Source organism: Ascaphus truei, chromosome 7, assembly GCF_040206685.1.
Source record: "Ascaphus truei isolate aAscTru1 chromosome 7, aAscTru1.hap1, whole genome shotgun sequence".
Taxonomy (NCBI): domain Eukaryota; kingdom Metazoa; phylum Chordata; class Amphibia; order Anura; family Ascaphidae; genus Ascaphus; species Ascaphus truei.
The window spans coordinates 82,553,575-82,625,663 of NC_134489.1; the positions used below are offsets into that span (position 1 = coordinate 82,553,575).

Sequence of the window (72,089 nt, forward strand, 5' to 3'; positions counted from 1 at the left end):
GCCTCAATCCGGCTCCTCGGCCCTCCTTCTGGTTCCCGGCACTCCTTCCCCAGGCACCCCGGCACTCATTCCCCCCGGCTCTCCCTCGGCACCCCGGTTCTGCCTCCCTCCGGTTCCCCGGCTCCTCCTCCCTCGGCACCCCGGTTCTGCCGCTCCCCGGCCCTCCCTCCGGTCCCGGCCCTCCCTCCGGTCCCGGCACTCCCTCCCCCCAGCTCGCTCTCCCCACCCAGAGCCCGCTCACAGCCGCTCGCTAGCAGTGCGGCACCTGCTGCTAGTGAGCGCGTGCCTCCACCGAACCAGCCGCCTCCGCTGAACCCTCAATTACCTGAGGTAGGATGCAGAGGGGGGGAGATGGGAGATGCAGAGGGGGGGAGATGGGAGATGCAGAGGGGGGGGGCAGATGGGAGATGCAGAGGGGGGGAGATGGGAGATGCAGAGGGGGGCGGATGGGAGATGCAGAGGGGGGCGGATGGGAGATGCAGAGGGGGCGGATGGGAGATGCAGAGGGGGGGGCGGATGGGAGATGCAGAGGGGGGGCGGATGGGAGATGCAGAGGGGGGGCAGATGGGAGATGCAGAGGGGGGGCGGATGGGAGATGCAGAGGGGGGGCGGATGGGAGATGCAGAGGGAGGGCGGATGGGATATGCAGAGGGGGGCGGATGGGAGATGCAGAGGGGGGGGCGGATGGGAGATGCAGAGGGGGGGTGGATGGGAGATGCAGGGTGGGGAGTGAGATGGGAGATGCAGGGGGGGAGAGAGATGGGAGATGCAGGGGGGGAGGGAGATGGGAGATGCAGGGGGGAGAGAGATGGGAGATGCAGAGGGGGGGAGAGAGATGGGAGATGCAGGGGGGGGAGAGAGATGAGAGATGCAGGGGGGAGAGAGATGAGAGATGCAGGGGGGAGAGAGATGAGAGATGCAGGGGGGGAGAGAGATGAGAGATGCAGGGGGGAGAGAGATGAGAGATGCAGGGGGGGAGAGAGATGGGATATGCAGGGGGGGGAGATAGATGGGAGATGCAGGGGGGGAGAGATGGGAGATGCAGGGGGGAGAGAGATGGGAGATGCAGGGGTGGGAGAGAGATGGGAGATGCAGGGGTGGGAGAGAGATGGGAGATGCAGGGGGGGGAGAGAGATGGGAGATGCAGGGGGGAGAGAGATTGGAGATGCAGGGGGGGAGAGAGATGGGAGATGCAGGGGGGGAGAGAGATGGGAGATGCAGGGGGGGAGAGAGATGAGAGCTGCAGGGGGGGAGAGAGATGAGAGATGCAGGGGGGGGGGAGAGAGATGGGATATGCAGGGGGGAGAGAGATGGGAGATGCAGGGGGGAGAGAGATGAGAGATACAGGGGGGGAGAGAGATGAGAGATGCAGGGGGGAGAGAGATGAGAGATGCAGGGGGGGGAGAGAGATGAGAGATGCAGGGGGGAGAGAGATGAGAGATGCAGGGGGGAGAGAGATGAGAGATGCAGGGGGGGAGAGAGATGAGAGATGCAGGGGGGAGAGAGATGAGAGATGCAGGGGGGGAGAGAGATGCGATATGCAGGGGGGGGGGCGGATGGGAGATGCAGAGGGTGGGCGGATGGGAGATGCAGAGGGGGGGCGGATGGGAGATGCAGAGGGGGGGCGGATGGGAGATGCAGGGTGGGGAGTGAGATGGGAGATGCAGGGGGGGAGAGAGATGGGAGATGCAGGGGGGGAGAGAGATGGGAGATGCAGGGGGGGAGAGAGATGGGAGATGCAGAGTGGGGGAGAGAGATGGGAGATGCAGGGGGGGGAGAGAGATTGGAGATGCAGGGGGGGAGGGAGATGGGAGATGCAGGGGGGAGAGAGATGGGAGATGCAGGAGGGATAGAGATGGGAGATGCAGGGGGGGGAGAGATATGAGAGATGCAGGGGGGAGAGAGATGAGAGATGCAGGGGGGAGAGAGATGAGAGATGCAGGGGGGGAGAGAGATGAGAGATGCAGGGGGGAGAGAGATGAGAGATGCAGGGGGGGAGAGAGATGGGATATGCAGGGGGGGAGATAGATGGGAGATGCAGGGGGGGGAGAGATGGGAGATGCAGGGGGGAGAGAGATGGGAGATGCAGGGGTGGGAGAGAGATGGGAGATGCAGGGGTGGGAGAGAGATGGGAGATGCATGGGGGGGGAGAGAGATGGGAGATGCAGGGGGGAGAGAGATTGGAGATGCAGGGGGGGAGAGAGATGGGAGATGCAGGGGGGAGAGAGATGGGAGATGCAGGGGGGGAGAGAGATGAGAGCTGCAGGGGGGGGAGAGAGATGAGAGATGCAGGGGGGGGAGAGAGATGGGATATGCAGGGGGGGAGAGAGATGGGAGATGCAGGGGGGAGAGAGATGAGAGATGCAGGGGGGAGAGAGATGAGAGATGCAGGGGGGGAGAGAGATGAGAGATGCAGGGGGGAGAGAGATGAGAGATGCAGGGGGGGAGAGAGATGGGATATGCAGGGGGAGATAGATGGGAGATGCAGGGGGGGAGATAGATGGGAGATGCAGGGGGGGGAGAGAGATGGAAGATGCAGGGGGGGGAGATAGATGGGAGATGCAGGGGGGGAGAGAGATGGGAGATGCAGGGGTGGGAGAGAGATGGGAGATGCAGGGGGGGAGAGAGATGGGAGATGCAGGGGGGAGAGAGATTGGAGATGCAGGGGGAGAGAGAGATGGGAGATGCAGGGGGGAGAGAGATGGGAGATGCAGGGGGGGAGAGAGATGGGAGATTCAGGGGGGAGAGAGATGAGAGATGCAGGGGGGGAGAGAGATGAGAGATGTAGGGGGGGGAGAGAGATGGGATATGCAGGGGGGGAGAGAGATGGGAGATGCAGGGGGGGAGAGAGATGAGAGATGCAGGGGGGAGAGAGATGAGAGATGCAGAGGGGAGAGAGATGGGAGATGCAGGGGGGGAGAGAGATGGGAGATGTGGGGGGGGAGAAGATGGGAGATGCAGGGGGGTGAGAGAGATGGGAGATGCAAGTGGGGGGAGAGAGATGGGAGATTCATGGGGGGGAGAGAAAGAGATGGGAGATGCATTGGGGGGAGAGAAAGAGATGGGAGATGCATGGGGGGGAGAGAGAAAGAGATGGGAGATGCAGGGGGGGAGAGAAAGATGGGAGATGCAGTGGGGTGAGAAAGATGGGAGATGTACTCAATCACCCCGCCACCCAACCCAATCAACCCCTCTGTCTCACACCCCCTCTCTCTCTCACCCCCTCTCTCTCTCTCACCCCCTCTCTCTCTCTCACACCCTCTCTCTCTCACCCCCCTGTCTCTCTCTCACCCCCTGTCTCTCTCTCACCCCCCTGTCTCTCTCACCCCCGCTCTCTCTCACCCTCTCTCTCTCATCCCCTCTCTCTCTCACCCCCTCTCTCTCTCTCTCTCACCCCCTCTCTCTCACCCCCCTCTCTCTCTCTCTCTCACCCCATCTCTCTCTCTCTCACCCCCCTCTCTCTCTCTCACCCCCTCTCTCTCTCTCACCCCCTCTTTCTCTCTCTCTCTCTCACCCTCTCTCTCTCTCTCTCTCTCTCTCTCTCTCTCTCTCTCTCTCACCTCCTCTCTCTCTCTCTCTCACCCCCTCTCTCTCTCTCTCTCCCCCTCTCTCTCTCTCTCACCCCCCTCTCTCTCACCCCCCTCTCTCTCTCTCTCATCCCCTCTCTCTCACCCCCCCTCTCTCTCTCTCTCTCTCTCTTTCTCTCCTCTCTCACCCCTTTCTGTGTCTGTGTCACACTCTGTTCTGGATCTCTTATTTACCCTATATATCTTAACTGCCCTATACTACACTGAAATAACCTATACTGCTTTCTTCCAGATCTGACTCAAGCTTCACACGGAAGACATCGGAACCCCCCCTAACCCAGAAGACAGGTAATAAACACCTCCCCTCCAATGTATAACATTGCGGGAATGAGGGTACCTGGACATTGAGGGACTGCGGATCAGGTAAGATCCCAGGCGGGATTACTGCTTTAGATATTGTGAAGCGGGGACGTCCAGACACTGGTTAAGGACACACACACATAACAAGGACTAAATGTAGTATAATGTAATACAATAAATACATTTATGTCAAAAACGAATGTTGTTCTGACTAGAAATTTATTAACTGTTATTTTATTTTTCTATTTTATTTTAAAGCGGGGTTGTGGGTGGGACTGGGGGCGGGACTGGGGGTGGGACTGGGGAGGGACTGGGGGTGGGACTGGGGGCGGGGACTAGGGGTGGGGTTGGGGGCGGGACTAGGTGGCGAGTAGATTTTTTGGTTGGGCGAGTAGATTTTTGGGTGATTTGTCGAACACTGTATATATATATATATATATATATATATATATATATATATATATATATATATATAAAAAGAGAGAGAGAGAGAGCACGCCCCATAGCATAACACTGTGTATTTATTATGAAAAGGAAAGGGAAGGAGGGGGGGAGGAATCACACTCACAAGAATAAAATGGTTAAAAGGCAATTTGTGATTATATCACCACGTCAGGTTCTGTGCTGCGGAATTTCGTCTATGTAGGCTCCTTCAGGACTGCCTGTGGAAGTCACAGCTCACCGGATTCCTGGGGTGCCGTTTGCCGTCAGATTGCCGTCCAAGAACTTAGCTCTCCACTCCGAATGGCCGCCGTATGGATCCCACGCTGGATGTGGCCTCGTGCGCGTGCGCAGCGTCGTAGTGACGTAATGACGCTATCAGAGTCCCTGACGTGTTTCGTCACCACTGGGCGACTTTCTCAAAGGGCTGATAGTAAACGGAATGAAGTCCTGCACATATATAGCCAGTCCATCGCTTAGCAACCCACAATAGGATAATTGTTTAACCCATTGTGAGCTGGTGAAGTTGGGCGTAACTAGGTGTGCTGCACCCTCATTAAACACATGAATAAATGACTGGCTTGCTGAATGGCAGATCGTGGAAAAAATATATAGACACATACTGTGGGAAAGATCTACAAAAACATTATATACATATATATAACACAATAGATACTCAAATTCATTGCTGATATTATATAAAATCATTAAAAATGATACAAATAGATGATCTGAACCAATGGATGAAACGGAAAAGCAAAATTAAAAGTAAAATTAAGATAATTATCCCCTGTTGTATACTAATTGTTGTATAATGAAATATATAGAAAATTATTTAAAATAAAATCGCACACATAAAAAACACAGGGGTGGCAGTACATTGAGATCTAATAATCATATTTTAAATAAAAGATAGTAAGAACTATTAATTCCTCATCAGAACACCATGCACATATAAACAAAATAATGTATACATACATAATGAGCAACTGAAAATTCAATAGATCTACACTACTAAGCAAGTAAAAGTATATAGATATTGCACATACTTTTTACTAGAAAAATTATATATATGTATATAGAACATAAGCAAAGAACAACCTTATGACTCAAATGGGCTTATATACTACCCAAATACTTGTGTATATATATATATATATATATATATATATATATATATATATATATATATATATATATATATACAAATGTATATTTGCTAATATGTATCAAATTATTTAACTATTATAAAATAGGGTATATATTTCTCTCATGCAGATATAGAGATAAAATAAAACATGATGAGTCATGTAAATATATATATTCACAGAGACAATAATAAAAGGATATTAAAGAACAGTGTTTAGTTTATCAATCAATACATAAGTATATTGAATGATTTGACCAACCTTTGTGTTATAAATAACCTCAAGGTGGGAATCTAATGAACAGGGAGAGGAGAGAGAAAAAGTAACAAGGGCTTGAACTGAGTGAATACTTGTTTATAAAAATAGTTAAAGAGTGGTTTTGAGAATAACTAATCAAATAAAACTATTATTCTAATTTAAGATTAAAAATATATAAATAAAAAATATATAATAATGAAAAAATAAAATTAAAATTTAAAAAATAATGGTAATGATGATGATAATAATGGAAAATGACATTTGAAAATATATAAAATAGAAAAAATGAAATTAAAAATAAAAATAACAATGAAAAATAGTAGAAAAATAGATAAATAAAAACTATTATGTCAATCGTTTGTATTGGGATGAGGGGATGGACCAAGGATGGGAGGGGAAAGGATAGGGCTGGGGAAAGAGGGAAGAGGGGGTTGGGGAAAAAGGTGAATAGGATGGGGAGGAAGGAAGTAGGGGGAGGGATAGAGGGATGGGGATAAACTGCTTGCTGATGTGGGAGTGAAGGAAAAAGAGGATTACGGGGAATTGGCAGACATAATGTTCTCCCTAGATTAGAGCGACGAGAGTCCAAGAGGGCAGGAGATCAGACTAGTGTACTAGCATCCAGACACTCATTGAGTCCACCAGGGGTGAGGGTCCCCAACTGGAGGATCCAATAGGTCTCCTGTCTGCACAAGATCTTGAAACGATCGCCTCCCAGAGTACAGGGTGTAATATGTTCCAGGCCCATTACCGTCATACATTTAGGGTCCTGATTATAAATGGCTTTATAGTGTCGGGAAATACTATTAACAATCGTTCCCTTTATGACACTCCTCCTATGCTCCAGGAAACGAGTGCAGAGAGGTTGTGTGGTGCGTCCAATATAACGTAGCCCGCAACCACACTGGATGCAGTACACCACAAATGAACTTTGACAATTTATAAAATTCCTAACCTGATAGATAATATCTCTATTGGGAGAACTGAACTCGGATCGGGTCCTCAAATGTCTACAGGTAATACATCTACCTCGTCCACATCTGTGGTTCCCATTTAGACCATTTAACGCTGATTTTTTGGACACATTCCCTGATCTCAATTTGGTTGGAGCTATAATGCTCTTCATACTTCTGGCCTTTCTGTAGACAATCGAGGCCCGGTCCGGAAGAATGCCCTTCAAATAAGGATCACATCTGAGAACTCCCCAGTGATTGCTAACTATCTTCTGGATGGCTCTAAAAGACTGGTTGTAGGTGGTTATAAATCTTAGACTAGAATTTCCAGTACTACCAGCAATCACTGGTGAGTTATATCCCAGACGAGATCCTTCCTGTCTGTTCCTGGATGCCTGAATCATTTTTGACCTATCTAAGGAACTCAATTTCTTGAAGGATTCAGAGACTAATTTATTGTCATAGCCCTTCTGGATAAATTTTAAGCTGAGCTGTTCCGACTGCTGGACAAAGTCAATGTCTCTGGAGCAGTTTCTCCTAATCCAGTGAAACTGCCCGAGAGGAATATTATGTAACCACTGCTTGTGGTGGTTGCTGGACGCATGTACGTAATTGTTTACAGAGACTTCTTTAAAATGAGTGGATGTAATGATGTTGAGATCTTCATCAAACGTGAGTAATAAATCCAGAAAGACTATGGAGGCTGCATCTATATTGAATGTAAATTTCAATCCCATGGGATTGTCATCCAATGATTTAAGGATCTCAAATAATTCAGCCTCCTCTCCGTCCCAGATCAAAATAATATCATCTATGAAACGGCCATAGTACACGAGGCCCGCTCCAAGATGTTAATTTTGCCACACAAATCTCTCCTCCCAAAAGCCCATGAAGAGATTTGCATAGCTGGGAGCAAACCTCGTGACCATGGCCGTTCCACAGATCTGCAGATAAAAAATCTCCTCAAACAAAAAATAATTGTGGTTTAAAATGAATTTAACACAATCCAAAATAAATTCTTTGTGTTTCTTAGGGATGCACAAGTCCCTGTCAAGCCAATATTTCAGTGCTTCAATGCCCCTGGCATGGTCAATGCAAGTGTACAATGAGGCCACATCACATGTGGCCCATAAATAGGTGGATTTCCACTTGATATTCGAGGTGGAATCAATGACGTGGAGCGTATCCCTAATATGTGACCTGAGCTTTGCTACAAAGGGTTGAAGATGGTAATCTACATACTGGGATAGGCTCGACGTCATCGACTCCACCCCGGACACAATGGGCCTGCCAGGGGGATTGACCAAGGACTTGTGCACCTTCGGCAAATGATAAAAAGTAGGTGTGCGTGGATGAGGGTTAAACAAAAATTTAAACTCCATTTTGGAAATAATACCTTGTGTAAGTGCTATAAGAAGAAGCTCTTTTAGGTCATTCTGATAGCCCATTACCGGGTCAGACTCAAGGGTTATATAGGAGGCCGGGTCACCCAGGAGTCTGCGTGCTTCATGAAGATACGCAGAGGTGTCCTGGATGACCACACACCCTCCCTTGTCAGCCTGCCTTATCACTATTAAGGGATTGTCTTTGAAATTATTTAATGCGTCCAGTTCGCCCTGTCCAAGATTCTTATTAATTTTAGGTTTTTTACAGCATAATGCCTCAAATTCCTGAAGTACCAAACTATAAAAGGCTTCAATAAATCCACCCTTAGACTGATAGGGGAAAAAAACTGATTTAGGTCTGAAGGGTAATGTATAATTTTTAAATCTTCCTCCAAATCAAACTCATTATGAGTGGAATGTGTGGACACATTAAGGATGTCAGTGTAATCCTGAGATGTATTCAGGACTCCTCCTGATTCCCCTAAAAGTGAAGAGAGGGCTTCTAAATATCTTGTGTGTTGATTATATCAGCCGCCTTATTGACTCTAATGTTGGTTTCTTGTATATTATAATGTCTTTTCAAAGTGATTTTCCTGATAAAACTATTAAGGTCTACAAACAGTTGAAAGGCATTGGGGCCTGTATTGGGAGCAAATGACAGACCCCTCTCCAATAGAGATATATCATAAATGAATAATTGTTTGGAAGATAAATTAAATATAGAACTGTTACCCTCATTGGGGGATATTAATCATCTTCTGTTCTCCTTCTTCCCCTGTTGGACTCTCCCACTCTAACTCCTCTGCTCCTCTTTTTCCTTGACTCTGTGATTAGTTGGGAGCCTCGCGGTCCCATAAGATATACTGTTTCTCCTTGTCTCTTTCTCTCTCCTTCTCCCTGGGTTTCTTCTCTTGTCTCTGTGACTTGTCTAAAAAATGAGGAGATGTATTAGTCACCCTAGATTCTTTCGGTCTGGTTGCCTTAGCTGAATCAGTATTGGATGGGATTCTAGACTGTCCTTCAGGGGCTCCAACAATGACCTCTCCCACCGGCAGTGGCTCAACCTCAAGGGCCGAGAAACGACTGCCAGGGGCTGTGGTCAATCTGGATCCCTCTAGGGTGTAGGGGGAGTTCTTCCTGTTGTCCCGGAGGGCATAGGATTGCCCCTCCCTCCCCCTAGGAGTGTAGGGGTGGTGTCCCCCCCCCTCCCCCCACCCCGTCTGGACCCAAAGTGGAAGCGCCCGCCTCTCCTATTGTAACTATAGGCCCGTTTCCAAACTCTGACTTTGTCAGTAACATAATCTTCTTTATCTCTGCTAAGTTTAAGATCCTTCCTTTCTGTAACCTCCCTCTCAAAAGTGAGAACTCTCTTTTCAGTGATCTCATTAAATTCTTTAAAATCCCTTGTATCTGAAAATGGTTTCAAAACCTCTTGGATCGAATCGATTTCTATTTCCAGTTCTTTAACTTTAGTATCTCTAAATTGTATTAAGAGTCTCATTAAAGAGAAGGAGCATTTGTCCATTGTATCATTCCATTCCTTAGTGAATTTCACATTGGTCTCAAAAGTGGGAGCTTTTGTAATTCTAAGTCCTCTCGGAATGATTTTTCTATCTATATAGTCCTGAAGGGAGTATGTGTCCCACCAGTGGTGCATTTCATCCTTCATGAGTTTTTCCAATTCATAAAATTTTTCCTTAATATCAATATTATTATCCACAATCATATAATTTATTACCTCTGGTGATGAGACAAGACCACTACGTCTCATATTCCTCTCTTTAGCAGTTTGCATCATGATTCTAACTAGAGTCGTTAAATGTTAGACCTTAATATATTTAATAAAAAGCTTTTTAAATAAGGCGTACTACTTAGGCTGCCACTATGGGGTTTTATGTCAAAAGACACACACAAAAGAACAAAAATTGTAGCGCCAGAGTAGGACTGCAAGTGTTATAACCTATTGGGTGACTATAGTTAATAAAATTAATGATGTGTTTATAGTGCAAAAAATATACAATGAATATGATATGATTAAAATAGAAAATATAGATAAAAATACATTTACATATCAATTAGCTAAATAGTGAAACACAAATAACTTGAGTGAAAAAAAGGGTGCAAAGGTGCAAAAAAGGAAAATAAAGTCCAACCAGTCCTTTAAATGTTAGTCCATGAATAGAGTTGAATGATGCTGACAAAGGGGTTCTCCGGCTGCTCTCACATGGGATAAACCACATCCAGGAATATCTACAAACAGAAAAAGAGAGAGAGCTCACGCCCCATAGCATAACACTGTGTATTTATTATGAAAAAGGAAAGGGAAGGGGGGGGGGGGAGGAATCACACTCACAAGAATAAAATGGTTAAAAGGCAATTTGTGATTATATCACCACATCAGGTTCTGTGCTGCGGAATTTCGTCTATGTAGGCTCCTTCAGGACTGCCTGTGGAAGTCACAGCTCACCGGTTTCCTGGGGTGCCGTTTGCCATCAGATTGCCGTCCAATAACTTAGCTCTCCACTCCGAATGGCCGCCGTATGGATCCCACGCTGGATGTGGCCTCATGCGCGTGCGCAGCGTCGTAGTGACGTAATGACGCTATCAGAGTCCCTGACGTGTTTCGTCACCACTGGGCGACTTTCTCAAAGGGCTGATAGTAAACGGAATGAAGTCCTGCACATATATAGCCAGTCCATCGCTTAGCAACCCACAATAGGATAATTGTTTAACCCATTGTGAGCTGGTGAAGTTGGGCGTAACTAGGTGTGCTGCACCCTCATTAAACACATGAATAAACGACTGGCTGGCTGAATGGCAGATCGTGGAAAAAATATATAGACACATACTGTGGGAAAGATCTACAAAAACATTATATACATATATATAACACAATAGATACTCAAATTCATTGCTGATATTATATAAAATCATTAAAAATGATTCAAATAGATGATCTGAACCAATGGATGAAACGGAAAAGCAAAATTAAAAGTAAAATTAAGATAATTATCCCCTGTTGTATACTAATTGTTGTATAATGAAATATATAGAAAATTATTTAAAATAAAATCGCACACATAAAAAACACAGGGGTGGCAGTACATTGAGATCTAATAATCATATTTTAAATAAAAGATAGTAAGAACTATTAATTCCTCATCAGAACACCATGCACATATAAACAAAATAATGTATACATACATAATGAGCAACTGAAAATTCAATAGATCTACACTACTAAGCAAGTAAAAGTATATAGATATTGCACGTACTTTTTACTAGAAAAATTATATATATGTATATAGAACATAAGCAAAGAACAACCTTATGACTCAAATGGGCTTATATACTACCCAAATACTTTTATATATATATATATATATATATATATATATATATATATATATATATATATATATATATATATATATATATACAAATGTATATTTGCTAATATGTATCAAATTATTTAACTATTATAAAATAGGGTATATATTTCTCTCATGCAGATATAGAGATAAAAATAAAACATGATGAGTCATGTAAATATATATATTCACAGAGACAATAATAAAAGGATATTAAAGAACAGTGTTTAGTTTATCAATCAATACATAAGTATATTGAATGATTTGACCAACCTTTCTGTTATAAATAACCTCAAGGTGGGAATCTAATGAACAGGGAGAGGAGAGAGAAAAAGTAACAAGGGCTTGAACTGAGTGAATACTTGTTTACAAAAATAATTAAAGAGTGGTATTGAGAATAACTAATCAAATAAAACTATTATTCTAATTTAAGATTAAAAATATATAAATAAAAAATATATAATGAATGAAAAATTAAAAATTAAAATGTAAAAAATAATGATAATGATGATAATAATGGAAAATGAAATTTGAAAATATATAAAATAGAAAAAATGAAATTAAAAATAAAAATAAAAATAACAATGAAAAATAGTAGAAAAATAGATAAATAAAAACAATTATGTCAATCGTTTGTATTGGGATGAGGGGATGGACCAAGGATGGGAGGGGAAAAAAGGATAGGGCTGGGGAAAGAGGGAAGAGGGGGATGAGGAAAAATATAATATTTGAACAAAATTAAAATAAATTGACAATACAAAATATACTAATAATAAAAAATATATATATAAATAAATAAAGACAAGGATGAGAAAAAAAATATATAAAAATATATATATAGATATGTAAATCTGGCAATTCCCCCCCCCCCCCCGATCCACATCCTTCCCTTTTCCCCTCCCCCTTCCCCCCCCCCTCCCCTCCCCTTCCATCCCTCTCTTCCCCCCCTCTCCCTTGCCTTGCCTTCCCTTCCCCCCTTTTTTGTAGGTTATGTCTACCTTTATTATGCTTATATGTTGTTCCATTTTTTGTTCAATTGCCAGATTTACATATCTATATATATATATAGATATGTAAATCTGGCAATTGAACAAAAAATGGAACAACATATAAGCATAATAAAGGTAGACATAACCTACAAAAAAGGGGGGGAAGGGAAGGCAAGGCAAGGGAGAGGGGGGGGGAAGAGAGGGATGGAAGGGGAGGGGAGGGGGGGGAAGGGGGAGGGGAAAAGGGAAGGATGTGGATTTTCTCATCCTTGTCTTTATTTATTTATATATATATATTTTATTATTAGTATATTTTGCATTGTCAATTTATTTTATTTTGTTCACATTGTAACTGTTTATCTCTATCTATTGTCTAGAATATGTTTAAAATGTTTGCAATAGGCTCTAGTGTTCTATGAGTGCAATTGATAACATTGTCCAGCAATAAAATAGGGTTAATTTTGTGGAAGTGAAAACACCCGCCAACATTTACACTGGCCAATCACAACAACTGAATGGATATAAAGGACATCCCTTTGACCAATGAATTTAACTATTGACGAAGTCCTTAGTGACGAAACGCGTAGGGCGTTTCCCAAAGTGGCGAGTTTGTGGCTGACTTTATTGTAACACGAATGGAGAGAGTATTCTGAGGCTGTTGCTAATTAAGTTGGGACTGCCGTCGTTCCGGTATCGCGGTTGCCTGCTGGTGAGCAGTGAAAACTGAAGGTGGTTATCCGTTGGGAGTCTCTGACCGAGACGCTGATTCTAACATCACCTGTTTCCTGAAGCTCCAATATATCCTGCTGTATCAATGGACACACCAGAGCTGGCACCAACGGGACGTTCTGGCGTGGATCCCCTGGAACTTCAAGGCGATTGAGTATATCTCATACATGTTTTAAATTTTACTCTGTTTGTGAGTGCGTGTTTTATATTTTACAACTCTATAAAAACCTTTTTATACTTTATTACACTAGGAGTGTGCCTGTTTTTCTTTTGTTTTTTTTTGCAGACATCTTTGGGATTTGGTGATCCTTACAATCAGGCTGCAAATCTCTAATAGACTAAGTACATTTGTGGACTTTAAGTTGTCATCTGGTTTCTATATAATTTTTATATTTTATTTTTTATTTTGTATTTTTCTATATGTTTTATTTTTTATATTAATTGTTTTTGATGTGATTTACTTTTATTTTTGTGTTATATATTCCAGTCTATAATCATTTATAGAACAGTTGTTTTATTCACAAATTCGCCCTTTGGGGATTCTTTGGTCAAATAGCCTTGATATTTCAATCTGTTGGACACAGCTAAATCTATCTAAATCAGGTTTACTAAGGCACTTCTCCAATTTGTTTGTTTATATATATATATATATATATATATATATATATATATATATATATATATGTGTGTGTATCAGTGTATCTCGAAAGCTCGCACAAATAAAAGCATTTCGTTTTATATTTATATATATATATATATATATATATATATATATATATATATATATATATATATATATATATATATACACTGGCGACACACTTTATTCGAGCTCGGCTAGTCCCACGAATTCGGGTATACCCGGGTGTATTGAGGTTTGTGACTGTTTTCTGCCCGAGTGCATTGGGTTATTTTCCAGGCAGGGATTGAAGCATTTTATTCCCGCTGGCTGCAATACTGCACAGAATATATATATATACTGCATTACAATTCATGAATTTATGCCATCTGGTAGACACGCGAAGCATTGCAGCCTATTAAATCCTAATCATTATCATTTAACAGATCAGCCGCCCGTCAGCCAGGCATGAACCCAGGCTGGGAAGGCAAACACAACGGGGCTTGTCAGAGGTGAGGAGCGGCGCATTCCAGGTATCTGCCAGGTACATACTGGGTATTTGCTCGAATAAAGTGTGTCGGTGCAGTAAACAAACATATAAATATATATATGTAGAGGTATCAGTACTGTGTTAGCCGAGCTTCAATAATCAAAAAATAAATAGATGATACCGTTCTGTGGCTAACGAAATGCTTTTATTTGTGCGAGCTTTCGAGATACACTGATCTCTTCTTCCGGCGATGTTACAATGAATGAAGCAAGCAAAAGGTGAATCTTACTCTGATTTCAGAGGAAGGTTCACCTGTTCTTCCAGCAATGTCGTGTACCTCATCATGTGCATGAAATGCCCAGGGGGCTGCTACTACATAGGTGAGACAGGGCAGGGGCTAAACAAGAGAATGAACCTGCACCGCCACAGCATCACACGCGGAACAAGAGACATTCCTGTTGGCGAACATTTCTCTGACTCTGGCCATAAGATGAACGATCTGAGGGTTGCCATACTCAAAGGTAATCTTAAAACACCAAAAGAGAGACGGTTGCATGAATACAAATTTATGCAACTGTTCGGGACACTTAGCAGTGGCCTAAACAGAGATCGAATTTTATGAGTCATTACTGACACAAGTGAACTCTCTTCCCATGAGCGCTATACAGTAGGCCATGTCTGTACATACTGTGCTATATGTATGCACACACAGCTGTCTCTCACACATACTTATACTCCTTGTTTTTCCATCCCTATACACCAATAGGGACCACATAGTATCCACACACACTTTTAGTTATGCTACTAACTCTCACATTTCCACACCCACCCACACCATTTATATCCGCTCCCACTCCACACACACCTTTTGTAAAGCACTGAATATACTGTGGGCTCTCCATTCATGTTAATTCACACTGATACACATACACACTCTTTCATCACTTGCTTTCAGGAACCTTTTGACACCTCCAGCCATAAAACACATCCACACCGGGGGAAGGACCAGCACAGATAACATTCCAATAGACACTGTTTATAGTATAGCTTTTGCTTGCTTCATTCATTGTAACATCGCCGGAAGAAGAGATCAGTGTATCTCGAAAGCTCTCACAAATAAAAGCATTTCGTTAGCCACAGAACGGTATCATCTATTTATTTTTTGATTTTATATATATATATATACACAGTGGTTGACAAATCACCCAAAAATCTACTCGCCGAAACATAAAATCTACTCACCACCTAGTCCTGCTCCCAATCCCACCCTGCTTGGTGTTGGCCATGAGGAAGTCGCCACGGGGTCAAATCCAGTCACCACGGGCCTGTATTTTAATGAATTTGTCGAACACTGTATATATTGTGACAGAAACCAGGGTATGGTAATTAATTCCATATATAGGGCTCCCAGGATACCGAACAGTTTCTATCCCGTTTAGACTGAAAAGAGTGCAGTTCCCCTACGTAGCACCTCTGCTAAAAACATAGCAAAAGAGTTAATAGTTCTGTTTACACGGGTCGGAATTCCTAAAGAGATCTTAACTGACCAGGGAACACCATTTATGTCCCAAGTAACAAAAGAATTATGTAAACTCCTAAAAATCAAGCATCTCAGAACCTCAGTCTATCATCCACAAACAGATGGTTTAGTGGAACGGTTCAATATAACCTTAAAGGGCATGTTACGCCGGGCGGTCGATAAGGATGGGAAAAACTGGGACTGTTTGTTACCATACCTGTTATTTGCCATTAGGGAGGTTCCCCAATCATCCACAGGCTTCTTCCCGTTTGAACTATTGTATGGCCGACACCCATGGGGCTTACTGGATATCGCCAAAGAGACTTGGGAACACGAGGTTGCCCAGATGCAGGACCGCATAGCTGCAGTCCTACCTAAACTGAGGGAACACATGGAAAAAGCTCAAGAGGCGCAGAGGAATACGTATAATAAGGGTGCTAGGGTCAGAATTTTTTTTCCAGGCGATAGGGTACTAGTTCTGGTTCCCACCGTAGAGTGTAAATTCCTTGCTAAGTGGCATGGGCCATATGAGGTCTTGGAAAGAGTGGGAGAAGTAAATTACAAAGTGAGACAGCCAAGTAGGAGGAAACCTGAGCAAATTTACCATATAAACCTACTTAAGCCCTGGAAAGATAGAGAGGTCTTGTTAACCCTAGTACCCCCAGGTCCGTCAAAGAATCAAGAAACTGACCCAGAGGTTAGCATAGCTGAAACCCTGTCTGTTCATCAGAAACGAGAGGTCCAGAATTTAGTGAGAAGAAACAAAGAAGTCTTCTCTACACAGCCAGGTAGAACTAGCGTAATTGAACATGACCTAGTCCCTGAATCGGGGGTCAGAGTTAACCTTAAACCGTACCAAATCCCAGAGGCCAAAAGAGAGGCTATAAGTTTAGAGGTTAAAAAAATGCTAAAACTAGGCGTAATTGAGGAATCCCAAAGTGGGTGGAACAGCCCTATAGTTTTAGTCCCAAAGCCAGACGGTACAACAAGGTTTTGCAATGACTACCATAAACTAAATGCTGTGTCAAAATTTGATACTTATCCTATGCCCAGGGTTGATGAACTAGTAGAGAGACTGGGCAAAGCCGGATATCTCATGACCCTAGACCTAACAAAAGGGTACTGGCAGGTTCCCCTCACAGAAAGGGCAAAAGAAAAGACAGCCTTCTCAACCCCAGACGGCCTCTTTCAGTATAGGGTGTTGCCTTTTGGCTTACGTGGAGCTCCCGCCACATTCCAAAGAATGATGGATAAAATTTTAAAACCACATGCTCGGTATGCTGCCGCCTACCTGGATGATGTGGTAATCCATAGTGAAGATTGGCAATCCCACCTTCCAAAGGTCCAAGCTGTGCTTGACGCAGTTCGGTCTGCTGGACTAACTGCTAACCCCGCTAAATGCACTATTGGTCTGGAGGAGGCCAAGTATCTGGGGTATTCTATTGGCAGAGGTTTACTCAAACCCCAAACACTCAAAGTAGAGGCGATACAAAATTGGCCAAGGCCAGTTACAAAAAAACAAGTAAGGACCTTTTTGGAATTAATTGGTTACTATAGAAGGTTTATTCCGAATTTTGCAACTAAGGCAACCCCACTAACCGACCTCACAAAAGCAAGAGGGCCGCTAATGGTAAAGTGGTCCCCCGAAACCGAACAGGCCTTTAGAAGCCTGAAAGAAGCTCTCTGTGCCCAACCAGTGTTGGTCACACCTGACTTCTCTAAAGAATTTTTAGTCCAAACCGACGCATCTGAGGTAGGGCTGGGGGCTGTACTCTCCCAGGAGTCTCAAGGTGAGGAGCACCCCATCCTTTATTTAAGTAGGAAACTAAATCCCCAGGAGAAAAATTACTCCATAGTCGAGAAAGAGTGTCACGCAATAAAGTGGGCTGTAGAGACGCTCAAATACTATCTGTTGGGGAGAAAATTCCGGTTGGTCACAGATCATGCACCCCTCACCTGGATGTGTCAAAACAGAGAGAAGAATGCTAGAGTGACCAGGTGGTTCCTACTGCACCGACACACTTTATTCGAGCAAATACCCGGTATGTACCTGGCAGATACCTGGAATGCGCCACTCCTCACCTCTGACAAGCCCCGTTGCATTTGCCTTCCCAGCCTGGGTTCATGCCTGGCTGATGGGCGGCTGATCTGTTAAATGATAATGATTAGGATTTAATAGGCTGCAATGCTTCGCGTGTCTACCAGATGGCATAAATTCATGAATTGTAATGCAGTATATATATATATACTGTGCAGTATTGCAGCCAGCGGGAATAAAATGCTTCAATCCCTGCTTGGAAAATAACTCAATGCACTCGGGCAGAAAACAGTCACAAACCTCAATACACCCGGGTATACCCGAATTCGTGGGACTAGCCAAGCTCGAATAAAGTGTGTCGCCAGTGTAACCCTACAACCCTTTAAATTTTCTGTGGAACACAGGTCAGGCACAAACATGGCAATGCTGACGGGTTGTCAAGGATGCACTCCCTAATATCCATAGTTGCTCATCCCTCGAGGTCTGAGCTTGGGGGGGAGGATATGTGACAGAAACCAGGGTATGGTAATAAATTCCATATATAGGGCTCCCAGGATACTGAACAGTTTCTATCCTGTTTAGGCTGAAAAGTGCAGCTCAGAATGCATGCACTCAATCTCACAGTTTGGCAAGTGCTGGAACTGAGTAATGAGGGATCCAGACCAGAGTTTGTCTGCTGCCTAATTTCTGTCACCTGTCCTGCTAGTTAGAAATTAGGTATTTAAGGCTGATTTCCTGGTTCCTCTTCCCTCTCCCCCAAGAGCCTGGAGGCAGGAAGGCTGCTGGAAGCAGAGAGGGAAAACGCCTCTCACCAAACAGGTTAAACCATTCAGTACATTTTGTCTAAAACGTCAAAGTTCCTTATTTTTGTTGTTGGAAGTGGATAAGCCATTCCAACCCCAGTCAGGGAAAATCTTAGTTAAGTTATTGCTCAGGCGAGCAGGGTTTGTTTGCTTATGTGTTATTTTTGTATTCCGTGTGGCAGTCTCAGTGCCTGGGACTGAATAAACCACGCAGTAGCCTGTTTAAAGGAACAGCACATTATGTCTCGTCATTTAACCTACCCTAAAAGACCGTGTTCTAACAGTCCCGGACAGACGGCAGAGCCCCGGAGTTAACCGTTTGTCACAATATATATATATATATATATATATATATATATATATATATATATATACACAAACAAATCAGAGTAGCGCCTTTGTGTAACTGATTGAAATTTGGAAAAGCTGTGTCAGACAAGATTGGTTATAGGGCTATACTGACCAATGGATACCTATAGACGATAACTATATGATATAGCAGCTAAACTAAACTATGAACTAAAATACACAAACAATTCTAAAAATAATATCAAATCAATTGAATGTATATCAAATTGTATGAAAATATAATGTATATAAACCAGTCCACAGGTTAGAGTCCACAAATATTAATAATTCATCTCAGTCTTGCAGCTCGAATATAAGGATCACCAAATCCACAAAGATGTCTGCAAAAACAAAAGAAAAACAGGCGCACTTCTAGTGTATTAAAGTATAAAAATAATGTATAGGACTGAAACATATAAAAAATGCAAAACATACAAGACACCTACAAGCTCATATTGAACCCCTAAAAAAGTGGGTACCCCTGAGATGTGGTCTGCCATGTAGTGGCTCAAGGGCTTACAACACTTTGGCCAAAATGTTAAACTAAAAGACCATTTTATTTAATAGATATCTATACATATATATTTAGGCACTGTACCGTGTATAAGTTTCACTGGATGTGCACTGAGCTCTGTCTGTGTTTCATGTGCTGTCTCTGGTTTTAAATATAAAAAACACTCACAAACAGAGTTTAATATAAAACATGTACAGTATGAGATATACTCAATCGCCAGAGAGCTGCATGGGTCCACGCCAAATGTTCCGCTGGTGCCTTCTCTGCTGTATCCAGTGGTGCAACATACTGGACACCCAACAAGCCCCTATTGAACCCCCAAAATAACCACAACATATATATAAGCATATGAGTGTCACAGAGGAGTGCTACTGAGCATGGCAATATATATTTAAAATCAGAGACAGAACATAAAACACAGACAGAGCTCAGTTTTTAGCACATCCAGTGAAACTCATACACGGTACAGTGCCTAAATATATATGAATAAATATCAAGTAAAATGGTCTTTTAGTTTAACATTTTTGGCCAAAATTGTTGTAAGCCCCTGAGCCAACTGCACGGCAGACCACAATTCAGGAGTCCCTAACGCTAATATAAATTCTTAATAGCCTGTGTAGTAACAGGAAGAATGATTTATAGTAAATCTGTCAATATTAGTTGCAAAGTTCTAAGTCTGATTGAAGCTTTTAATAACCTGTACATTACCAGGAAAAGCACTCTGTATTAGAGTTGTCACAACCATACTGCAAGCCAGCAAGTTCCCCTCAGTGGAAGATGCTATGGAGTGAGCCCTTAACCATTTAAATGTGGGAAGGGGTGAGCTACAATTAGGTAGGAGGTTGCCACCCTCCAATCAGCTAAGACTAGCTGGACAACAATTGTAAAACATACTGAACACCCAACAAGCTCCTATTGAACCCCCAAAATAACCACAACATATATATTAAAGAAGCATATGAGTGTCACAGAGGAGTGCTACTGAGCATGGCAATATATATTTAAAATCAGAGACAGAACATAAAACACAGACAGAGCTCAGTTTTTAGCACATCCAGTGAAACTCATACACGGTACAGTGCCTAAATATATATGTATAAATATCGAGTAAAATGGTCTTTTAGTTTAACATTTTTGGCCAAAATTGTTGTAAGCCCCTGAGCCAACTGCACGGCAGACCACAATTCAGGGGTCCCTAACGCTAATATAAATTCTTAATAACCTGTGTAGTAACAGGAATAATGATTTATAGTAAATCTGTCAATATTAGTTGCAAAGTTCTAAGTCTGATTGAAGCTTTTAATAACCTGTACATTACCAGGAAAGGCACTCTGTATTAGAGTTGTCACAACCATACTGCAAGCCAGCAAGTTCCCCTCAGTGGAAGATGCTATGGAGTGAGCCCTTAACCATTTAAATGTGGGAGGGGGTGAGCTACAATTAGGTAGGAGGTTGCCACCTTCCAATCAGCCAAGACTAGCTGGACAACAATTGTAAAACATACTGGACACCCAACAAGCTCCTATTGAACCCCCAAAATAACCACAACATATATATAAGCTCAGGGGCTTACAACAATTTTGGCCAAAAATGTTAAACTAAAAGACCATTTTACTCGATATTTATACATATATATTTAGGCACTGTACCGTGTACGAGTTTCACTGGATGTGCTAAAAACTGAGCTCTGTCTGTGTTTTATGTTCTGTCTAAAGATCCTAATGAAAACAGCGAGAAAGAAAAAGAGAAGGAAAAAGGAAAAGAGAGAGAGAAAGAGAAACAGAAAAATGTAGAGAAATCTAATCAAGAAAGAGGGAATAGGATAATGACTGAGAGAGAAAAGAAATCTCCAGTAAAACAAGGGAAAATGCCAGCCAAATCCTCTGACAAAATAGGGAAATATCGGGATAACCACCCCAAAAAAACATATAGTGAAGATGGTATAAGAGATTCAGATAGGGCCAATAGAGCAGAGAAAAGAGAGGCAAGAAAAGAAAATCTATTTACAGAAAGAACACAAAGGAGAGAAGAGAGAGATTTTTTTAGGGGAGGGGTCTTCCTCAAATCGGTTTCATCCACCGATGGAGAAAGACCCAAAACCAAGAAGAGGAAGATCAGAAGAAAGAGAGGGAGAAAGAAATCAAAGATATGGCAAAAGGATGATGAAATAAATAATGGCATTTTTAATCTTAGTAAAAAAAACCTCACAAAGTCTGAGGAAAGTCTTATTACAAAAGGCCTAAAGTTTGCCCCTACTGTAGGCCCGAACAATTTTGGCCTTTTTATTGACGCACAATTTTTTTTAAGGAAATTAACTATCAAAAGATATTTCCAAAGTAAAGAAGTAGAAATCAAAACACAGGATAACCTATCCATCATTAAAGAAGGAAAAAATGATGTAGAAAATAATGACACACAGCTTTATTTAAAGCATTCAGGTCTGATATTGCCTTCCACATTCTATCCCAAACACGCAAAAGGGAAAAATTTGGATGTATTTGCCCAATTGATTTTAAAAGATTTTGAGGAATTATCAAATAAAGAGCAAAAATATCATCACAACTTAAATAAAAGTGAGAGAGAAGCTCTCAAAAATTTAACAGATGACACAGATATAGTCATCAAACAGGCCGATAAGTGGGGGGGGGGTGTAGTCATTTTGAACAGATGTGACTACATAAAAGAGTCACACAGGATTTTAGAAGATGAAATGACATACATCAAACTGGCAAAAGACCCTATTTGTGATTTCAAAAAGAAATTGAAAAAACTTTTAGACCATGGTAAAGCACATGGGGTACTATCAGAACAGGAGTATAGTTTTTTATGGAAGGAAAACCCTATAAGACCAATATTTTATTATCTCCCAAAGGTACACAAAAGCCTTTCAAATCCCCCAGGCAGACCTATAATTGCCGGCATAGATTCCTTAACATCCAATCTATCAGCCTATATAGATATATATCTCCAAAAATATGTGCCAGAGTTAAAATCACATCTGAGAGATACTACTGACATACTAAGGATATTGGAAAATCAAGATTGGACTGATGACTGCTTTTTGGTCACTAGTGACATCACCTCCCTTTACACATCGATAGATCATATTCAGGGATTTGAAGCTATTGACAGAGTACTTGCTAAAGATAAAGATCTATCCCATGAAAACGCTAATTTTATTTTGGATGGTATCCTTTTTATTTTGAGAAATAACTATTTCTGGTTTGAGGATACATTTTATTTACAGAAGCGAGGAACCGCCATGGGTACCAAATTTGCACCCAGTTATGCTAATCTATTTATGGGAATATGGGAAGATGACTATATTTGGTCCATCCCTGAACTGGGTGCAAATTTGGTCCTATGGCGGAGATTTATTGATGATATCATTTTCATTTGGAGAGGTGAAGAAACAGATCTTTTAAGATTCATTGAATACATCAACGATAATGATTCCAATCTTAAATTCACATGTAATTACAGTAAGATTTCTGTCAACTTCCTTGATCTGACTATATTTGCAGAGGAAGGGTGTTTAAAAACCAAAACCTTCTACAAGGAAGTTGACAGTAATAATTATATCTTGCCTTCGAGTTGCCACCATCAAAGTTGGTTAACTAATGTGCCTTATGGCCAATTCAGAAGGGTAAGACGTAATTGCTCAGATCTTAATAGCTTTGAAGTACAATCCAAAGTATTGGAGAATAGGTTCCTAAATAGGAAATATAATCCTGGTAATTTAAAAAATGCAATAACAAAAGCAAGAGATCTAGATAGAAGTAATCTGCTGAAAACAAAGGAAAAATCAGACACAACGAATAAAGATAAATTCAGTTTTTCATTTTTAACCAATTTTAATAAAGATTCAAATAAAATTGTAAAAATCATAAAGAAATATTGGCATATCATTCAAAATGACATAATACTAGGTGAGGTGGTTCCAGAAGTGCCCCAGGTTATTTTCAGGAGGGCAAATAATTTGAAATGTCAACTAGCCCCAAGTGCATTGCCTAAAATAAAAGAAAAAAGAGAAAAGAATTGGCTACCTACAATAAAAGGTTTTTTTGGATGCACAGTTTGTAAGGCCTGTAAACATAGGACAATGGACAAATTTTCTTTCGCTTCACATGTGACAAAAGAAAAATATGATATCAAACACCATGTTACATGCAGAAGTGATTATGTAATTTATATGATCACATGTCCATGTGGTCTTCAATATATTGGCAAAACTTCCAGGGATGTAAGGATTAGAATCCTAGAACATGTAGGCAACATCAGAAGAGGGCTAACCACACACCTTTTGTCAGATCATTTTATTAAACATCACCAAGGTAACACCACAGGATTGACTTTTACGGTCTTAGAAAAAGTACTACCGCACTGGAGAGGGGGCGACCGTGATGTCCAACTAACTAAAAGGGAAGCCTACTGGATCTTCACAATGAAAACTCTAGTGCTTAGAGGACTCAATGTGGATATTGAACTAGGGGTGTTCCTGTGATGTTGATTGCAATATAATATGATATTGTATTAATCCCGTTTTTCTTTCTTCCCTTTGTTTGAGCACAACCGCAATCGCCGTAATTTTAATAGTGTATAAACTTGATTTATTAGTCAGATAGTTTTTTAGTTTTTTAAATAATTTTTACATTTTTATTATCAATTTTTTATATTTGATATGATGCCATGTATATTTCCTTGCATTATTCTTAAGTTCTTATTTGACACTGTATAAATGATAAACAAGACATATGAAGTGTATGACACTATACCAACCCACTCTGTTATTACATATGATACTACCTCAATTGAATGTATATGAACCATCGATTTTATGTAATACCACTTTAATTGTAGAATGAGGTCTTAATTAGAGGGAGGGCATTAGGGTATATAACAGTTCAGTTAGCAGCTATTAGTCACTCCTGAGGAAGTCACCAGATAGAGCGACGAAACGCGTAGAGTGTTCCAGTCCAACAGCCACGAGAAGGGAGGCACTTGCAATTCACTGTTACCATCCGATCCGGAAGTCCTAGGCGCACCGGAAGTGACGCAGCGGGAGCCTGTGAGTCCCTCAGCGTGCCGGAAGTGAAGGGACGAAAGCTCCGGTGTGAATACAAGTGTCTCCAGAGAGAGCAGAGGTGACCAGATACCCAGAGGAATCGCGAGCCGCTGGGCTATCCGCCAACTGCTACATATGAGTGCCCACATCGACCGTATGACGTGTAAGCCTTGAATCATGTTTTGACAATATAATTGTATTACCTCTACACTATATGGTCTCTCTCTTGTTTCTCCCTTGGAGGTTGTGATTGGTTGCTGCTGTTCACACATAGGGCGCATCCACCCCTTAAGTTGGATGACTGTCTAAATTGACTACTTAAAATGTGAGTAGTCATTTTGGAAGAAATTTCACTTTTTTTACTGTTTAAACATTTTTGCACTGATGATATGTTTTTTCTATTTTTTATGACTTCGAGATGAACTCCCCTGACGCTTTGAAAATTATCTTATTTTAAATATATATTGCCATGCTCAGTAGCACTCCTCTATATTTTTATTTATACGAGAATAAATCAGTGGTCGACTAAACCAGGAGCGACCCGAAATTGCCCACTAGCGATTGTCCCAAGCAGCGCACGTGCTGCTGTTTAATTTTCCCTGCTCAATCTGAAGGGAAAAAAAGCCGGAAGGGCGTTCATGTTGTAGCTGGGAGAATGCCCCGCATCCGACTCTCTGAACAGAGCTTTCCCTCTTCACACTCGCTCGCTTAAGTGGGATGTTGGGTCGCTGCCAGCGTCAAACATGGCAGCCATAGCGTGCCTACGCTTAGGTGCTTATTGCGCGCATCCCTCTTGGGAGCTCCCCTTTGATTGGCTGGCCGCCTGCAGTGTCCAGAGGGGGTGACCAGCGCTACCAGTATTGTTGATAGTGCGGCACGCGGGGGCTGTGTCACATTATGACAACGTGGGTGGAAGTGCTGCCTTTGCTGCAGAAGAGAAGGACAAGGGGAGAGAGGAGAGCCCCGGGCAGGTAATTACTGCGGGGCCTGGGACAGGTGGAGATCAAATGCCTCATACGCAACATCACTTGTCTCCTGTGGGTAAGTGTGTGTGTGTATGAGAGTGTCTTTGTGTACAGTATGTGAGTGTATGTATTTGAGTGTGTTTGTGTGTGGGTATGTCTGTGTGTGTATGGGTGTGTGTGTGTAAGAGAGTTTGTGAGAGAGTGTGTGTGTGTGTGTGTGTGAGAGAGTGTGTGAGAGAGAGTGTGTGTGAGAGAGAGTGTGTGTATGAGTGAATACAATGAATACAGACACCCATCCAGTCAGCCATCCACCCAGTCAGTCACTCATCCACCCAGTCATTTACCCATTCACCCAAGTGTCAGCCATAGTCACCAAACCCCTCATTCACCCACCCCCTGTCACCCTCTCTCTCTGTGTCACCCTCTCTCTCTGTGTGTCACCCTCTCTCTCTGTGTCACCCTCTCTCTCGCTGTGTCACCCTCTTTCTCTATGTCACCCTCTCTCTCTCTCTGTCACCCTCTCTCTCTCTCTCTGTCACCCTCTCTCTCTCTCTGTCACCCTCTCTCTCTCCCTCAGGTCTCTCTCTGTCACCTTCTCTCTGTCACTCTCTCTCTCTCTCTCTCTCTCTCTCTCTCTCTCTCTCACTCTCTCTCCCTCTCTCTCCCTCTCTCACCCTCTCTCTCCCTCTCTCTCCCTCTCTCTCCCTCTCTCTCCCTCTCTCTCCCTCTCTCTCCCTCTCTCTCCCTCTCCCTACACCGAAATAACCTATACTGCTTTCTTCCAGATCTGGCTCTCCAGCTTTACACGGGAGACATCGAAATTCCCCCTAACCCAGAAGACAGGTAGGGAACACCTCCCCTTCAATATATAACATTGCGGGCATGAGGGTACATTGAGAAACTGCAGATCAGGTAAGATCGCAGCCAGGATTGCTGCTTTAGATATTGTGAAGCGGGGGCATTCAGACACTGGTTAAGGGGTTCAGGAAAGTAGTTTTTTGTACAGTAGATCCGACTTTTATACACACACACACACACACACACGTAACAAGGACTAATTGTAGTATAAATGTAATACAATAAATAAAATTATGTCAAAAACGAATAGTATTTTATCTGGTAGTGATAGGACCTGCGAACTGGGTCTGCCTTGTCGTGGCTCGCAGGCTTGCAATGCTTTGCCAAAGGACTAAACTAAACTAAAAGACCCTTATTCAAGAGAATTTATAAGTATCATATATATATATCGCTTGTTGTATACATTTGCCATGCTCAATAGCTCTCCTTTTTGACACTTATATACATATATATATTTTGTGGGGGTTCAGGGGTCCCAAAAAGAGCTTGCTGGGGTTCTGTGTGTTGTTTATATTTTTATTAAACAAGTTTTTTTTAAATTCATAATTGTAAGACTTCGGGGAACACCTCTCGTAAAGAGGGTTCCTCCCTTGCCGCAACACACCCGGCGCTCCCCGGCCCCACAGACTCACCGCCGCGAGCGGGACCCTTCTCTTGCCTTTCTAGTTCCCGTGGCTGCCTCAGGATGCGCGCATGCGCGCGCACAAACAGGGACTCCTCTGCCCTCTCGTGGGATGAACTCCCATCCCCTGCTCACACCGCGCGCACCTCCTTCCACTTCACTCCCGGCGGTGGTTGATGAAAACGCGCATGAAGGTGCACGAACCAGAACTGTTACGTCCTCCCACAGGAGTTCCCGCCCCCACCTTAGGCCACGCGTTCCTCTCTCTGTGGGTGCAGGTGTTACTCTTCTCACCTCAGTTTCGGGGTCGCTCCTTGTCCGTGGTGAGCACAGCGTTACAGTAATAGGTGTTGTTTAGTTTTGTGTTAGTATTAGATTCTCTTGAGTGGTTGCTATTGTTTGTTTTTTATGTTATTGTATGTATTGTTCGATCAACAGTTTATAGTTATACACTATGATCGGTTTGTGTTTGCTTATATTTATCTCCACATATTGTGCGACAACCTTCAAGATACATCTGGAGGATCAACAGGTCAACAGGACTGGACATTACGTATGGTCAGAATCACTTATTTGGTGTTTGGACTTAATTTTGGCACCAGAATATTTTTTGTTTTCCCGAATGGTTGCGCATTCCTCTCTCCTGGTCAGCACCTTACATACACTCCGCTTGGCAATCCCCAGAATGGATGGTGGAAGGAGCGGCCAAGCAGAGAAGGGGAATCCCTCCCCACCAGTCAATAGAAAGAGGGGCTCGACCCTCGGATGACATCAGGGGAGTAGGCGTGCCCACAAAGGCTCGAAAAGCCGGGTGAGCGGGACATATGATTTTAGCCAAGATGATCAGACTCTATGGCTGCATCCTCTCTGGCTAATTCATTGCCATCTGCGGGGCCGGCTCAACCAGGTCTGGCAATGACAAAAGGGTGTCCCTTTGTAGTCCAGACCTGGACATTCACCTTTCTCACTCACCAAACGTTTTCACACCTATGGACATCCTCTCCCCTTTGAACTACGGACCCTATGTAGACTTGGCACCTTAACTGGTTGCCTGGGCAAGCTATATAGAGCCTTATAATAAATGCATTAAACATTGAAACACATTTTAATACATGACTGTACTGGATATAGGACTGGGATATCGGGGCTCGAAAAACAGGAGTCTGTCGGACACAGGGCTGCCACGGTGTAATTCTACTCGTGTACTGGTAAAACATGCCTGCATGTCGGGTAGAATTAAGGTACTAGCGGTAGCTCTGGTTCCCAAACTCCTGCAAACAAAAGATTTGTATTCTTACCCAAATATCCCACCTAAAACTCATACACAGACATAACAACAATAATAACAAACAAAAGTCCCAGCACTCACTGTCTGAAGAAAAAATAGTACTATGGATAATGCCACTAGAAAAAAAGAGATTTAATGTAAACATAAGATAATGCAGGGAGTGATGCAGCACAAATGTAATAGAATCCAACAATAATAATACAGTAGTGATTGGGGTAAACACAACAGGGAAAGGGGGGGAAAAGACAAAAATGGGGGTAAACACAACTGGTAGGATAATAAGGGGGCAACATTTCGGGGGGGATACCCCTTTATCAAGCCCATTCACTCAGGTCTAAAAAGACCATAAGGTACTTCCCTTTTACCTGTAATGATCCGGGAGTCACGCCGCCCTCGGCGTGCTCCCCACTCACCTGCAGCTCCGCCGGGTCCTAATGCGGCACGCAGGCAGCCTTCCTCCAAGACGCCGATCGCAGCTCCACGTGGGCGCGCGCGCGTGCACGCCAATGCTCTTCTTCTAGTGTTGGTCTTGCGGGTATGCCCAGTCACGCGCCCGCAAGCGCAGCTACACGGAGGCGCGGCCACACGGAGGCGCACCAGCCCCTTAAAGGCACAGTACCTCAAACTATTGCTGCTATTAAATACAACCTTACTACTGGGCTTTATTGCTCCTCCCCTGGGACTCATGCTGGACCTATCCCTGCCGTAGCCTGGCCCTTCCACACACCCCCACCTTGCTGCGCTGCCATTGGGTCCTCTCTCCCATATATACCCTACAGTTTCACTTACTCGTCGGCTGAGCATAGAAGCAGTTGTTCTCGTCACTCTCTGCCTCCCTAGTCCTGTCTTGTCCTGTCTTGTTTTGCAGTCTTCCTCGTGTACCGAACCGGCTTCCTCTACGACTATCCGCACCTCTGGCATCCCGAACTTGGCATATGGCAATACGTCTCTCCGTACCTCTGGCACCCCGAATCTGGCAAACGGTAAACGATTACATCTCTCTCTCTAACCCTGGACTTGGCTAACAGCACCCTCTACCATCCGTACCTCTTCTGCCCCGAATCGGACTCCCAGACCACTCTACTCTCAAGACGTGCCCTCGTGGCTGTGGGTGGCGTTATATCCTATCCCACCTCAGCACAGCGGTCCCGCCTCGTTTGTGGTGAGCTCGTCCTGACATTATGCTCAGCCCAACAAACATGGACCCCGCTGAGGTGGAGCGCACTTTAAATTCTCACACAAATCTCTTCACCAGGCTAGAAAATTATCTGGAACAAAATGATAGGCGGATGGATTTGCTTCAGCAGAGTCTTTATTCCCTTACCGTTCAAGCCCGAGCTTCCAGTCTGGGACCTTCACCCATGGCCCCTACAGCCTCCGCAACAGTCTTTGCATCACCTCCATTTGCTATGGAGCCCCGTATTCCTGCTCCCAAATGCTATGCTGGGGATCCCCAAGGATGTAGGGGTTTCCTTAATCAATGTTTCATCCAATTCTGACTCTCGCCCTCTCGTTTTTTTTCTTCCATTTCTAAGGTCTGCTATATCGTGGCTCTTGTCACCGATGAGGCGCTGGCCTGGGCCTCTCCCATTTGGGAACAACAAGGGCCCATCACACAGGACATCGACCTCTTCGCCCATGAGTTCCGAAGAGTCTTCGACACCCCTGCACGGCAATTAACGGCAGCTTCCTCTCTCCACCACATAACCCATGCAGATCGTTCCATCGCCCGGTACGCTGTGGAGTTCCGCACCCTTGCTGCTGAGACGGGATGGAACAATGAAGCACTATCTTCGGCGTTTTGGCAGGGTCTGTCAGAATCCCTAAAGGATGAGCTCGCGGTGCGGGAATGTCCCACTGACCTAGTGGATTTGATCGGCCTGTGCATTCGGGTGGACCAGCGTCTGCAGGAGCGGAGGACTGAACGTTCTCGTTACCGTCAATGGGTTTCAAGGTCTCTTGCCCCATCATTCGTGCCTCCAACACATCCATCCTTGGACGTCCCGGAACCAATGCAATTGGGAGGTAATAAGCTGTCTTCTGCCGAGAAACAATGCCGGCGCAATGCCGGTCTCTGCATGTACTGTGGCAATTCCGGTCACTTAGTGCTTCAGTGTCCCCACAAGCCGGGAAACGCCAAGTCCCAATGAGATCCCGGAGAGTCTCGTTGGGAACACTGCCCCTCTCTCCCATCATCAAAGACGTCCTTCCCACCAGGATACTGTTGCCAGTAACGCTGTCTGGAGAGGGGTTTCATACTCAAGCACGGGCATTCGTAGACTCCGGTTCCGCAGGCAATTTCATCGATCAAACCTTTGCTAGACTGAACAATATTCAACTTATCAGCAAGAGGATGCCAGTGGGTCTGGAGGCCATTGACGTTCGACCTCTACAGCCGGCATTCATCACGCTACAGATGGTGCCTCTCCTACTGCAGTTCGTCGACGCTCATACGGAGATCATTACCCTCGATGTTATCCACACTCCCTCCGTTGAGTTGATTCTGGGTCTTCCTTGGCTCCAAGTCCACAATTCTCGCATCGACTGGACCAATCGGGAACCCATCCAGTGGGGTGCTCCATGTGCCAAGACCTGTACTAGGATATTCCAGAAGGTTGGTGGTTTAAGTACCCTGCCAGAGAAGGTCGACTCCTTGCCTTCGGTATATTTGGAATTCCGCGATGTGTTCGACAAAGCACGATCCGAGGTTCTACCTCTGCACCGACCTTTCGACTGCCCGATTGACCTGCTGCCCGGGGCAGCTCTTCCCAGGGGACGATCCTACCCACTCTTTCTCACAGAGACTAAAGCCATGAACACTTACATTGCAGAGAATTTAGAGAGGGGTTTCATCCGAAAGTCTTCCTCCCCAGTAGGAGCAGGCTTCTTTTTCGTAAAGAAGAAGGACGGGTCTCTTCGTCCATGCATCGATTACCAAGGTTTGAATAACATCACGCGCAAGAACCGCTACCCGCTACCCTTGATATCGGAACTCTTCAACCGCCTTCAAGGAGCTACTGTTTTTTCTAAACTGGACCTAAGAGGCACCTACAATTTAGTAAGGATACGTGAGGGGGACGAGTGGAAGACTGCTTTTAACACCCATGACGGCCACTATGAATACCTGATCATGCCGTTTGGTCTGTGCAACGCACCAGCAGTATTTCAGGATTTTGTCAACGAGATTTTCCGGGACATTCTTAACAAATTCCTAATCGTCTACTTAGACGACATACTAATCTTTTCTAAATCCACCAAAGAACACATCAAACACGTTCAACAGTTGCTGTTACGCCTCCGGGAGAACCATCTCTTTGCGAAATTGGAGAAATGCCAGTTCCATCTGACATCCGTTGCATTCCTGGGATACATTATCTCTGACTCCGGCTTCAATATGGATCCAGAAAAACTAAAGGCCATTCTGGACTGGCCCCGTCCGACCACCCTCAAAGCCGTGCAACACTTTCTAGGTTTTGCAAACTATTACCGTCGCTTCATTTGCAATTTTTCCACCACGGTATCTCCCATCACCGCTCTAACCAAGAAAGGTGCAGATCCCTCATCATGGTCTGAACCCGCCATGCGGGCATTTAATCTTCTAAAAAAGGCTTTCGTGTCTGCCCCTATCCTCACCCACCCAGACCCTAAACTTCCATTTACTCTGGAAGTGGATGCCTCTGACGTCGGGGCTGGTGCTGTCCTGTCCCAAAGGACTTCCCCCTTAGCCAGATTAAACCCATGTGCCTTCTTTTCGAAGAAATTTTCTTCCGCAGAACGGAATTACGATGTCGGTAACCGGGAGCTCTTGGCAATCAAGTTGGCATTAGAGGAATGGAGACACCTCTTAGAAGGCACGAAGACACCCATAACCATACTCACAGACCATAAGAACCTTCTCTACTTAGAAGGGGCACGTCGTTTGAGCGCTCGACAAGCCCGCTGGGCACTATTCTTTTCACGGTTCAATTACCTCATCTCCTTCATTCCTGGCTCCAAAAACCTGAAGGCGGATGCCCTGTCTCGACAGTTCCTTGCAGAGGATAGGTCTGAAGAGCAGCTAGAGACGATAATTCCCTCTAAATTTATTGTGTCCGCCAACTCCTTTGATATCATGGACAAGATTCGATCTGAGCAATCACAGGCTCCGATGGGGTTCAAGGTTCCGGAGGGAAGACTCTACACGGCACTGCAACATCGCAAGAGAGTCCTCGAGTGGTGCCATTCCTCTAAATCGGCAGGACACCCAGGGATATGGAAAACTAACGACCTTGTCCAGCGAACCTTATGGTGGCCAGAGAGGTCTAAAGATGTGGAGGAGTTTGTAAAAGCATGTGGCACATCTGCTCGCAACAATGTACCCCGGGTCAGACCAGCAGGTCTTCTCCTTCCTTTATCCATCCCAGACCGGCCTTGGAACCATATTTCTATGGATTTTATCGTAGAGCTCCCAACCTTCCAAAGGGATGAATACTATTCTTGTGGTAATTGATCGTTTTTCCAAACAGACGCATCTTGTTCCCTTGATGGGTCTTCCGAATTCCTCCAGGCTTGCGGATGTTTTCGTTCAGGAAACCTTTCGTCTCCATGGAGTGCCCTCAAACATCGTTTCTGACCGAGGGTCTCAATTCGTGTCAAGAGTTTGGCGAGCCTTTTCTCGAAAATTGGGCATTTCATTGCAATTCTCCTCTAGATACCACCCACAGACCAATGGGCAGACGGAGAGGGCCAACCAAAACCTGGAACAATACCTTCGACGTTTTATAACCGATACACAGGATGACTGGGTGGATCTGCTTCCTTGGGCCGAGTTTGCTCTCAACTCCCTTCGTAATGACTCCACTCAAGAATCTCCCTTCTTTATAAATCTTGGTTTTCATCCTTCCCGCTTACCCTTCTCCCCCCTATCCTCTGGAGTACCAGCGGCTGACACGCTTATATCCCGGCTGAAAGACTTGTGGAGGAGGATTCAGGAGAACTTAAAAGTGGCTACTGGAAGACAGAAACTCCAGGCAGATCGCCTCCGACGCCAAGTTCCAGAATTTGCTCCAGGAGACAGGGTATGGCTTTTATCCAGGAATATACGACTAAAGGTTCCTACTATGAAGCTGGCACCCAAGTTCCTCGGTCCCTATCCCGTGGTCAGGAGGATTAATCCTGTGGCTTATTGTCTACATCTTCCACCCTCGATGAGGATTCCTTCGGTCTTTCATGTATCTTTGCTAAAACCAGCATTTCAGAGTCCTTGTTTTTCCAAAACCACTTCTCCTCCACTCCCTCTTTTGATCCAGTGTCAACAGGAGTACGAGGTCCAGTCTATCCTGGATTCTAGGATCTCCAGAGGAGGAGTACAATACCTGGTCCACTGGAGGGGTTTCGGACCAGAGGAACGCTCTTGGATTCCCCACCGAGATCTCCACGCGCCTCGACTCGTCCAGGCTTTCCATTGTAGGAATCTCTCCAAGCCATGTCATGGACGCCCGGAGGTCGCCCCTGAAGGGGGGGGTACTGTAATGATCCGGGAGTCACGCTGTCCTTGGCGTGCTCCCCACTCACCTGCAGCTCCGCCGGGTCCTCCCGCGGCACGCAGGCAGCCTTCCTCCAAGACGCCTATCGCAGCTCCACGTGGGCACGCGTGCGCACACCAATGCTCCTCTTCAAGTGTTGGTCCTGCAGGTATGCCCGGTCACGCGTCCGCAAGTGCAGCTACACGGAGGCGCGGCCACACGGAGGCGCACCAGACCCTTAAAGGCACAGTACCTCAAACTATTGCTGCTATTAAATACAACCTTACTACTGGGCTTTATTGCTCCTCCCCTGGGACTCATGCTGGACCTATCCCTGCCGTAGCCTGGCCCTTCCACACCCCCCCACTTTGCTGCACTGCCATTGGGTCCTCTCTCCCATATATACCCTACAGTTTCACTTACTCGTCGGCTGAGCATAGAACCAGTTGTTCTCATCACTCTCTGCCTCCCTAGTCCTGTCTTGTCCTGACTTGTTTTGCAGTCTTCTTCGTGTACTGAACCGGCTTCCTCTACGACTATCCGCACCTCTGGCATCCCGAACTTGGCATACGGCAATACGTCTCTCCGCACCTCTGGCACCCCGAATCCGGCAAACGGTAAACGATTACGTCTCTCTCTCTAACCCCGGACATGGCTAACAGCACCTTCTACCATCCGTACCTCTCCTGCCCCGACTCGGACTCCAAGACCACTCTACTCTCAAGACGTGCCCTCATGGCTGTGGGTGGCGTTATATCCTATCCCACCTCTGCACCGCAGTCCCGCCTCGTTTGTGGTGAGCTCGTCCTGACATTACCCTATTGCCCCAATTTCCAGAACAGACCTCAGAGACCCAAACAAAATGTCATTGGAACGTTCAAAGAATAAGCAAAGTGAGTCCTGGATACACCAATAGGAATAAGCAATAGAAAAGATCAGACCATCTGGTAACACAACCCTTTCTCTCACACAATAGCTCTCCGCCTCCAATTGTGTGCTGCTGACTGCGACGCTGTGTACCTGGATACTTAAGGATCCTCTCATGATGACGTCATCGGCATGGGACAGCGTCCGGTGCATTAATCAATCTGCCTCCTTTGTTGAAGACCTTCAATGCAGTCCGGTAGTTTGGCACACTTTCTCCCGAGTCCCACACATGCGCAGTCAATACCTGGTCATGCCGAACAGTCCACAGCTCCAGGGAGATGATGTGCCTGCATCCAGACACCCTCACATCCAGGGAATGTAGGTAATGTTGCTCAGTCCCACCACCGGGGCTGCCACAGAGTTAATGCAAGGAAATAAAACTGTATCCCTCAGAGTCTGTCTCTGCGTGTGTATGGGACTCCGAAGTATTCATCTGGTCTTGTTACCATCCCTCTGGAAGATGTGGTCACCAGATTGGTGGAGCATAGGCAGGTGTAGTCAGCCTCCAGATTCAATGAGTGTCCCCTCAACAGAAAAAACACACGTTAGTGAAATAAAACCTTGAATAAACAGTATACAATATTTACAAATAACCTAGGGGTAACAGATCCTAATTAGAGAAGACTATGCTGGTAGCTATGTTGGTTGAGATCATAGACCCTGAGTGAACACAAGTGGATCTGAGATAGAGGTGAGTGGAGACGTAGTCGACGGTCCAAAGGAGGGATCGCCACACAAAGTCTGCCATTAGTGACCTCCTCAGCACCTGACCCACCATTCAAGGTACACGGCAAACCATGTGTCAATCGATCAGGTATCTGAGCCAACCAAAGAGGAATACATCATGGTGGGGCCTGGCATCATCTGGTCTGTTCCCACAGGATAGTACCATGGTAATCATACATAATGACTCTCTAAAAGTAACAGCTGAGGTCTAGTTCTTTATTCTTCCCTTTAGGGACCAGAGTATCCAGATGCCTAATCCACAGCGTCTCTTTCTGTAGCAGTAGTTTCTGTACATTACCGCCCCGTCATTTTCTCCTCAGGCCATCTATGCTCTGAAATCTCAGCTGACTAGCATTATGCCCAGTCTGTGTGAAGTGGTGGGCAACCGGGGCTTCTGGGTCACACCTACGGATGGTAGCTTTGTGTTGCCTAATCCGATCCTTTACGCATTGGATTGTCTCCCCCACATATCCCAATCCACGCGGGCACTTAACGAGATATACCACATATTTGGAAAAGCATGTAAAGAAATCTCTGATCTGAAACAGTTGACTCAAGAGTGGGTGTTTTAAGGTAGGACCCTCTTGCATACTGTTGCACTGGCTGCAGCCAAAACACCGGTAACTCACGAGCTTTGGTGTCCCCAAAAAGTTTGTCTAGGCCCTGTTCCACCAATATCTGCTTTCACCAGTTGGTCACGTATATTTCTCCCCCTCTTATACAAAAAAAGGGGTTTGTGGGAAAATATAGGGGCTAGAGAATGATCACTTTGGAGTAATGGCCAATGTTTTAAAATAATGTTTTTGATATGCCCACTATGTGTATTGAAAGTGTACACAAACGGTACAGAAAACGGTTTAGATGTACGTATACTCTAAGATGCCCCTTGAAGTCAATTCTCCCTTGGTTGAATCTCAGCCTTGGTGCGTTGAATCTTGGTTGAATCTCAGCCTCAGTAGGTCTGTCGGGTATCCTCTCGCCTGAAATGTATTATCCATCTGATCTAATCTATCATTCACTATTGATGGCGTACTTATGATTCTCCTGGCTCTTAAGTACTGGCTAAATGGTAAGCCCTTGATGGTACCCGGGGGATGAAAACTTGAATAATGAAGATTATTTCTATCAGTGGGTTTGGTAAAAATATCAGACTCCAATTTGTGATTCATAACAGTGACTGTAGTGTCCAAAAAATTGATAGAAGTATTACTAGAAACACAAGTGAAGCTAATGGTGGGGAGTGATTTGTTAATGTCCGAGACAAAGAGGGACAACGAGGCCTCATCCCCTTGACAAATCATGAACACGTCATCAATGGAGCGCACCCACATACGCCCATGTCTAACATACTCCAAATGTTGGAGGACATAAGTCTCCGCGAATCTTGTCATGAACATATTGGCGTATGTGGGTGCTACATTGCTTCCCATAGCCGTTCCCTGTGTTTGCACATAATATGTGTCCTCAAATAAAATAAAACATGTGTGCTGTGAACGCGCATAGTAAGTGAAACTTCTTTGACTTTTGTCACAGAAATTGTATTTGTATTGGTGATGTTTTAATTAAAAATCAAAATACAATTTGATTGACAAAACGCGAATAAATTTGACTTATAATGCGCGTGCTCGGCACACATCCCCTGTATTAGCTATTTGCACTAAGTGTGAATTATTTGTGTGTATGTGTGTCAGTCAGTGTGTGTATGTGTATCAGTCAGTGTGTGTGTATGTCTGTCTGTCTGTCTGTCTGTCTGTCTGTCTGTCTGTCTGTCTGTCAGTCAGTCAGTGTATGTATGTCAGTGTGTGTGTATGTGTGGGGGGGTGTGTGTGGGGTGTGTGTGTGTGTGGGTGGGGGTGGTGTGTGTGTGTGTGGGGGGATGGTGGTGTGTGTGGGGGGGGTGTGGGGGGGTGGTGTGTGTGTGTGGGTGTGGGGTGTGTGTGTGGGTGTGTGGGGGGGGAGTGTGTGGGTGTGTGGGGGGGGTGTGTGGGTGTGTGTGGGGGGGGTCAGTCAGTGTGTCTGGGGGTCTGGGGTGGTCAGTCAGTGTGTGTGGGGGTCGGGGGGGTCAGTCAGTGGGTGTGGGGGTCTGGGGGGGGGTCAGTCAGTGTGTGTGGGGGTCTGGGGGGGTCAGTCAGTGTGTGTGGGGGTCTGGGGGGGGTCAGTCAGTGTGTGTGGAGGTCTGGGGATGTCAGTCAGTGTGTGTGGAGGTCTGGGGGGAGTCAGTCAGTGTGTGTGAGGTCTGGGGTGTCAGTCAGTGTGTGTGGGGGTCTGAGGGGGTCAGTCAGTTTGTGTGGGGGTCTATCAGTGTGTGTGGGGGTCTGGGGGGGTCAGTCAGTGTCTGGGGGGGTCAGTCAGTGTGTGTGAGGGTCTTGGGGGGGTCAGTCAGTGTGTGTGGGGGTCTGGGGGGGGGTTAGTCAGTGTGTGTGGGGGTCAGTCAGTGTGTGTGGGGGTCAGTCAGTGTGTGTGGGGGTCAGTCAGTGTGTGTGGGGGTCTGGGGGGGTCAGTCAGTGTGTGTGGGAGTCTGGGGGGGGTCAGTCAGTGTCTGGGGGGGTCAGTCAGTGTGTGTGGGGGTCTGGGGGGGTCAGTCAGTGTGTGTGGGGGTCTGGGGGGGTCAGTCAATGTGTGTGGGGGTCTGGGGGTGTCAGTCAGTGTGTGTGGGGGTCTGGGGGGGTCAGTCAGTGTGTGTGGGGTTCTGGGGGGGTCAGTCAATGTGTGTGGGGGTCTGGGGGGCGACAGTCAGTGTCTGTGGGGTCTGGGGGGGGTCAGTCAGTGTGTGTGTGGGGGTCTGGAGGGGTCAGTCAGTGTGTGTGGGGGTCTGGGGGGGTCAGTCAATGTGTGTGGGGGTCTGGGGGGTCATTCACTGTGTGGGGGGGTCTGGGGGGGTCAGTCAGTGTGTGGGGGGGTCTGTGGGGGTCAGTCAGTGTGTGTGGGGGTCTGGGGGGGTCAGTCAGTGTGTGTGGGGGTCTGAGGGGGTCAGTCAATGTGTGTGGGGGTCTGGGGGGATCAGTCAGTGTGTGTGTGGGGTCTGGGGGGATCAGTCAGTGTGTGTGGGGGTCTGAGGGGGTCAGTCAATGTGTGTGGGTGTCTGGGGGGGTCAGTCAGTGTGTGGGGGTCTGGGGGGTACCAGCGCGCTCAAGCTCCCCCCTTCCCCACAACCCGGCGGCGCGCTCAAGCTCCCCCCTTCCCCACCCCCTGGCGGTGCGCTCAAACCCCCCCATTCCCAGGCTGTTAGGAGCCAGTGCCAGCCTCCCTCCTCCTGTCCATCGGCATGGCAGCGGGCGGGGAACGGCGCCGCTGCCAGACGCTTCTGCACATGCGTGGCGTGCGGCATGGCAGCGGATGGGGAACGGCGCCGCTGCCAGCCGCTTCTGCGCATGCGTGGCCGCTCAAGCTCCCCCCTTCCCCACCCCCCGGCGGCACGCTCAAACCCCCCCATTCCCAGGCTGTTAGGAGCCGGCGCCGGTGCAAGCCTCCCTCCTGTCCATCGGCATGGCAGCGGGCGGGGAACGGCGCCGCTGCCAGCCGCTTCTGCGCATGCGTGGCGCGCGGCATGGTAGTGGGCGGCGGAACACCGGCAGTTAGGAGCGGCGGCTATTGCCGCCGCATATGAGCAACTGGGTGTGGGGTGTGTGGGAGGGTGAGGGGTGCGGCAGCGATTAGGAGCCGCCGCCACAGCCACTTGTGACAGGGGACATGTGAGCGGAGCGGCGTCCATTACGTGACGTCACTTCCGTTTCACATTTCGCCCCACATCCATCCAGTTTTATCCCATCACAGGTGCCACTAAAGAAGTTTCACTTCAAAAATAATTTTCTTGGAAATCACCTCCAGCAGATCAATAATGCACATGCGTTCTCTAGGGGTATAGAGTCCATTCCCATCTAAAGTATCCTTGACCGCTCGAATCCCCTCTCTGTGTGTGATGGATGACTACAAGTTTTCCCGTCCAATGTCACCAGAAGGTTTTCATTAGACAAATGTGCGATGGGCTTAATTTTATTCAAAAAATCAGATGTATCTTGTATATATGACCTGGAGCTGACAACAAACGGGCGTAATAACTTATCCAGGAAAATGGCACAGGGCTGAAAGACAGACTCTGCTCCTTCAACAATAGGTCTACATGGTGGTGATCTAAGGTTTTTATGCACTTTGGGCAATATGTAAAAAACAGGAGTAATGGGGTCTTCTTTTATTAGATAGTCCTTCTGTTTTTTAGTAATAACCCCTCCTTCATGTGCTAAATTGACAATCTGTCCAATCCTCATAGTAACTTCTGTGATAGGGTTTCGTTTTACTTTCTTATAATTATTCTCATCTCCCAGTTGTTGTAAGATTTCAGTCTTATAATCATTTTTATTCATGACAACTATTGCCCCGCCTTAATCAGCTGGCATAATAATTATGTTACCATTTGATTGTAACTCTTTAATCAGTTCCCTTTGTTTTTTAGAGAAATTAGAGTGTCTGTGAGGTGGTAAATTCTTTGTAAAGCTATCAATGTCACTTTGAACCCTAGAGATAAAAGTTTCTATTGTATGATTGGAGGATGGGGGATTGAATGTGCTCTTCCTCTTCCCCCCTTTCATGTGTTGACAGGAGAGTGTATCTAGATCAACTTCATCTATACCTGACGGTGTACAACCAGGATGTTTGGTAAAAAATCCTTTTAGCCTTAAATTCCTATAAAAACGTGCGAGTTCAACGTCTAGGTCTAAAGCATTTAAGGGATTAGTCGGCACAAAAGTGAGACCCCTATTAAGTACCTCCAGCTGTTCACTTGATAATATATGATCTGAGATGTTAATCACCAATGTACTTGGGACCTTGCCTGAATCCCCCTCTGGGCCTGTCCTGGTTATAGTTTCACACACAGAAAGTTTCATGAGTCTGGGGCACAGGGAACATGAAATAGGAAAAAACAAGGTCATTTTATTTTCCAGCATTTATCGTCCCTGGTCCCTGGCTTATTGAGGTACTAGGGACCCCACAGGTTCAGGGGCAACCAGAGGGCTTAACATTTATTAGATAGCCTGGTTACCCCCTCCCATCACAGATACATATTACATGCTTCTATTCAATGTAGCAAGCATATAAGAACGCAGAATCTTATTCCTTCAACCGCTACTTTTAATACCCTTTGATCAGAGACAAAAATCACTGTCTCAGCTAACTCACTTTTGCCAACTAAATTACGTACTTGTTTTCATACTTGTTTTTCTGTTATTGTCATCAAGTATCTTATTTTAAGATTTTAAAAACATTAGGAACTTACAAGAACAAGTCGCATCATTAAAATGTGCATACAAGAACAAGTCTTATCACTAAAATGTGCGTCATACTACTTGGTTTCAAGCTGTCCCTGATACCAATAACATTGTATACTATTAGTTTCAAACTGAGCACAAGATTCCTTATGAGAAAAACAATTTAAAACATCTTAACCTATTGAGTGCTGAATAATATATATTTTTATTATGTATTTATTGCTATCCTACTAAATATGGATAATATAATATGGATAATATATAGGCATACAATAATATCGCAAGCCCCTCTTTGATATTTGGAAGTATCCTTACAACCTTATCTTGTAATTAAAAAAATCTATACTCAGCATTGGCTATATCTGCTTCAATTCTCTCATTCTTCTAAACAGAATAATATAACATATGAGTACTAAGTTTAAAATAGCAATTATTAACAGATGATGGATCATCCAGTGTATCACTCCTTGGGCAAGCGAAGGTATTTTTCCTCCTAACCATCTTTGCCACCAAGACGTATTTTCTTCACTCTAGTCCTTTTTGATCGTAGTTAATTTCCCATCTACAATCTCTAACTGCATAAATGAAGTATGAGATGATTTGGATAATTCTGTGATTATCTGTTTTAATTTTGTATGATTTCTCAGTTCATTATCAAATTCTTCTCCATATCCCAATATCTCTGGATATACATACCTCTGGTAATATGTCAATGTGAAATTTCCAGTAATAGGCATCATTGGTTTCACTGAATACATAACACCATTGTGATTATACATTTTAACTTCAATAACAGATTACTTAGTACAGTAGTTTTCCTGAGGCAAATGCATGGTAACCAAACAATTTGCACTATATATAGTTACATCGCCCATAAAATGATTCCAGCATACTGTACCTTTCCATCATTGAGTATCCAACTCAACTGATTAGGAATAGAATCTACATGTAATAAAGAAGTATTCTGGCTTCGCCAGCACCAGTCAATTATGTGTTTAACTTTGCATCATACCCTAGGAACTGTGTATTGAACAATTTTCCTTTAAACCTACCTTTAGAGTGCCAAGGATAGCTTTGATACTTAATATAGCATGGTTCACCATGTTACATTTCAGCTTCCATTATCATAGGTTTTCCGGTAAAAAGCCTAATACCAGTCTTATCACCAAAAAAATCCACAATGTGTTCCAATATTTACCGTTAATTCTACTTGAAGCTGATATCCTTCTCCTGATATTACTATACATTTGTGAGGGTTTGGGAGTCACGCCGCCCTCGGCGTGCTCCTCACTCACCTACAGCTCCGACGGAGATCCCCGCAGCACACTCTCATTCCCTCACCGGAGCGCCGGTCACTGCTTCACGTGGGCGCGCGCGCGCACGCCAGGACTGCACTTCTAATCTCGGGCTGGCGGCTTCACCCGGTCACGCGCACGCAAACCCCGCTATACGGAGGCATGGCCACACGGCGTCGCCCCAACCCCTTAAAGGTACAGCGCATCAAAACATTGCTGCAATCAAATGCACTCAGACTACTGGGCTTTATGGCTCCTCCCAGGGGACTCATTCTGGACCTATCCCTGCGGTAGCCTGGCCCTTCCACACACCCCCACCTTGCTGCACTGCTATTGGACCCTCTCTCCTATATATACCTGGCAGAATCACTGACTCGTTGGCTGAGCATAGAACCAGTTGTTCTCACCATTCTCTGCCTCCCTAATTCTCTTTGCAGACTTCCTCGTGAACCGAACCGGCTTCCGCTACGTCTTCCTGTACCTCTGGCAACCTGAACTCGGCATACGGCTACACGACACTCCGCACCTCTGGCATTCCGATCCTGGCTTACTGTAAACGACAACGTCCCTCTCTCCAACCCCGGACTTGACAAACGGCCTTCCTACCAACCGTACCTCTCCTACCCCGATCCGGAACCCCAGACCAATCTACTCTCAAGACGTGCCCACGTGGCTGTGGGTGGCGTTCTAACCTTTCCCACATCAGCACCGCGGTCCCGTCTCGTTTGTGGTGAGCACATCCTTACAACATTCCTGAGTGAAATTCCATACCTTAAGGGTTGTCTAATCTTTTTGTATATCCAAATCTATTAGTATTGTCAAATAATACTTCCATACTTTTACTGTATTAACAAATACCATACCTTTTATTTTCCATTTTAACCAATCATTCTGATCAGTATGATCTACTATGGCATTTTCTACTTCTGGTGACCATCTTGATTTATCATTTTCATTCAATACCCTATATTTTGGGGATGGGTATATACAATTGGAACCCTTCCAGATGAATGCCATGGGTATCTATTAATTGTTGCTGAACACTTCCTTCCTTCAATATAATTTGTTATATAATTTGTATCTGGCATTCCTTTTCTGATAAAGACAAAAAGAAAATAGGGGAGCACAGGGTGAACAGTAATAAATCTAACTCCAGTGAGAAGTTTAACACAAAGTGTGCCAGGTGAAAGAAAATATTCAATGAGCAATGGTGAGGTGCTATGTACTTGGTGCTCAAGGGGTTAAATACCCCAGTCAAAGCACCAGTGCCAGTACCCAAATGCCAACAATCAATAGAGAGGTGAATGGATATATATAAATATATAAGGATATAACTCACACGGCCCTGTGCGAGTGCGGATATAGCAGAGGTTTCTTTTCCCTTCTGTGTGATGTAAAACTGATGAAGCCTAGTCAGTCGAAAAGCGTAGCTCTTGTTTTTGACCAGAAACGGCCACCGTAGGAAGACGAGAAGCTGACTTCACAGTCCTGAATCCGGATGCGGAAGCATGGTACAAACCTGTAGCAGACGCCGACACGGATTCCACTGGTTCCGCCACGGTCATTTTAGATGAAAGTGCGGATTTATTTCTATGTAATAAAGTGTTAACTATTTACTAAACCTGGTTGTATCTGCACCCATCTACACCGAGGGGAAGATTTCCTTACCTCCAACCACACACCGGGATACGGAGGGGGGACACTGAGGGGGAACCCTGGCATATGCCATCACACAGAAGGGAAAAGAAACCTCTGCTATATCCGCGCGCGCCGTGTGAGTGATTTCCATATATATATATATATATATATATATATATATATATATATATATATATATATATATATATATATATATATATATCCATTCACCTCTCTATTGATTGTTGGCAATTGGATACTGGCGCTGGTGCTTTGACTGGGGTATTTAACCCCTTGAGCACCAATCCAAGTGCATAGCACCTCACCATTGCTCATTGAATATTTTCTTTCACCTGGCACACTTTGTGTTAAACTCCTAACAGGAGTTAGGCTAAGGCCCCGCTCCCAGAGTCAGCGCGCCCGCACTTCATACAGGCGGTGCGCTGACATACACAGATCGCGATATGCGGTCTGTAGGGAGCGGGAGCCGGAGCGGTAGGTGGGCAGGAGTGGGAGGCTTGACAGGGAGGGGGGGCGTGGCTTGAGCTGAGGGACCCGCTACTCTCCCCCCCCCTCCCTTCCTCCACGGGCTCGGGCTGGAGCTGCTGATGGTAAGTAAAACACACACACACACAGGCACTCAAACACACACACACAGGCAGGCACTCACGCACTCATACACACACACACACACAGACAGAGGCAGGCACTCACGCACTCATACACACACACACACACACAGACAGAGGCAGGTACAGACATACACACACACAGACAGGCACGCACGCACTCAGACACACACACAGACAGGCACTCACGCTTTCACTCCACACTCCTCCCTGCTCCCCGAAGCCTCTCCTCCTCCCGAAGCCTCCCCTCCACATGTGCTCATAGCCACACCACGTGACGCGTCAACGCTGGGGATCACCATTATCTTGTGTCCCCTAGCGGCTGACGCGCCACAGCGTGTAGTGCGCTGTGCCGCCAGGGGGGACCGGGACCAGCTCGGGAGGATTCCCCTGCTGGTGGGGAACTCGCGTGTGGCCAACGAGCGCAGCGGGTCCCAGGCCTTAGATTTATAACTGTTCACCCTGTGCTCCCCTATTTTCTTTTTGTCTTTGTCTTTGTTAAGGATCCTGGATAGATCCTGATAGGGTTGAGCCTCAGGTGGAAACTCCAATCTTAAGGGTGCTTGTTAAACCCCCTTAAGTTGGTAGTATCTCTTTGTTTTGTTTTTTTTTAACTTTATTTCAAACCATTGGAAAGTGAGCGCCAAGGTATTCTTTTGTTTCTAACTCCTTTTCTGATGTTGCCAGTAAATCAATAGTTAATGGATTGATACACATTGCTACCAAACCATTTACTTGAGAATCATAGTCTGCACAAATTGTAGTATTTGTTTTTGTCATGTTTAACCTGATTAATACTAATGTGGTTCTATTAAATCTCCAACATTCCATATTATTAACTCTTACTAATCCCTGTATTATTTGATAAATTCCTTCTATCCTTCTTCAAAACCAGGTATCATAGCTATTATCTCTTAAAACTCCTGTTAAAACACACTCAGAAGGATTTGCATACATTAAACAAGATTAGTTTGTTATTCAAAATGTATTGCTATAACCAAAGAAACCAATGCACAGAAAATAATAATAAATGTCATTGTGCTGTGTACTGAAAACAACCAGGTAAAGATCTTTCGTCGTTGTGCTGCTTTCCTAGTTAAAAGTTTGTATGGAAAGAGTTCATCCGAACATTGTTCTTAATCAGGTATTGACCCATACCCTTCCTGTTATCATGGATGCTTCATATCCAAATGGTCGTACAGTCCATCCTCCAATGTTAAAAGCATCTGTAATATAAAAAAACTGAAGAGTATCATTGTCCTTGAACCTTTAGAACTAGCTTGCCCTGATCAAAGTATACTAACATTAAAGCACTTGCTTTGGGTTTGGCATTAACACGTGGTATTTGCAGAACAATTTGGCCCCTTCTCTTGAGAATAATATAAGGTCCTTCCCAACCCGCATGCTATGGGCCAGGTTTCCTGAAAGTTTTTACCATAACTTTAATTCCTGGAAAGTATTAATAAGCTGGATTTACCTTTGCATCCCCTTTTTCTGTGGGGGCCATGTTTTCTGTTTCAAAATACAAAAGTTTAGCAAACTGATTTTGCAATACAGATAACCATTGAGTATGCTTGGTCGCCATTTTTAATGGTCCCGAAACTTGAGGCTCTGATGGAAAAACTAGAGGCACCCACCTTCCAGTCATTAACTCATGAGTGGTTAACTACATTTTCGCATTGGGTGTTGCTCGAATAGACACAAGAACTCTGGGTAAATGATTAACATTGATTAATGATTAATATTCTGCTAGCATCTTTTTAAATCTTGATTTCAATATTCATCCTCTCAACTATCCCAGCTGACTGTGGATGATGTGTGACATGAAACTGCTACTGGATCCCCAGCAGAGAACATAAATACTAATAATAATATTGCAGAATTTCTTAAATATTTCAGAAATTACTCTTTCCTGAATATTTTAATAATTACCAATCATAACTAATATATCTAATATATATCCCCCCGCCCCAACAAACATGTATATTCTATAACCATGTTTGTTGTAGTAAGATACAAATTTTTGATTTGTACACAAATATTTAAATATAATTTTTTGATTTGTTGCCAAATATTTAAATATGTTATTGATACCAAAATCTAGACTAAATAATAGTGTTTATTTACAATTATGTTGAAAACAAAACCAAAAAAGTCTGATTCTTATTCCTGCACAAAAAAGCAAATTTTATAAGAATTTCCTTTTTCATTCTTATAATTATAACTAATATGAATAGTTTCACAATATGCATTAATCTGTTTAAAAAAATAATTGAAATTTTTTTTTTTTAGAATTCTATTAAGCTTCTTCATGAGTTAATGTTCTGTAACTCTCAGTGAAGCGTTCAGTGAAAAAAGGTTGGGGGCTACAGTGTTTACATCATTCTTTAAAGGAACTATTTGTACAGTATGTGTACAATTGTTTCAAAATGATTTTCCAGCCATTTTCTAATGTTTCAATTAAATAAAAAGAGGCCATATGTGAAACATTTAAAACAGAGCCAATCACATGATCAGCTGTGTCAGAATTAATGCACGTAATGCATTCTCACAGTGCTCAATGGAGCTGAAAAGAGTATAAAAAGCTATGTGGATAAGCAGAACGTCTCATCATCAGGAGTAGGAAGAAACCCAAAGTTGCTGAAGGGACGGTAGCAACATTTTAATCATCTTCAGACGTATACTTCACGTGGTCACAAGGTGAGTAGTTTCCACTGGATTTCAACAAAACTGACCATACAGAAAAAAAAACATTTTGCTCAAACTTACTTTTTATTTTATTGTTTTAGGAAAGTTTTTTTCTTTATCCCCATATAGTGTATTTCATATTTGGGCTGCAGTTCACTTATTTCCCCCACCCCCCGCCCCTATATTTTGAGGTTATATTTGTTGCGTACATATTTGATATTTTTTCCATTTAATTAGGCAGTTTATGTTGAAAATGTTCAATGTTGCACTCCTTTGATAAAAGAAAATGCCATTTAGCATTGCATGGAATTGGCTACTTTCTGTTTAAAATCAATATCATTTAAAGATACCCTTTATTAAAGCTCTGAGATGCAAACCACTGTCCAGTCTGCCATATACTGTATTTGTGTTCTGTAAACCGCCACAACCTTCTAAATCACATTTTTATTTAATACAGAGGTTACTCACCAATAATAACTTAGCTTTAATCACTCAGCCTTTTAGGATTGATGCCACATAAGCAATTGTCACTACTATAGCATATCAACTGCAGTAAGGAGTACTGCAAAAGTCTGCAAAATTGAGTCTGCAAAATTGACTCAAAAAGTGCTACAAGAACCTAATTTACCAAAGAAAAAGTCCAACTGAGAACATCTGAAGTCCAGTGTTGTTTTTTTGCACTAGTATTGAGTTTTTCTTTCCTCTTTGCTCATGCATTGCTTAAATAATTATAAAAAGTTATGAGTTGTGTGTTACCATGCAAGGTCTATGTGCATGTTTCCATGAGCATTAATCATACTGTTGGTTGTGTGTGTCATTTCTGCTTGTAGTACTAAGCGAATCTTTCCTAACATTAGAAACATGAGGTGTTATTGTCAATTTCTAGGATTATTTTACATTCTATGAAGAACTAAATTTTCGACTCAACTTTATAATGCAGGGGTGGGTAATTCCAGTCCTCAAGGGCCACCAACAGGTCAAGTTTTCAGGATATACCTGCTTCAGCAGAGGTCAAAGACTGAGCCACCTGTGCTGAAGTAGGGATATCCTGAAAACCTGACCTGTTGCTGGCCCTTAAGAATTGGAGTTGCCCACCCCATGTAATATGCAGCACTCTATTGAAAAGTAACGGGATATATTAATTATTAATAATATAACCAAGCTGGTGCTTTACACCTAGAGAAAACTGATGGAAAACGTGTATATGTTCCTTCATCTCTATGTTTTCCATGTGGCTCATTGACAAATAATCCCTTTCAGATATCATGAAAATGATTTACAGCACGTTGTGGTCATGATAAAAATATATATTTTGCTAGAAATAACATGTATAGCTCCTCATCTATTGTAGAATAAACATGAAGAGCATTTATTGTATGGTCGGAATTCTTTTTATGCTACTACAAGGCAGCTGGCAAAATCCTCTTCAAGAAAAAGGAGACAAGTCCAGGTATGTTTAATGCACATAAATAGGGAAACATACCGCTTTCTACAGGTAGAATATTTAAAAATATGTCAAAGTAGATTTTTGTAGTACAATAAAATAATAAGAAGTTGAAAAGATGAAGATTAGCACTAAAGATGTGAAAATAACATGAGATTGCTTAGTGAAACAGAGAATCATACTGTATTTAACTCTATGGGACTCATTCTATATGTGCAAAAGTGAACGATTGGACTGTTTTAAATCTAAATCATCCGCCTCCGCACATATAGAATCAGTCCCCATGGTGATTATTGACTAAAGTCTCCTGGCTGCAAAACTAGTGCAAAATAAATTAACCACATTTATCAAAGGAAAACCTCTTGCTTTTAATGGAATTCTTTTTCTAATAGACATGGCGCTGTTACTTGCACTGTTTCTCCCCATCAGGTTTGCAGCTGGGAGACTGCTGTAGATAAACCCCAACGTCTATGCTTCCTTTTCAGCTCCAGTCTCTTTACAATTGAGTTTCTTTATTAACATCAAACCAGTTGTGATGTTGTTTGTAGCATTCAATACAGTTTGATTTCATGGTCTCCAGTAAATCAAAATACGGAGAGTCAATTTAACGAGTGGCAACCAGTACAGTACGTCAAATGTCCTTTTCCCATCGCATATGGCGCGACACCCATCCCATGCATTAGGCATCGCCCATAATAAGTGGAGCTTGTGGCCCACAGCTTTGCATCAAGCTGGTTGGTCCCTTGTTTACTATCCTTGTTTGCTATTTGGGGAGTGAATATGTGGAGCTATTGAAGGAGCTACATGCTTTCATATTATAATGATCCGTATCAACTTTTCCATGTGGGCCAATCACTTTTTCAGAAGACAAACGTCAGTATAATCAGATCTGCGCCAAACGTAACAAACTTGATTAGCAACAATTTTAACATTTGACACGGCTGCATAAAAAAAGAAATTAAAAAACAATATACAGTATTGTGCATCTAGTTGCACTTGCCAGGAGCTTGAAGCATAGGCCAAAGAAGTGAGTAGCAGCATTTGTATTGATATAAGGAAGTGGTACTTAAGGCTTTTCTAACATTGCCAGGTCCTTTAACAGCAAAGGGATTCTAAGTAACACTTGAGTTTTAACAGCTGCATTTGTTTTGAGTTTCAAGGCACAATGCTAACTTTGAGACACATGTGGAAGGTTCATACACCTGTGAACTAACCACTTACTTGGAAGCTCAAGTAGCCAAAGTGCTGGGCTCTGTTGAGCTCCACTTAATATTTCAAATGGCAATCAGCCCTTTTAGAGCATATTAAATTACCACTTTAGTGAGAACAAATTCAGTTTAGCAGCTAATCTACACCAGGGGTAGCCAACACCTGTCCTCAAGAGCTACTAACTGGTCAGGTTTTCAGGAAATTCCTGCTTCAGCACAGGTGGCTCTTTCAGTGGCGCAGTCAAAGGCTGAGCCACTGATTGAGCCACCTGTGCTGAAGCAGGGATATCCTGAAAACCTGACCTGCTGGTGTCTCTTGATGACTGGAGTTGATTACCGCTCTTCTACACGGTACAAACTTCTCATTGTTTTTGATCCTATTTCAATAATATATCTACAATTATATGTGCCGGTAAAATTATAAAGAGGATGTTACATGGTTGAATGTTTTAAACTACAATGCAACTCATTTGGTCACTGCTAAAATGGACTGTGCTAATACAATTTATTTTATTTGGAAGCTTTTAGCTTTGACAAACAAAAGCAACTTCCTGTTTTCATGATCACACAAATTGTAAATCTACCAACAATAGCATTATAAAAAATTGGCTTAATCTAATATTGCAATTACCTTTTACAAGAATTCTGGATTATTCAAACAACTGTACACAAACGACAACACCAAAAGTCGTTAAACCTGAGACAATTTGGGGTATTGTCTTTTGAACTGTGTAGAAAACCATGTTCCGCATAGAATGGAACGTTTGAATATAGTCTTTATATAGGTCTTTATATTTTTATTTGTTGATGTCTGATGCTCCAGTGCTGAACGGAGGTATGGGGTGATCCATTCACTCATAATAATCAATGCAATAGAGAGAAAGATAATCCAGTGCACTCACTTTTGAGTTAAGCAGATATTTGATTTCATTATATTTATTTATAATATTATTTATTATTGAAATATTATTTAAAGTTTGGATTTAACAGCAGTTCCCAAACTTTAATCAATGACCAACCCCTGCTAGAAAATATTTGTTCTTCGAACCCCTAATTAATAAATCTTATTGCCTACTCATCTGGCTATATATATCAAAACTGTGTCAAATAATGGGGGATAGGGAAGAGGGAAGAGGGAAGTAAGCTCAAGCTACTGTCTCTAAGATGGTGCCAGGGGTGAAGGGTCATAGAACAACAACTACACTTGCCTAAGCAAGAAAAAGAACCCCTTTAAACAAGCACTCATGGAGTGGTAAATACAAATTATTAAAAATAACCTTTATTGGTGTATAAGGGTAAAGTGAGTGAAAGGATGGACACACAACACAATTAAAAAATTGACGTCAGCACATGTGTTAGTGCGGTGGCGTCTAGCGTAGCTCCAAGGCAGCCTTTACCGGGCTGATCAATACGGAGGCTCGCTAATTGCATGAGATAGATCTTCATTCCACCCGGCTAGCTAATGTTCTGTGGTGTTCATGAATACACCACGCCGGGTGGAACTCTGCAGGCACTATTTGATAGGAGTAGTGATTGTAACTCTCTAGGTCTCAGCTACTCAGGTACCACTTGTTTTTACATTACCATATGACCGAGTGGACAGGAGACAGTTATCACTACCCCAACACAGCACATACAGACAGTATATTTAGCGACCTATATATAGCTCCAATATACCTGTATATAGCTCCAATATACCAAATGTGGATCCGTGTATGTATTCAGGTCAGCGGATAGGGCTGACAGTGTGGTATCCTTGTAAATGAGTTTACCCCACTGAGCAACTTGGGTGATACTACCACTACACTCACACCTTATATATAGGTCGCTGCTATTAAACAACTGGTTTTTAGGCATCTGCTTACAATCTACTGAATTATAAACATCGGCTGATACATCAGTAATATATTCAGGTATCAGATAGCCTCTATTGTACCACTAATGTTGTCCTCACGGAGGATCCTGAGTAGCAGTTTATAGTTTATTTATGTATCATACAATTTTTTTTCTCTCTGCTCTCACATAGGCTTAGGCATTCTGTAGTGTTCACTAAGCACTGTCAGCGTGTCTAGAGGGAGACCTTGCGTATAAATTAGCTTAACAGTGCATCCGAGGCTCTCACCTTTAAGCCTCATCTCCCCAGCTACACAGTAGCTCTATTATCCATTTTTAGTACCCTGCGTCGCTTTGAAGGACCTTTTTTAATTATTTTTTGTTTACTCTAAAGATTTGAGTACCATCTATCTCAACGTGTACTATATTTTGGATACACTTAGCATACAAGTTTGAGATACCATGTATTAACTACTTATTAACAGCTCAATCATGTACTCTCCTAGAGTAACAACTTAATCGGTTGTGGTTATAAAGATGTGTGACTGTCTGGTACATCATTGACAGACACGAGATCTTTTCAACATATACATACCACACTGAGGCACCAGCTACGTATCTATTTTGTATGTGCCAGTCACTATAAAGTTCCTTCTATCATTACCGTTACCAGTTCGGTATACATGACTGGGAGGTATCTAGTTTAATATTTTTTTAATTGTGTTGTGTGTCCATCCTTTCACTCACTTTACCCTTATACACTAATAAAGGTTATTTTTAATAATTTGTATTTACCACTCCATGAGTGCTTGTTTAAAGGGGTTCTTTTTCTTGCTTAGGCAAGTGTAGTTGTTGTTCTATAACAAAACTGTGTGACTGATCCCAGGCAGCGTCCTGAGCTCGTTGGAGGAGGATACCCCTAAAAAGACCCCAAACTGCACCTCTGTGTGTAGACAACATGGGTGTCAATGACTGCCAGAGATTCCATAGTCATGCCCTACAATAACTGTAGCTACAAAGCATTGTGGGAGGCGACTTCAGAAGCTCCTGCTGTAATTGACAGCTATACCCCCAATGGTAAGGTGAAGTTTGGAGAGTTACTACTATGTGTTCAGTCCCCCTCACAGGCTCAGGAACCCACTACACTGCCTGAAATCTGTCTTTACAGATTTTATTTTGCTGAACCCCCTGTTCACTGGGATATTGAAAAAGATGGGAAAATAGTTATCTAATTTAAACGGTTTGGTCATTTAAATGCTCTTTCTTTGAACAAGATGTCTTTATTTGTTTCAAGGCACAATGCTGTTCTTGAGAGACATGCACACGGCTCTTACACCAATGACTTGAACCACTACATGGAAGCCCAGGCAATCAAAGCATTTGTTGATTGGTTAATGATAGGAAGGCCAACTGAGAAGTAAGGATGTTCTTTTATTATGTATCTTGTCTTTATGTTTGATGCCATTTTTATTGGTCTAACAAAAATTAATCTACAGTGTTCAGTCTTTCATGTTGTGTTCAAGTGGTGAAAGCGTGGTTGAGACATATTGGCCCATATTTAAAAAGCAGCCATCTACCATAATATACCTTCTGCCAGTAGAAGGTGTTTCATGGCAATAGACAATTTTCTGAGAGTAGGAGAATCATGGTGGTCACTGATAGAGATGGACACATTTTATTTTGCGGATTCAGATCGGCCGGTTCTTTTCTTCTGCGGATTTCTGCAGATCCGTGTCTTTTCTTTTTAACACCAACAATCCATCCGCGGAGTCCACAATCCCTTGACGGATTTTAAGAATCCAAACCACGGATTGCTGAATCCGCAGGTTGGATTATAAAAATCTGTCAGCGGGTGGCGGAATCCGCAGGTGGATTGTTAAAGTCCACCAGGGGATTGTATACAGTGGTGGTTTTTTAATCATCCACGCGGATTGAAAATGTAACAATCCATTGGTGGATTTGACACTGTGGAACAAATTTTGAATGACAAACTCTGGAAATTCCGGGAAACAGATTCGGACATATTTGCCCATGTTTAGTCATGTTATACTTGATCTCTTTTAGGTTTCAACTAGAGTATTGCCATACATTTTTTTCTTATAAGCATCTATTGAAACACAGTAGAGATTTTTGAGATTTCGGAAGCACCGCCAACATTGATCCAGACCCTGAAATAGGACTTTTGCTTTGGTTTAGGTGCTGGATCTCTCAGTGTTTTGCAGAATCCTGTAGGATCTAAGGCTGATATCGCAATTTGTTTTGGTCCTGTAAAGAATACAGAAATATCCAGAAAAAAATCATAAACTAATCTTTAAACCACACTAATTTCACAATTCAATGATCACAGCAGAATAAGTTTTTTGATTAAATATCATTCAAATCACATACGTAAAGTGCATCAAGTATAACTATTGCCAGTTATTTTATCACTTCCAGCTTCCTAAGCAACTTGAAAATTCACAAGAATTATATATTTTTATCAAAACCTACAGTATGTATGTTTGTGGTGAACACACTATAGGATGCACTGAATCAGAATATTGGCCTCTGGCCCATTATTTCAACCTACGATATTGTTCCAAAAAAATCTTCATCCAATTACAAAATGCATTGTTTTTTTATAAACATGTGTAACTATCTAGAATTAAATGACCATAGTCCAGTGAGGCTAATAAAATCCTCATTAATATTATTTAACTGGGTCATCTTCGGTCAGCAATTAGAATTGCATACCCTCTCAATGTTTTTGCATATGTCTTGCAATTCTGCTAATGTGGTGGGTGTTGTAAAAGCAGCCACCTCCTTCTCTCATTATCTCTGCAGAATTGTCTGTCAACAGATATTTTACAGTCAAGTGCCCTTATTTGACTTTTTATGCATTTTTAAATAATGATTGACAACAATTATATTTTAAGTTTTATTTTATGCCCAGTCTGTACCCAGTCATGATATTAGTGAGAGAATGTACTTATATTTTAAAGTTTTTATAAAGTGATTGCTTTTCTTCGGATGATGATAATGAATATGGAGGGCACCTTGGTACTCTCTGAAATATTTGTTGGCATTTTGGACGCTTGTCTGATGCTGTTGCAAAATGTTTTCTTTAAAAGAATGATCAGAGACGGCACAGCATTGGCAACTGCCACCCGTCTGTGGGATGCAAAGAGGGCTAAAGAGTTAATTGATTTGCTATCTGACGACAGATTATATCAGGTAAAGTGTTGTAATAGAAATGATCTGAATTTATATCATTTAAGAAATTTTTCTTAAAATCAATAATTCAAGATGGATTCATATTTGATTGGAAATGGGGAATCTTGGAGTTGTACTAACATGATACACTAATCCTAATGAATGTATCTTCAATAAATTAAACTCATTGTGATCTGATTTTGACTACAAGAGAACCTAATTGTTGTGAATATTGACAATCTCAAACAGATGCCCATACCTGATATAGAAAGTTTAGAAATGACTCCAATATTCTTGAATGTTGTAGTTTTCTTCTTGTTTCAAAACGACTGTGCCATCTAAATGCTGTTAATGAGAATCTTAAAAAAAAATAGGAATTTGTCAAACTGGCTTCTGGAAATACTTTGTAGCATTGTGATGTACTGTACAGCGGCATTCTGCTGCACAGCACAAACAATGTTTAAGTCTTTTGAGTATAACTCCAATGGCTATTTACTGAACTATGCAAACCACTGTTATAAATAAAACCCGGCATTAAATGAACGCATGTCCTAAATTCTGATCCTAAAAGAATGCAAATTACAATGATGTTAACTGAAAATTAACAGATTCGTGCTAAACTTTAAAAGAAAATTGGAAAAAGTAAATGAAAAATAGGATGGACTTGTGCTTAACTGTAATTCTTGCATTTTTTAATGTGTGTGCTACAAACTTATTCAGCTGCTTTAAGTAACATTTGATTTGTATTTGATTGGCAATGCAGTTAAATAAACAACCCCCTGACCCCCAAAATATATGCTTATATATGAAGATTTGAACAATTACAATGAATTTTGCATTGAGACAAATGAATAAAAAAAGAATATGAAAACATAACTGCTGCCTATCTTAGACTAGCCATATTATTATTGTGTATCTGAGTTTGATCTCTTTCTTTATTATAGGCCATTAGTTTTGGACTATCAAACTAGTACAGAATATGTCTTCAGCAAGGAATCCCCCGGCTCTGACTTGGAAATGTTCAATTTGTGTTCTGTAAATTCCAGCAGGTGGATCATAAAGCCAATACAGTATAGCTCTGCATGCACAGTCAATGACATTTACAATAGAGTTTACTTGCCAGAGGATTACACAAACAATTTACTATTTTCAAATGCACATTTAACATGACTGGTTTAGAAAAAAATCATGGTCGGATCACCCTTTTTGAAACATTTAGTATAAAAATGCTAAGCTTTCACAGTATTAACTAGTAGCCTTAAATAAAGTTTTTCAAGTATCATTATCATTGTTGCCTGTTGACTCATTTTAAATCCATCTGCACTGAATGTTTGATGCTAACTGCACCCTAAACGCCTTGCTGTGTCTGAAATACATTGTGTCTGCTAAGTGAACTGGGGACATATTTAAACTGCAGACAACTTCTGAGATTCTTAGAAGAATGTATATTTTTGGGGAGACCAAGCGACTAGGATTAACTTCAAGGTATCACCTCATTTCTTACATGCGACCAATAAAATCTTAGATAGCCAGCTATGTGTAATTGACAAGGTTTGGATAGTGTCGTGATTCATAAAATTAAAGTGGATCAATAATATCCAATTTATTTTTTACTCAATTTAAATATTTAGCCCGGCATTGTGCCACTGTAAAAACACCAACACTATTGAAAACAAACTGGTTCATATGTCTTATTTAATAGCACTGCTTAGTAAATACGGACCTTAATCTTTTCACCAAATGTATCCACTCACCGAAAGGAAATAATTGTTAGTTTTCCTGACTTTATTTACAGAATCATTTATTTATACAGCAAAAGAGAACAGGGAATTTACTTAAGATTTTTTAAATACAATAGTTTGACAGCAATGGAGGAAAAGTCACATAACCTTTACAGGCAACCAACATTAACTTATTTTTAATAGCTATAATATGTAATCTATGGAGCAGGAGATTGTTGGGCCATCCAGCACAAAGGGGGTAATCCAAAGTGTCAATACAGTTCAGTTCTGTTTACATATCTCACCTTAATTATTCATTGCTTTTAATCTTTATATTTATCTTAATTATCATTTGAATTTCAGTTTAAATACCCGAGGAAGAAAATGACAGTGGCAGATTAAGATCAGATTTATATGGTTTGAGAATAGTTTGAGAGATCTTCAATCAAAGTTCCCATTTTAAAAACAATAATTTAAAATCTGACAAGACAGTCAAATAATTTCAACAAATTGTATCCCTGCTTCCTATTGCTAGCAAGACGCTACTCTGTGGTGTGTTACCTATAGGCTCGCAGGGCCTAAGTCTCTGCCACGGACAAAGCTCACATTTAGGTACATACCATAACATCCCAGTAGATACATTTTATAACACGCCACGGCGGACGCCAACACTATCTTGCGCCACAGCTGATGCCAACACAATCATGCGCCACGGCGGACGCCAACACTCCCCTCAAACCCTCCACCGGGTGATCCCACCCCGTGTCCGATCCTTAACAGATTAGTCCTCCCGCTCACTGTAGGCAACTAGATGTGTGTATGGGTGACTGCGCAGCCACTGTGTCTCGAATGAATAATTGGTACCGTTGGTGCACTTGTTGAAATACCTGCCAAGCACTCCAGTGCCCGGAACTGCCACGGTCTTCACAAAGGGTCTCTGTACATTGACACCATTCTCTCCCTCTCTCTCTCTCGAGGGTCCGGGGCGCTCCCACCCGGACTCCGGCAACAACAAGCGGGGTCTGAGCCCTGACCTCCCACTCGATAGTATAGTCCCGATCAAGGTCTAAAGATCCTACGGGAACAGGAACCTCACTAGGGCGATCCCTAGCTCAGCTTGTCTCTACCGTGACTCAGGGCTAACTGGGCCTGGGGCACATGGTCTGCGCCGGGGCGGATCAACCTCCCCTACACAGACACTCTGTCTCCTCTCCAACCAGCTCTACTCCACATGCGTGCAACCACCTCCCTATATCTCCTGCACCTCTGCAGCCCATTGGCTCAACTCTCTCATCTGACCCTCCCCGCGGGGCTGCTGGGACAAGGGTCTGTTCCCTCCCACCAATGCACTCTCCTCCTTCGCGGGCTTTTAGCAACTCACTCTGTGCAGGCGCAACCTCCCGCTCTTTCAGGGTGAATCAGGGGTCACGGCTACAAAATTATAAAACTAATTTCAAACGAGAGCACGGGATACTATAAGATTGACGCCATACAAACGACATTACAGTTTTCATAAGCAAACTGCAACTTTATCAAATGTACAGTATATCTTTATTTATATACAGGTAAACCCCGTTATAACGCGGTCCTCGGGGTGCACCCCGAGACCACCGCGTTAGTAACAGGGTCGCGGGGGAAAAAATGGCCGCCGCATTGGCGCATCATCACCCTCTCCCCCCAGCAGCACCCTTCACCCCGCGGGACAGGAGATGGGAGCGGGGATGTCCCTCCAGTCCCCGCTTCACCCTGTCACCACGTGACAGCCCGCGGGGAAGGAGATGGGAGCGGGGATGTCCCTCCGGTACCCGCTTCCCCCTGTCACCGCGTGACAGCCTGCAGAGAAGGAGATGGGAGCGCTGATGTCCCTCCGGACCCCGCTTCCCCCTGTCACCGCTTACCTTCTCCCCACCGTTGTCCCCGCTGCCTGCGCGGGAGGAGGGGGGGGGGAGCGGGTGGTGGTGCTGGTCGCGGTCTTTCCTCTTAATTGATCTCCCCCCCCACCCTTTCTGTGTAAAGTGAGAGAGTGTGTGTGTGTATGTACAGTATACAGTATATGGGAGAGAAACTGTGTGTGTGTGTGTGTGTGTGTGTGTGTGTGTGTGTGTGTGTGTGTGTGTGTGTGTGTGTGTGTGTGTGTGTATATGTGTGCTGTGTGTGTGTAAGTGTGTCTAGGTGTGTCTAAGTGTGTGCAAGTGTGTCAAGGTGTGTATAAGTGTGTGTAAGTGTGTGTAAGTGTTTGTAAGTGTTTGAAAGTATGTGTGAGTGTGTGTAAGTGTGTGTAAGTGTGTGTAAGTGTTTGAAAGTATGTGTGAGTGTGTGTAAGTGTGTGTAAGTGTGTGTAAGTGTTTGAAAGTATGTGTGAGTGTGTGTAAGTGTGTGTAAGAGTGTGTAAAGTGTGTGTAAGTGTGTGTACGTGTGTGTAAGTGTGTGTAAGTGTGTGTACGTGTTTGAAAGTATGTGTGAGTGTGTGTAAGTGTGCGTAAGTGTGGGTAAGTGTTTGAAAGTATGTGTGAGTGTGTGTAAGTGTTTGTAAGTGTTTGTAAGTGCGTGTAAGTGCGGGAAAGTGTGTGTAAGTGTTTGAAAGTATGTGTGAGTGTGTGTAAGTGTGTGTAAGTGTGTGTAAGTGTGTGTAAGTGTTTGAAAGTATGCGGGTGTGTGTGTAAGTGTGTGTAAGTGTTTGTAAGTGTTTGAAAGTATGTGTGAGTGTGTGTAAATGTGTGTAAGTGTTTGTAAGTGCGTGTAAGTGTGTGTAAGTGTGTGTAAGTGTTTGAAAGTATGTGTGAGTGTGTGTAAGTGTGTGTAAGTGTGTGTAAGAGTGTGTAAGTGTGTGTAAGTGTGTGTAAGTATGTGTATGTGTTTGAAAGTATGTGTGAGTGTGTGTAAGTGTGTGTAAGTGTTTGAAAGTATGTGTGAGTGTTTGTAAGTGTGTGTAAGTGTTTGAAAGTATGTGTGAGTGTGTGTAAGAGTGTGTAAGTGTGTGTAAGTGTGTGTAAGTGTGTGTACGTGTTTGAAAGTATGTGTGAGTGTGTGTAAGAGTTTGTAAGTGTGTGTAAGTGTGGGTAAGTGTTTGAACGTATGTGTGAGTGTGTGTAAGTGTTTGTAAGTGCGTGTAAGTGCGTGTAAGTGCGTGTAAGTGCGTGTAAGTGCGTGTAAGTGTGTGTAAGTGTGTGTAAGTGTTTGAAAGTATGTGTGAGTGTGTGTAAGTGTGTGTAAGTGTGTGTAAGTATGTGTAAGTGTGTGTAAGTGTTTGAAAGTATGTGTGAGTGTGTGTAAGTGTGTGTAAGTGTGTGTAAGTGTGTGTAAGTGTTTGAAAGTATGTGTGAGTGTGAGTAAGTGTGTGTAAGTGTGTGTAAGTGTTTGTAAGTGCGTGTAAGTGTGTGTAAGTGTGTGTAAGTGTGTGTAAGTGTGTGTAAGTGTTTGAAAGTATGTGTGAGTGTGTGTAAGTGTGTGTAAGTGTGTGTAAGTGTGTGTAAGTGTGTGTAAGTGTTTGTAAGTGCGTGTAAGTGTGTGTAAGTGTGTGTAAGTGTGTGTAAGTGTTTGAAAGTATGTGTGAGTGTGTGTAAGTGTGTGTAAGTGTGTGTAAGTGTGTGTAAGTGTTTTAAAGTATGTGTGAGTGTGTGTAAGAGTGTGTAAGTGTGTGTAAGTGTGTGTAAGTTTGTGTGAGTGTGTGTAAGTGTGTGTAAGTGTTTGAAAGTATGTGTGAGTGTGTGTAAGTGTTTGAAAGTGTTTGTAAGTGTATGTAAGTATGTGTAAGTGTGTGTAAGTGTGTGTATGTGTTTGAAAGTATGTGTGAGTGTGTATAAGTGTGTGTAAGTGTGTGTAAGTGTTTGAAAGTATGCGTGAGTGTGTGTAAGTGTGTGTAAGTGTGTGTAAGTGTGTGTAAGTATTTGAAAGTATGTGTGAGTGTGTGTAAGAGTGTGTAAGTGTGTGTAAGTGTGTGTAAGTGTGTGTAAGTGTGTGTGAGTGTGAGTGTGTGTAAGTGTGTGTAAGTGTTTGAAAGTATGTGTGAATGTGTGTAAGAGTGTGTAAGAGTGTGTAAGTGTGTGTAAGAGTGTGTAAGTGTGTGTAAGTGTGTGTACGTGTTTGAAAGTATGTGTGAGTGTGTGTAAGTGTGTGTAAGTGTGTGTAAGTGTGTGTAAGTGTGTGTAAGTGTGTGCAATTGTTTGAAAGTATGTGTGAGTGTGTGTAAGTGATTGTAAGTGTGTGTAAGTGTTTGAAAGTATGTGTGAGTGTGTGTAAGTGTGTGCAAGTGTGTGTAAGTGTTTAAAAGTATGTGTGAGTGTGTGTAAGTGTGTGTAAGTGTGTGTAAGTGTGTGTCGGTGTGTGTTTAAAACATCACCAGTAAAATGAAAAATACAAAAAATGCACAATCGTACAGTATTAACACATTTATTGATGCATTGAACAATAAAGTACTGTATTTAAAACACCAATTGTCGTGTTGTTCATTTCTCATAAATACTGTACTGTAAATAAAGTACTGAACGTTAAATAAGTTTTTGGTCAACACACAAAAAACACATATACTGTAGTATGCCCTGTAGATACAGCACATACTGAAAACCGTGTAATGCACTCTGTGCTCATGTAACAACTGTACAACAAAAAAACATACTGTACTGAACATACTGTAATAAAACCAGCTGGAGATTACACTTTAAAAAACCTATCAAGTGTTGTCTGTTTCAGTGCATCTCTTTTCTTCTTTTTGACGATTTCAATGATTCTTTTTAATTGTAGGATTGTTATTGAATCGACGTTTTCTGACTCTAGAAATTGAAGTCCTGTTTGTAATCCCACCAGCGCCTCTGTGATCTTTGGTGGCGGCTCTGGTTCCTCATCCTCATCGTCTTCTGTAGTATCCAGATCAGTATTTTCACTTGTAAGGCTTTGAATGATTTCCGAGACTGTCATATGTTCATGAGTAGGACAGCTGCTGTCCCCATCGACCCAAGAGTCAATTGTAGCCCCACTTTCCGTATCAAGGAATGGTTCCATGATTCGTTCGGCATTGGCAATTTCCTGCTCTGTGAGGCCTTCGTTCACATAGTTTGCAAGTAACAGATTTGCGGCGGCGACTTCTTCCTCCGTAAACCCCTCAAAATCAGCATCGTCCTCACTGTCACTGGCGAGTTCGGCGTCAGCCGGCACAGGACGTGCACCTGTTATGTTTCGCCAACATTTCGCAATGCACATTTGTGTGACCGCTTCCCAAACTTCGCCACCAATATAAAAAACTTCTTTTAGATTCATTTTCTTTAAAAATGACATAACAGAATCTTCACTTGTGATTATTCGATGTATCATTGTTTTCCGAAAGTTCATCTTAAAGGTTGCAATAATGCCTTGATCAAGTGGCTTTATTTTGGATGTCGTGTTCTTGGGCAAGTAGCTGACCCTTATTTTTCCATCTCGGCTTATTAGGCTATCGGCGGGGGGATGTGCAGGGCAGTTGTCAAGTAACAACAAAGCTTTTGTATCCAGCCTTTGTTGACATAAGTTTTTACGGACCTCTGGTACAAACTGTTGATGAAACCACCTTTCGAAAATACTGGCAGTCATCCAGGCATTTCTGCTAAAGTCATACGTAAAAGGCATAGTACCCATGTTCACATGGTGGAAGCACCGCGGCGACTTAAACTTGCCAATACAAAGTGGCTTCAGTTTGTGATTTCCAAATTGGTTCACACAAAAAAGTACAGTCACTCTGTCTTTCATTTGTTTAAATCCTTGTGTACGCTGGTCGTCATTCTTACAGGCCAGAGTGGTATTCAGTAGCATTTTGAAACACAGTCCGGTCTCATTGCAGTTATAAACCTGTTCTGCGGTATAGCCACCATCTTCAATTATCTCTTTAAGTTGGGCAGGGTACGTGCATGCAGCTTCATCGTCAGCTGACCGTATCTCTCCTGACATAGCGATTTTACTTATTCCATATCGCCTTTTAAAGCGATCTAGCCATCTACTACTTGCCACGAAGGAGGTTGAAGCATTGCCGTGAAGTTGGCTGTGAAACTTTTTGGCTTGTGTTTGCAGATGGGGTCCAGACAGAGGTATGCCTTCGGATCTTTCTTGAACAAACCACTGAAAAACAGCTTTATCCAACTGGCTGTCATTAGGTTCACGCAAACGATTACGCTTCAGTCCATCGTCTGTTTCTATGGATTTTACTGCATCACGAAGTTTCTCCTCCTCCTTTTTCCATCCGCGAACTGTAGACTCATTCAGTCCTAGGGCTCTAGCCACTTTGGTTTGCGTGACTCCAGATTTTATTATGTCAAGTGCAGCAATTTTTTCTTGGACAGTAAACCTCTTACGTTTGGTTGAAGTTTCTGTCATTTCTACCTGCCAGGGGTCTTCAGTATGCCTTTTCCTAGTGTTAAAAACCTGAGGCTTTTAACAACTGATCTGGAGGGCTTAAGTACAGTACCTGAGTACAGTATGTATTTTACCAGATCTCAGACAGCACAGTGTGTTGTAGGATTAAAATGGCAGAGGGGTCAGAGGTGTGTGTACGTGTCACTTTATTACAATGTTTGATTCTATTAAACACACAGTATTTTTTTTTGTATTATACAGGGTATATGTGATCACTTCATTTGTGTTAATTTTTATTCAATTTTTAATCTTTTTAACAAACTTTAATGTCATGTTTGTGCCACTTTAACTGGTGTAAAATGACCCCGCAGGGTCACATTGCCATGCCGTGACGTCACATGACCCCGCTGGGTCATTACACGACGAACCGCAGAGGAGCAGAGGGAACTGGCAGCCAACATCCACACCTCACGAGCCGCACGAACATGAGGGGTGCCTGAATCACTGTGTAAGACTGTTCGCTGTCGGGATGTGCTGTTATCCCCCTTATCATTCTGCTGCATCATCCCCTGCTAAGAGGGGGACTGGAGGGCTTTAGTAAGGCTGCTCGTTTTAAGACAGGTAAGAGCCGGTACAGTACAGTACTGTACTTACTTTTATAGAGCGCTGCCAATTTACTCTGTGCTTCACACAGCACAAAAATATACAGTATGTGCAACTGATCACATATCTGATTTTATTACACTGTGAGTTTCATCGAGTTAACAAGTCAAAGCAAAATGTAAAATTTTGAATTACATTTTCAAATTTCGTAAGAGAAGAATATACCCTGAAATATGGGCTTTGTAGGAGGAGAGATACCCATGAACCCATGGATTTGCATTTAACTTTGTAGAACGTGACACACAGGGATATACCATTACTAGTGTGTATAGTGCAGCTGCTGGGTCTGTGTGTGTGGGTCTTGGGCTGTGTGTGCAGTGAGAGTGTGTGCTGTGTGCAGTGTGCAGTGTGCAGTGTGTGTCAGTGTGAGCAATGAGCAGTGTGTGCAGTGTGTGTCAGTGTGAGCAATGAGCAGTGTGTGTGCAGTGTGCAGTGTGTGTCAGTGTGAGCAATGAGCAGTGTGTGTGCAGTGTGTGTCAGTGTGAGCAATGAGCAGTGTGTGTGCAGTGTGCAGTGTGCAGTGTGTGCAGTGTGAGCAATGAGCAGTGTGTGTGCAGTGTGCATCAGTGTGAGCAATGAGCAGTGTGTGTGCAGTGTGTGCAGTGTGAGCAATGAGCAGTGTGTGTGCAGTGTGAGCAATGAGCAGTGTGTGCAGTGTGCAGTGTGCAGTGTGTGCAGTGTGAGCAATGAGCAGTGTGTGTGCAGTGTGCAGTGTGTGCAGTGTGAGCAATGAGCAGTGTGACTGCAGTGTGGAGTGTGTGCAGTGTGAGCAATGAGCAGTGTGTGTGCAGTGAGAGTGTGTGCAGTGTGTGCAGTGTGAGCAGTGTGTGTGCAGTGTGAGCAATGAGCAGTGTGTGTGCAGTGTGCAGTGTGCAGTGTGTGCAGTGTGAGCAATGAGCAGTGTGTGTGTGCAGTGTGCAGTGTGCAGTGTGAGCAATGAGCAGTGTGTGTGCAGTGTGAGCAATGAGCAGTGTGTGTGCAGTGTGCAGTGTGTGCAGTGTGAGCAATGAGCAGTGTGTGTGCAGTGTGCGGTGTGTGCAGTGTGAGCAATGAGCAGTGTGACTGCAGTGTGGAGTGTGTGCAGTGTGAGCAATGAGCAGTGTGTGTGCAGTGTGTCCAGTGAGAGTGTGTGCAGTGTGTGCAGTGTGCAAAAACGGGAGCCACGGGAAAACCGCGTTATAACCGAATCGCGGTATAACGAGGCGCGTTATAACAGGGTTTACCTGTATGTAGTCCTTCCTAATTGTAACAGGTTTATATACACACTACAAGTTACAGTGCCCATTCACCATTCATTTCATAAAGATGTACTTTTAAAAAGATGTACAAACCTGTTTTATTAACTATTTTTAAGGAAGTTCTCCAAGAATGTTACATAGCATAAGATTTGGGAAAGTGCAGATAATTTAGTCCAAATACTCCCCCTCCCCACCAAAATCTGTTGGTTACTAAAAATAAAACTGAGCGGATTCATTCAGATCCGTCATTTTCTACAATCTGTACAGATTTCTAAGACTTTGAACTCTCTTAAAATCTGCACTTGGATTAATCGAGGAGAGAGAGACTTTGAATTTAGTAGCATCTCCAGTTGTATATATTTCCCCTCAAACGTCCCTTCTTTTTCGTGCCTGTGCTGGAATAGGAGCACACCTGAGGTTCCTGGCTGGGAGATATGCTATAGGCTAGGCATAGTATATTTAAATGAGTCCCATCCCACAATTCCTCAAAGGATTTCCATCCCAAAAGAATTAATAATACTAAGGAAACAATCAAATAAAAGGAATAGTGTCAGACCCAACCGGATTAGAACCAATAACCAGTGATTTTTTTAGGCCATAGTGTGATCTAAACCAGCTGTTGGGTAGTATCACTATCACAATCACATACTACTTTTGAGCTGATTATTGATCACTGATCACTCATGTAGCTAATCTAGCTATTAGCGTATTGTCACGGGAGACCAGGTATTTACACCTTTTAACCAGGATCATGCAATGAGCAAACATGTAAATTGAAATAAATTGAAATTTATTCACATGAAAAGGCATACACACAGTGATACACAAACTACATACAGTAAGAAAAGACACACTTACTGTGGGTCTGGGGTACAAAACTGGACTTTTTTAGGTGCAGAGGCTCCTAAATAAGAAGCTTACCCTGACTGGGACATTGCCCGAAATGTCCTGGTACTCAAATTTGCATGCATTTCCAGACGCCACACTCCATTCTCTCCAGAGGACTTGATTCCGCTTGACTGGGACTTAGCTCCATATGTCCTGGAACTAAAATCGGCTTGCAATCCCAACCGTGACCGCTACGTTCAATTCTGAGAACTTGGCCACAAAAAGTGGGACTTTTCTTAGTTGGTTTTTCTGAAGCGATGCCGGTCTAGAAAGCCAGATTAGCGGGGAATCTGAATCTGCCAAGGGACTGGCGCACATTTGCCACCTCCGTCCCTTGCTATTCAGATTCCACCAACTGGGTCGGGCTCCTCCAAGTCTGATGGGGCAAATGGTAGTCCGGTACTTGAGCCATGACCTGTCACCCAAATTGCTTTCTCATTTGGCATCCTCTGGTGGCTTCCATCTCCGATGTTTGGCAGACTCACTGACACCAAGTTGGTAGCCTGCAAGAACATTGGTTCAGAAAGTTCTAGCTCATTTACCGTGCACAACGGTATATATGTATTTAAACACCTGTTAATAAAATATATACTTTAATACATCCTAAGTCTTTGGGTATGGGAAATAAAGCTGCACGTTATTTCTTACTAGCCATATTCCCCACACACTATAAAATAGACTTGGACTGGACTTTTAAATCCCCTCACATCCTTATATATGGTTGGAGCACCTCAGAACCCCTATATAGGTTCTGGGATACCTGGGCATTAACTGGTATCCCCCTTGACCTGCTGACACCATGATAGTTACAGGGACCCTTTACATCCTTATGCCCCATTTACCTTTATGGTGTGTGCTGAAGCAGGAAACACTAGCGGTGAGATGCGCAAGCGTTTTCAAGGGGAGATTTTGGCGACACAATGTGCCTACATGTATCCAGTAATCAAGCATGATTCCTGGGTAAATTCTAGGGGACTACATAGACACATTCGGGACAACATTTTCTCTGCAAAACCCCCTTAAAACTCAAACCCTAGCAATCTCTGCTTGCAGGCACTCCTGGAAAGGTAAAAACACAAAAAAATATTTATTGTTGCACATTACAGTTTATGCATAGACAATCATTGGGCACAAGAGCTGAAACTCTTGAACCCCAATACATGGATCAGAGATAATCAAACAGGCTTAAACCTTAATTGTGAGCATGGTTAACCCCTCACCGTCACACATATCTCACAGGTATCTCAGATGAACCACAAACAACATTAAACTGTCAACCAGGAAGTAAAAGTTGTTTGCTTTTAAAGGAAGCAGAGGGAGCAACTACAGGTATATGCACTAATTGTGGTGCTACATGATGGTTATGCCCACACAGTGATATTAAGTGGCTTTGATTTATTGAAATGGGGGTGTTTCGTTAGTTTTGAATGTTTTATTATTGTGTGTTTTGTGCATTATTGTATTTTGATTAGGGTGCCCAGTACGTTGATTAAAGGGTTAGGCGCCATTAGTATGTATTTATTATGTATATATAGCCATGGGTAAGTTTGGGCTTTGATTCCATCTCCTCCTGTGCAGTAATCCATGGTAAGGGCAGGTTTGCCAGGAATAATCATGGGTTTTCCTCACACACGTGCTGTGCAGTGAGTCAGTGAAGATAGTGTCATCAGGCTCTGTGTCCAATTACAGCGACACAGGGGTGGTGCTTATTTGAACTACTTAGTGCAGAGCACTTCCTGAATTTAGTCAGTTGTCTCTACTCTTGGGAGAGACTGGTCCACCCAATCTGGACTGTGCAGGGCTCTGCCAGTCTGAGGCCCTCCCTTAGGGGAGAGGAGGGGGATCGTTCCTCTTATCGAGATAGGAGAAGAGCTCGGACAGATTCTAGGGCCCTAACTAGGAGTGATTCTCCAGGGACTTCATTCGGGTGAAAACCTACTGATGTGCGGCTGAAGCACCTTGCTGCAAGATGGGCAGTCTGCCATATGTTGGAGAAATAAAGTATTCTTATGATACAACAAACTTCTCGCCTGAGATTGGAATCTATTAGGGAGAAGCTGATAGAGGTTCTCCTGGAGAGGATCCTCCCTACCAGTCTGGGGATCTGCAAGAGATGGCGGTGCTGTACCAGAGACAATTACTCAGGTCTACCTCAAAAGCCTGTCCTGATATCCCCTATACCATAGCGGGAGACTCAAAGCCCCCTGTTGCAAGCAGGTTTGCACCACCTTAGACACTGTAACTAGTACACCATTTCCTCTAGGGTATCCTATATGAGTTTGGGGGGGGGGAACAGGGTTACATTTGGAGGCGCTGCTCAGATTGTAAAATCAAAGAGATAGGCTTTCAGGAAATCAAAGCTGACAGAGATAATGTATGCTTCCAGAGCAAGTGCTGAGGAAGGAAGGGAATCTAGGGGTATTCAGGAGCATGCCCATTTGCAAAGCACACCATAGAAATAGATCTGGAGACAAGGCTATAGCTGTCCTAGTCACTTTGAGGCAGATAGTTGTATGATGCCTAAGGGGCTAGCCTGGTTAACTTGTGTCAGGAACTTCTGGTAGGGTATAAACTATGTGTAGCCAACAGTAGGTGACGTCCTAATTGTTTCAGGGAGACCCCTAAGTACTTCTAGCCAGTTACCACACCATTAACCACAGAGCACTTGTATTGGTCTGCAATTGTTTGCAGTATGCTTCCTAAGAAAGAGTTTTGCCTAGCCTGAGGTACACTGATGCTACACTAAGGCAGAGGTTACATACACTGCAGATACATTAGTAGAGTGTGCCCTTACCCAATCAGAAGGGTTGCGCTAAACTGGAATACTTTGTTTCACCAAGATAATGACTGCCCGGCTAGGGAGCACCATGCGTGAGAAAAGTGGATTTAAGATGGTGGCTATGCTTGATGGTGCACCGCGCGGTGCAGAGAATCCAAAATGGCGGTTCGCACCAAGCCTGAGTAGCGCACGTGCTGTGTGCAAACAGGCTGCAACAAAAGTATTTGCAGGAACTTGGCTGGGTCTGGCATGAAAGTCAGAACCCTGCCCTTGCAAGGGAAGCGGCGCAAAAGCAGAAGCAGCGCCCCCCTGTACTGTGACTGGCTCAGAAACGAGTCTGTCCTGACGTGAAGCCGAGTGACCCTCCTCTAATCTCCAACAGAGGGAGGGGTCACCACAAGAGCCAACCAGAGAGCTCTACTTCGAGTAAAGGAGGAGCCGGATGTGAGCTGCTGTTACCTCAGTCTCACAGAGCTGGCGAGCAGGAGAGATCCTTTTGTCAAGTTCCCATGCTGACCCAAGTCAATACTGTGAGCAATATGGATGTGTGCCATATCAACACCTACCAGCTTCCAGGAGGCCTCCTGGTATTCGAGGTGGGGGGCAGAGAATTATTTCGGTGTCTGTGTCTCCAATGCAGACAACCGGGAGGGGAGATCAGCACTATCGCCAGATGTCCGCAGTGCAGATTCATTACCTGTGGGCCGTGGAGCCATTTCTAGCCATCGCTGCCCCGTCGACTGGATCCCCAGCGACGTTGACAGAGATGGACAACGTTGAGACGTCTGATGTCTCAAGCCCGCATACCTCCCCGAGTGACCCGGTTCCAGAGTCGGACCCAGGAGCGGAACTGGAGACCCAAAAAGAAAAGGCGACTACCAAGGGGGAATGGGGAATGGGGATCACTGTTGATGGTGGTGCCAGAACGGGACCATGTCGCGGACCTGGCCTCCAGTGAGAGTACGGAGACTCACTATTGTTCCCCCGTGGAGGTGTCCCTGCCTGCTTCGTCGGACGACGAGCATGATAGTTGTTCATCGGTGGTGATGCGCCTACCGGCGGACCACTACAGCGGTGCTGCAAAGAGAAAGGAACCACTTACCGGTGACATCAAGCCGCTGAGTATTGAGATTCCCCTACAGCAAAAGTTGGTGTGGTATACTCATACCAGTGGAGCATATTGTGCGCGAGTTAGGAGACTCTCTCGCTACAGATGGCAAACCAGCACATATCTGTGTTTGGGGCCGCCTTATGAGTTTTATATCTAATTACAGTTCACTGTGATTAACTCCACCGTTCAATAAGTTGTGTATACACAGCAGGTGTATGTACACTAGCTTCTCTGTCTTATTGCAGTGCAGAGACTGCCTCAGCACAGCACTTTCAGACCCTACAGCGCTCCGAGCAGATCTTATATCTGGTCTGTCAGGGTTACTATAGGGCAGCTGATAGAGAGCACATGCTGGCTAAAGGATATCAGTCATATACCTAGATCAATATAGGTTCATTACCTAGATCTATACTCAGTAGTTACAGAGGCTGAATATCCACTATGCCTCTGATTAGGTAACATTAATCTGACCAATACTATAGTCCTGAGACACCAAGGTTTACTATAGGTGAATATCATTATGACCTACGGCTCATGTGCTAGGATAACTGCGTTCTCTACTGCAGCCTTTGAAATCAAGAGCAATCTAGGTGGCTTTTACCTTCCACTGCAGCACGGTCTGCTTACTGCTTGTGTACTAACACGCTCACTTACCTTTATCAACAGGGCAACTGGACGATGTACTTCATGCATAAATAACACACACAAGAAAACATGAATGAAACAAGACATTTTGAATAAACTTTATTTTCATCTGTGTTATACAATCTACATGTCTCTATACTCATATCCCCAGTGAACAACAAGGATTTATATACAATATACTGCTCAACAGCAGAAAAATCCCTTTCTTGATCTACATGTTAAGCACACCCTTGTAAGGTTATGCTTCTAATAGTGGATACCTTATCTATTCACGGTAAAGATATTGGTTAGAAAAAGTACCCGGGCACTATCCCTATAAGGTCTATGTAGAATGTAAAAAAGAAGTGTAATACAGCCTGAGAGTAATATTCTTAAGTTGTCCTCCTGTGACTCAGAACCCCAGCAGGATCTATCCAGGACCCTTGTTAGCAATGAAATACAAAAAGAGGATGGGGGAGCACAGTTTTAGGAAAAAGGTAGTTAGTAGTATGTCCTATTGGACTGGTGATCAATGTAGTGGAGGACACCTCTGTTTGGGGTGACCGTCTATGTAGCAGACTCCATACGTTGGCGGTGCACAAACAGTAATATGTGTATGTAGGTGGGGATAAATCATAAATAAAAACTTACACGACCTTGTGTAAGTTCCATCACATAAAGGTGCTTTTGGATCCGTTTTCTTCCTTCCTTATGTGATGTTTCCTTCTGTGTTCTGTGTAAGCGACGAACACAGAAGGAAACATCACATAAGGAAGGAAGAAAACGGATCCAAAGGAACCTTTATGTGACGGAACATACACAAGGCCGTGTAAGTTTTTTATTTATGATTTATCCCCACCTACATACAAATATTACTGTCTGTGCACCTCCAACGTATGGAGTCTGCTACATAGACGGTCACCCCAAACAGAGGTGTCCTCCACTACATTGATCACCAGTCCAATAGGACATACTACTAACTACCTTTTTCCTAAAACTGTGCTCCCCCATCCTCTTTTTGTATTTCACTATTCACGGTTAACCCACTAGTACTCTCAGGATCCTGAGTACACATACTTAGCAACAAGATCCAGCACGCGTTATAATTGTCATTTTAAAAGCAAATATTTTACCTTGTTGTTTACAATAAATATAGTTTTTTAATAATACCACTATTCACCAGAGCGTGAGCCTCAGTGCTCTCTCCTCACAATCAAATTAATCTCAACGTGTTTTACAGCTAGGTGCTGCTTCCTCAGAAGAATATCAATGGCTGATAGGTCTTTTTGAGACTAATCCATGAAAAGCCACTGACCAAGGAATCAGCGATCCAAAACTGTAAAAAAAAAACAGTCACTGCAGCATCATTACTTCTTGGTTGACGACTGAAGTCATTGCCCATCGCAGCATCATATGCTGCTGATGACATCATGACGAAATGACGCGATTACATCACGTCGCTAGGCAAGCTGGAGAAAATAATAACAAATGGAGAAACACTCATGACAGCAACACATACCTGCTGCTTTGTGGAAAGTCCAATTGAATAAGTTAAACCTAAGTAAAGTAACTGAAGATTCAAGCAGCATATATGCACTATGTTATTGCCATAAAGGATATTCAATTACTATAAATTAGTCAGAAGAACTGGGAGCAACCATGTTGATATTTTCTTTCTTTCAATCATAGATGATTGTTCTGCCAAAATGAAGGGTTTAAAGTTGAAAAAGGAGCAAGCTAAAAATTGATTCAGTTTTGTGAACTTACAGTCAAAAGCAATGTTACAGACATATCTGGGCATAGGATAACAAGGCAAAAACAATCCAGTAGGGATATATAGATTAAAAAGGCATACATTTAATTATATAGTATATACACAGAGGCACATACAGTAGGCTAGATCATACAGTAAGTTCTAGCTAATAGCTTATTGGTAATAATTGAGCAAACATAAGTAGGATAAACAGAATAATAAAATCAATAGTAGTCGTGGGCCAGGGTGACACAGGTTTAAACCTGTGTGTCTGGTATATCCACCCACATATATCTGGATTAATAGTGGAGGCTGACCTTACCCCAGGACCAATTTAGTTCAAGTCTTTCTTTCAA

At 43.4% G+C, this 72,089-nt stretch overlaps 1 protein-coding gene across 1 annotated transcript; it reads left to right on the forward strand.

Annotated features, from left to right (window-relative positions):
* Positions 1-46,814: 46,814 nt before the first annotated feature.
* LOC142499628 (pro-glucagon-like) lies at positions 46,815-55,923 on the forward strand. The gene is made up of 5 exons (XM_075609242.1): positions 46,815-46,973; positions 48,313-48,411; positions 52,741-52,863; positions 54,557-54,659; positions 55,583-55,923. Exons 2-5 carry the CDS (start codon positions 48,320-48,322, stop codon positions 55,607-55,609), a joined length of 345 nt encoding a protein of 114 aa, XP_075465357.1. The 5' UTR covers positions 46,815-46,973; positions 48,313-48,319; the 3' UTR covers positions 55,610-55,923.
* Positions 55,924-72,089: the final 16,166 nt, after the last annotated feature.

What these genes read in the sequence shown, in the direction of transcription:
- LOC142499628 (XM_075609242.1), top strand. Translation starts at nt 48,320, where the DNA reads ATGAAGAGCATTTATTGTATGGTCGGAATTCTTTTTATGCTACTACAA. An exon ending in ATAGGAAGGCCAACTGAGAA is followed by an intron (nt 52,864 to 54,556) that starts GTAAGGATGTTC and finishes TTTCTTTAAAAG; the next exon opens with AATGATCAGAGACGGCACAG. An exon ending in CTGACGACAGATTATATCAG is followed by an intron (nt 54,660 to 55,582) that starts GTAAAGTGTTGT and finishes TCTTTATTATAG; the next exon opens with GCCATTAGTTTTGGACTATC.